This window comes from Amphibalanus amphitrite, unplaced genomic scaffold (assembly GCF_019059575.1).
Source record: "Amphibalanus amphitrite isolate SeventyFive unplaced genomic scaffold, NRLGWU_Aamphi_draft 002128F_arrow, whole genome shotgun sequence".
Taxonomy (NCBI): domain Eukaryota; kingdom Metazoa; phylum Arthropoda; class Thecostraca; order Balanomorpha; family Balanidae; genus Amphibalanus; species Amphibalanus amphitrite.
The window spans coordinates 1-58,268 of NW_024883621.1; the positions used below are offsets into that span (position 1 = coordinate 1).

General features: G+C 50.5%; 2 protein-coding genes, 1 long non-coding RNA gene and 1 other non-coding gene across 4 annotated transcripts; 1 reads left to right on the top strand and 3 right to left on the bottom strand.

The window, feature by feature from the left end:
* The first annotated feature begins 18,423 nt into the window (after positions 1–18,423).
* Positions 18,424–20,365, top strand: LOC122376413 (trichohyalin-like). Its single transcript, XM_043356282.1, has 2 exons — positions 18,424–19,975; positions 20,241–20,365. The coding sequence occupies exons 1-2, from the start codon at positions 18,424–18,426 to the stop codon at positions 20,363–20,365; spliced, it is 1,677 nt and encodes a 558-aa protein (XP_043212217.1).
* Positions 20,366–27,547: 7,182 nt separating this feature from the next.
* Positions 27,548–37,023, bottom strand: LOC122376414. Its single transcript, XR_006255628.1, has 3 exons — positions 36,789–37,023; positions 35,146–35,365; positions 27,548–29,442 (listed from the first exon to the last, which is right to left on the bottom strand). It is a non-coding gene; the product is annotated as an uncharacterized LOC122376414 (long non-coding RNA).
* A 1,675-nt stretch (positions 37,024–38,698) lies between these two features.
* LOC122376415 (tyrosine-protein phosphatase non-receptor type 13-like) lies at positions 38,699–55,527 on the bottom strand. The gene is made up of 13 exons (XM_043356283.1): positions 55,338–55,527; positions 54,301–54,538; positions 53,855–53,956; positions 53,084–53,271; positions 52,446–52,584; positions 51,689–51,934; positions 50,719–50,843; positions 50,232–50,309; positions 47,972–48,498; positions 47,489–47,578; positions 42,017–42,122; positions 41,460–41,596; positions 38,699–41,078 (listed from the first exon to the last, which is right to left on the bottom strand). The coding sequence occupies exons 1-13, from the start codon at positions 55,361–55,363 to the stop codon at positions 40,750–40,752; spliced, it is 2,331 nt and encodes a 776-aa protein (XP_043212218.1). The 5' UTR covers positions 55,364–55,527; the 3' UTR covers positions 38,699–40,749.
* On the bottom strand, positions 51,108–51,180 carry Trnar-ucg. Its single transcript has one exon. It is a non-coding gene; the product is annotated as a tRNA-Arg (tRNA).
* Positions 55,528–58,268: the final 2,741 nt, after the last annotated feature.

The following is a 58,268-nucleotide window of genomic DNA, read 5'->3' on the forward strand; positions in this document are numbered from 1 at the left end:
GAAAAAAAACTTTAGGCATGCACCAGAAAATGTCAACAAAAAAATATTCCTTCTAATCTAACCTGTAATTAGCACACTACCCACCCCTTTCCCTTATCTCTCATCAGTAATTGCCAATCTACCCCATCCCCCCCCCCCTCTCATCACACACTTACAGCGTACTCATCGGTCTGACAGGGACACCGGGGCCGACGGCTAGCATACCGCTACAGTGACGTCACCGGCTACCTCTGACGTCACTGGAGCTAGCGTGCGTGAAACGCCAGCCGACGGGGCGGCAAGGATGGAGGGGGAGGGGGGCTAGGCGGAGGGGGGAGTATAGTGAGTACGCGGGAGCTCGCTACTGATAGTCATTACTGAATGATTGCATCTATAAGTTTTGCTCCTGAGGTGAGGATATAAGGCTGGTTGAGGATATAAGGATAGGTTGGGGTAAGATGATTTTTTTTTTTTACACAGAAACAATCAGAAAACAAAAACAAAGAGGCAAATGTTTTGAAAGAAGGACTGGGTTGGGCAAAAGAGAGAGAATTGGAAAAAAACAGTAATTTCAGCAAATTTATTGAAATGCCGAGAAGCAAGTCTATTCACCAATTTATCTATTGTTAGTCGTAAGTCATTAGCATGTGCGAAGTCGTCTGTATAATACTGTGCAATTCCAAGTTTCCCTGGGGAGCCAATTACAGTAGTAGGACTAGCGCACAATTACAGTAATCTCATTAGATAGTTATCCTGTTTTCACAAATTGCCGAATGTGTCTCAAATGTGCTAGTTTGTTCTTGGCAGCACAATTACTTAGACAAGTAAATGGAGAGAGAGAGAGAGAGAGAGAGAGAGAGAGAGAGAGAGAGAGAGAGAGAGAGAGAGAGAGAGAGAGAGAGAGAGAGGTGGGAGGTGGGAGGGGGAGAGAGCTAGGTTAGATACTGCAGCAAGCGAACCGAACCGACAGAAAAAAACACATTGGTAATATTTAGATTAACACTTGTTCAGTCTAAGCAGCGACCCAATCCACCTACAACTAGAATCAAGAGGTAAATACGAATGGCAACTGGAACTATCAAAACCTCCCTTAAACTTGTGAACAGCCAACATCCAAAATACCCAATATCCAAGGGAAAACTTCATAAGCTCACTGAACCATGACCGCCTGGCGTTCTATTCGATAATGACTCGTCATATTTCAGCGCGCGTCGTCGGGCACCGGTCCCAAATGGCCCCCTTGCGCACGGAGCGCCAGGCGCCCCTGTACGGCGACAAAACACCAACCTTCAGAGTAACAAAACACCTGTCCCGGGAAACAAAGAGCCACACAGCGAGCCGACAAAACGGCGAGCGGGGAGCAGACTGGACAGGAGCGCGCCCTTATTTGTGCTTTTAGCTCTAAACACGGATATTTCACTGTCTACAGAGGTGTAACTATCCTATATAGAACGCCACACTGCCAACTATCCATTATCGAGCGTTTCTTTTTACTGCCGAGTCGGCGCTCAAACTGAAACAACAACAGTCAAACCGGCGCACAAAGACGAGTTTGGCGCACCTGCCGTCGCCGCGCGCCGATAGTGGCGCGGTCGACGATAGCGGCGCAGCGACTATGCCGCGCGGAGATACAGGCGGGCGACGCTAGTTGAGTCCCACCGACAGAAGCCGTACGGCGTCACAAGCTGGCCGGTCAGATACCAGTTTGGTAGTTAATTAGCAGATCTTGCAGGCCAGTCGGACCAGTCTCTGTTGATCGAATGCCATCTTCCAACAGCTAAATACTCGCTGGGATGTGGTGAAGAGTCAAATAGGCGAAAAAAAATGCAGCCATCAGAGCGAATCAAAAATGAACCATATCAACCAATGGTAGTCCAATGTTTGAACAAACTAGGCATTGTGTCAACAATTTGCACTAAAAACAAAACCAGCATCACCAATAGAGGAGCAGTAAGAATAGCAGTGTCCCCAAAAGTCTTCTACTCAAACGCCGGAACGGTCTCACAGTCTGTGCCACTATGCTTATGCCCAAATGGACGCACCGTCGTCAAAGCTGACGCACCACCGCCCAAAGCGGCGCACTGATGGCGGCGTGACTCGACGCGGCGCAGCTAATCGCCGCTAATCATCCCCCTCCTCCCCTCCCCCAGTCAGTAGGTACCGCTCCAACATCGGGCGGGAGCCGCCAGCCATACGAACAAACGATCGACTTCGAACGAACGAACGGACGGGTGACCGATCGAGTTAGAACGAACGAACGAACGAATAGACGAAAGAAGGAGCGAACGAACGAACGGACGAGCGAACGAAGAACGGACGAAGTAATGAACGGATGAACGAACGAGCGAAGAGCAAGCGAACAAAAAAAAAATGTACGAGCAAAAATAGAAACGTATATCTACACGATACATCAAATATCGCTGCGTAATCCATGCCACAGCTGGGTGGCGGATGGAAGAATTAATATCATTTTCGCGTAACACGGTTAGCAATTCCACTGACACTAAGCAGAAAAGTAGAACCTTGTTACGCGGTGCGTTAAATACTTTTGTAGAAAAAAAAAACACGCATTAGTGCGGATATTTAGAGCAGCTGGCACAGGCAAGCTGGTACAGATGTGGGGCTTTCCTCAGCTTAGTGGAGCATAATTGGTACGTGTTTGGCGCATAATGGTTACGAGGAATTCCGAGAACAAAGCCTCCGCGCCCGACATTCAGACAGAAACGCCGCCGACGGAGCGCGATGATTTAGAAGAACGTTAAACTGTGGAGCGCCACATTCAGACCGGAATTTAACGCATCGGGTGATTAATTGCGCGACAGTTGGCGGCGAAAAAAGACGCAGCCAGATGGGACGGACACGCAGCAAACGCGCCACGAATGTGCCATCAGCGTCGCCTGTGCACCGTTAGTGTCACAGACGTGTGCGTGACGTCATATGGCATTCGGGCTGCCAGTGGAGGAAGGTGAATACTCTCCTCCCCTCCTATCTCCTCCTTAGACGGTCATGCGAACAGCTATGGTATGCGAAGGTGTATGATAGAAAGACGTAGAAAGGAGAGAGGCAAAAAGACGAAGAAACAACGTTCGGAAACCTTTTCACTGGAAAGAGACTGAAGTTGAACGCCACTTCACTCAGAAAACACCCCATCTTTCTTCAACAACTGAAACCGTCCAAAGTTCCAATCTTCAGAAACAAAAACCGCTCAAAGTTTGACACATTTCCCCAACAAGGCGCCACGTAACGAACCCGTCTCAATAGGTGCTCCCTATATAGTTGCTGTAACTCTCACGCCATCACCGCAGTAACAACCATGTAACCTATCGCCCGTCGCCACCAGACGCCTAGCTGGCCGGCCGGCCGTGAGAGCGTCTCCACCGCGGGGTCACGGGGTCAGCCAGCGACCGGGCGCTGACCCGGGTCACTGACCTTCAGTACCGGCCGGTGTGAGGTATTACCGACACGCAGTAGGTAAGAATGGATCGGTGTCTGTTCGTAATAGAATGTGGCAGTGTGGAGCGAATGACGATGGATGTCCAACGCAGCAGCTGAAGAAGTTGCCTCATTGGAATAATCAGCGATGTATGTTTCAAACTTCAAGCCCATTCCCATACGGAAGTAAAATATTACTTTCACTTTTCAAAACAACGCTCTTTCCCACACGCTACTTTCCGTAGTTGGAGAGGCGCCTCGACTTAAGCGTTAGCTTTTGCGCCGATCCGCCATGTAAACGTGTTTGCATTTGTCAATGAGACAATAAAATACTTGTGTGTGTGTGTGTGTGTAGCCGAGGTAAGTCACTTCCTCTACCATTTTCATTGCACAGCGGGACGCAAATGGGCCTCACTACCACGCGCAATACGCCAGTTTATCTAGTCAGCCCACTCAGTTTACCTCGCCGCAGTGGCGCCTCACTCAGCGGGAGTGCTTCCCTATTCCCTTCCCCTCCCCATCTTCCCCGTTCCCTGCCGGTGTGTTTGAATTGCAAGGTCACTGTGCAGAGATTACCCCTCCCCTCCCCGACACCAAACGCACGCAAACAAAACACACCCCACAGCGCCGGGCCCCTCCCCTCCCCCCCAAGGCGAGCCATGCCCAACACCTCGCACCAACCTGCCTCCTAGCAGCAGCTCGCTGCCAATACACACAATCCATGCCATTCGTAATCGCTAACGGCAACCGGCGCGGTGGCTGCAACATGAGCACTCCTCCCCTCCCACCCTCAAAAACCTTCCTCACCCTTCCCCTCCACACACACAGCGAAAGCGAGCCTTCAACCGTCCACCCCTCCTAGGACCCCACCTGCTTGCAACCCTACCCTTCCCCTCCCCCACCCCTCACCCCCCATCACGCACACCCCGACCACTGCCAGCCATCACAAGGCCACCTGCCGGCCGGCCCAGCATGCACGGCTCCGCGGCTCAGACTACCCCACTCCGGAGCAGCCTTGCTGATTGTGGAGCTGTATTGGCTGGACTTCACTGCAGCCTATCAGTGTGTACGGTGTAAGAACTCAGAGGGCGGGGTGGTGTTGAATGAACCCTTAATGATACATGCGTTAAAAAGTTAACATCATATTGTGAAAGCGTGAAGGAAGACAAAGGCGGTCGCAAAAGCCCAGTGTAGGAACGTGAGTGTGCATATGCAGAGTAGCTGGCTCTACTCGGATAGCAATTTAGCCACCTAATGAACAGACAGATAAGCACGGACAGACAGATAAGCAGGGACAAAGATACCGGAAGAGACAGATGAGAGACACAAACACGTACGCATGGACACAGGCAAACAGACGTTGACCCGTCACCTAAACCATCTTTCCGAACCCCTTGTCAGAGTTACGGCCATTCCTTCCAGTTGTGACGCAGATGTCTGGCGCAGTTCAGTTCATGTTATAGCCCCGTGTATGACTGCCGTTTGACTCAATTTGTTGCCGTAAGATGAACAAGACGCCATCTACAGCAAATTCAGCTGGGAGGACACGGAGTTACGGTGGGCGCTGCGTCCCGGACACAGGACAAAACCAGCAAATCAGAAGTCAGGGCAGTGACCTGAGGTACAGCTGAAGAACTCGGCGACTGCTGCTTTGACCACGATCTAATGTGAACTAATGCAGAGTTTCTGAAGTCGAGAAAACTTTCTAGAAGTTTTCATCATATTCCGACTTCTACATAGTCATCGGACAAAAACAAACATACATCAGCCAGCCGAATTTCAGCCGGTTTGGTTTGCAGTCCCATTCCGGATGCAGGCAAATCCCAGCCAGCACGTGCGGCGCCGGTTCCGGTCCTGATAGTGACGTCATAACGGGGTATGACGTCACACTATAGCGTCATACTAGCGGTACGACGGACGCATATGACGCACCACTGCGTACGAACGCACTACGCAGCATTGGGTCATCAATGTGCAGCGTGCGTGCAATCTCACACGTGGTATGTCTCCACGGGCACGATAGTGACGAAAAGGGTAGATGCGATAGTTCTAGACTGGGAAACGTACGGAAAAGAGGTAACTTTACGATGGGACACGTAAAAAAGAACAGAGCTGAAGTGTTTTGGAGCACTTTGCATGTGTCTGAAGCATTGCACATAGTTAGGAGCAACCTATCTAAGACATTTTTAGAGAAACTTGGTCGAGCGCTCAGGGACTTTGGTATGCAGGCACGTCCATAAACATCAGTTGCACTTTAGATCTCTTTTTTCATACGTTTGTTAAACTAAATATATGCACCCAGAAGCCTCAGCTGACAATCCCACTCGGTGTGGCGCACAGCTGACCGACTACACACTACCACTCTCTCTCCCAAAACATACGCACATACCTACGCCAGTTCTCGTCATACACGTGCGAGCCCAGCGGCCGGCGACCCCCGACTAGTGTAACGGGTAAAGCGGTCAAGTTGTGCAACAAACCAAGGCTCTATAGAAGCAACAAACATTAGCTCAAAGAGAGTTTCTTATGCGAGACAGCTGTGGAGGAACGTTAAACGAAATAAGAGAGAGTGAGGAGCATCTGTTGTGAAGGAGCGTCGGGCTTAGTGGATAACAGAGTGAGCGTGACAGATTAGTTGTGAGGTTTCGTTTGACAGTCGGACAGCATCCAAATGACAAAGACTTCCCGAAGGTACAAGACTATATTAAGTCTGCATTTTGTTCTGGGGTGTGTGCGTGAACAACTGCATGTGTCTGTGAACTGCGTGTTTAGGTAGCAATATTGGTGCCAGTCTGTCAAGAGTTTGTGTCAGCGTCTGTGCATCTACACTGTAAACCAAATCTACAAGTTGGCTCCTTGTTACAAGTTTGGTTCCAATTCGCATAGGCGTCACCTTGTCGATACCTTGTCGATTCACCAACCTCAGGCTTGTTGGCCAACAAACTAACAGTTTGTATACAAGTTTGGTTCCAATTCGCATAGGCGTCAGCTTGTCGATACCTTGTCAATTCACCAACCCCAGGCTTGTTGGCCAACAAACTAACAGTTTGTCTACAAGTTTGGTTCCAATTCGCATAGGCGTCACCTTGTTGAGTACTAGTCTGGGCCTTGTGGACCTACCAACTTCTGGATAGGCATATTCGTTTCCTTGTCGGTTCACCAACCCCTGGTATGTTGATGAACTAGCCTTTGACTGGGCATTGCTAGCTTACAAATTGTCAACAAGTAAGTGTACTAACGCTCTGTTCGAACTTGTCAACAATCGCTTTGTTTGCGTTGATAACCTTAAGAACTTACGATTCGCGTTCGTTTTCAATTGCCACGATACTGATTCAGGAAATATTTTCTATACGGACAGGTTATTTTTTGGCTGGAAGTGGTGCACAAAACCATGACTGGCATCAGTTATTGCTCAAAGGCTTGCAGTGCTGACAAGAAACTGATGGGTTATATAATCAATGAATGCATACACCATATCCATTCGGAAGTTTCTGGAATCATTAGTATTTATTACGGTCACGTAATTAACCCATTTACGCCCTTCGTTGCGTTTTCGCAACGCAAGCAAGCGACAACGTGATCGAAGCTTGAGAAGTGTGTAAAAGAGACTAACCGATGAGACAAGTTTCAGCGTGTGTAGCATGGTTGCGCGCATGATGCTACGCAGTTACAAGTCTGTGCGGCCGGTAAGTTACTGCCTAGAGCTCCCAGAGGGAAGTCGAAGGTTTTGTGAGTGATGACGTCACGAAAACCAAGATAAGTAGGCTAAGTGCTTAATAATATCGTAATGAAAATTGTGTAAACATATTCTGCAGAGTCCTTACAATAGCGTAGATATGCATTTTGTTAAGAAATAATGCTACAAAAAGGGTTTGTGACTATTTTCAAATATGACTACGGTTGCGTTGCGGGAACGCAACGAAGGGCACATCGGAAAGACAGCGGTGTTGCGAAAACGCAACGATGGGCACATTTGCAGGGTAGCGGAAGTATGAATATCAACAATAGACTTCACTCGTGATACGCTGTGGGTTCTCTCTTTCTCTCCCCCATCTTCCTCCCTCTCCTCCTCGTCCCCCAACTCTCTCTCTCCCTCCCTCTCTCTCTCTCTCTCTCTCTCTCTCTCTCTCTCTCTCTCTCTCTCTCTCTCTCTCTCTCTCTCTCTCTCTTTCTTTCTCTCTCTCATTTTGAAGCCATAAGGCTGTAGCGGCGGAACATCTTCAATTAAGGGCGGGGGGGGGGGGGGGCACTGCCGACTTTTGGTCCCATTCTTTCCATTTCCATTTCCATGCAACGCCTGTAGGGATAATGTTAAAATGGCAAAATCAAGGGGGGCACGGTGCCCCGGTGCCCCCTCCCCTCGCGCTTCGCCGCCTATGCCATGAGGGTCGAGGGACGTGTATAGGTATGTTTATTGCAAGGTGCGTTGGCACGTAAAAAATGTTGCGACACATTTCATATTTGCTGGCTCAAACAGCCACAAACACTCCTTTCTTATTCTCTCGCAGATTTCGGCCTCGGGCTGTTCGTTCACTAAGCAATGTGTCCCCATGCATCTGAAAATCGCATGGTAGGAAAAGGAGTAAGGACCCATGCATCAAACGGTCGGCGATGCTAACGAAGCTGAGAGATAATTAGGTCCTTTGGAAATTGGATCTTCTATGTACATTGTGCATATATAATGAATAAGGGGGATGTATTCTGGTATCAGGCGACCGATAGGCATCGCCATTCTCTGGATAGAATCTGCTGACTACCAACATTTACGTTAGAAAAGATAACTGAGGGTCGGCAAATAGTGGGACAGGCCCCTTCTGGTGGTAGCTGAGCCCTTCGGCAGGGGTAATGAGGGCGGACCTGGGAAAATATGATTTTTAGGATTCATAATTCGCATAGATTCAAAAGCTGCTTAATGTAGAGTATACGCTTGTTTTCTTACTTTGATAGGCTTTTTATCTAATCAGACCATTTTTAGAGCTAGCAGGATTATTGGAATTAGGGGAGACATTTGTCTGACCGAACACGGTTAATCGTAGACTGGAGACTGAGCCCAGCCAGTGGGCAGGCCACCCATGACCCACCCCCTTCCCCCTCCCAAGCACTCACTGCACCCGGCTACAGGCGCGCTCCATGTGAGCTGCCCGATTGCGATATACGTTGCCGGTCCAGCCCGGAACAGGGGGTTGAGGCGTGGAGGAGGATTCAACTATCCTGAAGATGGAAAGGACGGATTGACGTCGAATCACCATTCTGTCCTGGCATTGTCTCGAGAAAGAGGTTACACGTGAAGGTCGCTGAGAGTGGGGCCATGAAAATTTTGGATTAGGTGTAAACATGATAAACTGGGAGTCGATTTGTTGTGATGCGCTACGCCTTACGCGGGTTATTTGTTAGAGCCGGATCGGTCCTTTTTTCTTTTTGCTGAGAGTGGGTACGACTAACCTGCAATGGAATTTAACTTTACTCCTAGGAGGGTGGTTAACAATGATTGCGGATATACGCGCATACGTGAGGCACTGGTTTACTCCCAATCCTCCGTTTAATTGTATTAGTGTGGGGTCTGATAGGTGGGGGTAATGGCTGTCTAGCTTCAAAAAAAAAAAAAAAACATCACCCTGGATACGTGTCGACCACAACTTTAAATGAACAGCAATGGACAACGTAAATGGTTGATAATGACCGTGTTGCCATCTCCCCGTTCGCGAATCATGAAGTTATGCTTCCTCACTGAGGCTCTAGGCGGGTTATAGAGCATGACGGATGTGGGTTCCGCATTTTCAAGCAATAGTTGTCAACAGTTGATTGATGTTCTGTCAAAACATATTAGCATATACGGCAGTTCAGTGTATACTTTATGTCCGTCTGGTGTGCCCGTCGTTGCGTTTTCGCAACGCTGATGGCGCCCGGTGTGCCCTTCGTTGCGATTTCGCAACGCATGTTTTTTACGTTTTTCTCGAAAAACTTTTGCTGCAGGCAAAAATTATTTTCGATTCCATGCAAGGCCCTGGTAGGAGCATAACATATTTTGATTTCGTCGATTTTCATGATGGTCAATATTCCTGGGCATAAATGGGTTAATACTATTGACTGGAGACAATTCCGAGTGCATATTTTCGAATGGATGTGGTAAATGCATGAGGTAGGTATACCCAGTAGGTATACCTATCGTGCACCGTCAGCATATAAGTCTTTGAAGCAAGAACTGCTGCGTATGTGGAAGAACATGGTTTTGTGCACCGCATCAAGCCAAAAGTATAACATGCCCGAATGACGAATATTTCCTGAACATTTGCCATAACAATCATGGCAGTTGCACCATCACGCAGATAATTCGAATAAATCATGATCGCCAACCAGATTAGCTTTTACAGCCCATATATGTCCAATGTCCATCAGTTAAGTTAAAAATACAAAGAGTTGAATTAAAGGCAAATTAATGTATTTATATATAAAAAACACCGACCGCCAAACACCTGCTCACATGTGCATGCACAGGTCTGGCCCACTTACATTGCGCGCGCAGGGGAAGGGAGGCGTCTCGAACGCGGGTATAGGCACGATTAGTGCGTCCCGCAGGCCAGAGGGGGCCTCACTCACAGCACGAACACCACAGTTCACAGATTTCACTTTTTTCTGCACAAATGCTGGAACAGCCCTCGTCGCTGCTCCAGGCTGCACGGCGGCCGCGCGACAACTGCTGGTTCGAAACCCCGCTAACGGCGGGCGGCGACCGCTGATTGGTCCGCCAAGTCTGACGTCATAGGCGCATCTGACCATGTGTATGCTGACCAGCTGACCAGTACAAGTTAGGCGCCGGTTAAATAACCATGCGGCAACAAGTTTCCAAAACTGGTTAAGAAACAAACGTTGAAACAAATGTAGAGTTGGTCTGGATACTGAGAAGTTGGTGTGCATAGTAACTATTGACTCGTAGTTGTCACCTGACAAGCAATGCACCAGACAACGGCTTGTTTAAAAAGTATCAATTGGTAAACATACCAAAAGATGATTGGTTATATTACACAAGACTTGTCAATTTGGTTTACAGTGTATGGGCAATGATATACGCCAGCGTATAACCCTCGACCGTATTGGTGTTTTTCCAGCCGCGAACGTATAAGGGGGGGGGGGGGGTCCGTTGGACCCCCCTTGCCGTTTCGCCCCTGATCAAGCTAGAGCTTCGCGGAAAAACGAGCGTGTTGCCCGTGACAAGAGGGAGCCGATGATATCCAATTTTAAGGTCCTAGGTCATTGGTTGACCTTGCAGGTCAGGTCAATGACCCAAAAGTCGGGAAATCGGGACCTGTTAGAACGTCGTAAAGTGTGGCTGCTATGGGGTTTTTCGGGGTGCTGATCACGAATATCATGTTAGTTTTGATCACAGATGATGTCTTCATGCATTTAGTCCAGGTCGGGTCAGGTCAGGTCAGGTCAACCAGTAGGGGTCCTACCGGGTATTCCTAGTAGGTGTCAACCGCCTCTGACAGCTTCGTAACATGTTACGAAGGCACCAAAACTACTTCGTTAATGTTCATATGGTTGCTAAATTCGAATTCAGCTCCAAAAACTGGCCTAGAAACATGTAAAACTCAAAAAAGTGAACGGAGGTCATCAAAGGTCAATGACCTGACCTGACCTTCAGGTGACCTTGACACCTACTCTAATGCATGGGGGCAACACCATATCACATGTTTGAACGCTTGAAACCAAGAAAAGACTGCAAACGCGCCGCTAATGCGAGATTCTGGCCAAACATGGTCTCGAAAAGTAGGTCGCAGGTCAAAGGTCATTTGGGTCAGGGTCATGAAATTTTCAGGGTAGGTGTAAAATTGAATAACGCGAGGGTACTGAAAGTTTCGTCGCGATCGGCCGCTTTTTACGCGAGTTATTCGCGAAAAACCATGGGGGGTCCGTTCGACCCCCCCCCCCCCTATACGGGCGAGGGTTAAGCTTAAGTAGATGTGTGTTGTGTGTAGTATGCACCTATGTTTATGCATCTGTGCAATGAGTACTATGTGTGCATGCATAGCGTTCGGATATCTCTGCCAGTATGTTCAGGTTTCAGTGTTCGTGAGCCTGTCCATCTACTATCAATATGTATGTCCGTGCACCTGTGCCAGTACGCTCGAGTCACGTGTGTCCGTGTCAGTATGTCAGTATCTCTGTCCGTCCGTGTCCGTGTGTCTGTCCGTTCGTGTGTCCGTGCCGCGTCTTTCTGTCCGTTCCGTGTGTCTGTCCGTCCGTGTCTGTCTGTCTGCCCGTTCCGTGTGTCTGTCCGTGTCAGTATGTCCGTCCGTTCATGTGCCCGTGTCAGTATGTCTGTCCGTTCCGTGCCTGTCTGTCTGTCCGTTCCGTGTCTGTCCGCGTCAGTATGTCTGTCCGTTCCGCGTGTCCGTCCGTGCCTGTCTGTCTGTCCGTTCCGTGACCGCCGGGGTCGTCAAAGTCTATCGGTCGTCTGGCGGTCGGCCGGTCGGTCGGACAGACACCGCTATGAACCGGTTACCTACCACCGTACCTCCACTGCCAGCGCCGTCCACGATACATACAGTGCCGCAGTCAGTTGCGCTGCGGAGCACGGTTAGCGAACTACGGCTAACCGTACCGTGAAACAAAACAAAGCCGCGCCAATATCGCGTACGCACTACGCACTGATGTTCAAGGTTATTGAAATGTTTGGCTTTGAATTGATAAAGAAAAAAGATGACACTCGGTGAATCATATCTTTTTAATTATGGTACAGTGGTACAGTGCTGTTTGCGGTTGCTTGTAAACTTATGTGGGATTGTGTTTCTTTCACGTCCGATGTAGTAAAAACGCATTTTAAACTATGAAACATATGTTCGGCTTCCATTTCGTCATAATTACGAGTGCCTACTCATAGCGTCAAGCAAACTCCGCCCCACCGAAACAAGGCAATGATCCGCAAACAGCCCTCCCATGATATGTACTCCTGCACCAAACGTCACCCATGCCCCCTCCTCCCCTCTCCCACCACTCCTTCCCCATCAGTTCGATGTTAGCATGATGTCGACCAAGATTACTTTACTACTCAGGTTGGTTCACTAGGGAAATAAAGGCGCCGTAGCTACGTCACGGATTTGGTAGCAATCTGGTAGCAATTTTTGCAGACATCAATGGCGCACGTGTTGTTTGATCGTCGCCAATACTATTTTACTGCACTATTTTGTTATTTCACTGCAATGTATTGCACATTACATTTGAAAATTAAAATAAAGAAATATTCGTAACCCAGCAAGTCAGTTATTCTTTGAGGCAGCACTCTGTCAGCATTGAGCCTTCAGAATGTGTTATTTGATAGACTTTCCCACATTTTCTACTCTTGTGGAGAACTTTCTTAGTCATCAAAAATGTATGCACATATGAATAATTAGAATTTCATTTTCAACGTTTTATAGAAATAAGATTTCACATTACATTATCATAAGGCTACCTGTCCATTTCGTCCAACCAATTAAATATTCATCCAGCAGAAGGCAGGTACCTCTGAGAAGGTACTGTTATCTCTTATCTACACCAATATTTCAGGAAAATGACAGAGACTGAGAAGCTATTAAAACTTCTGCGTATGAAAGGGATGTTATGGCTTATGCACATTGAAAAACATCAGATAATGCTTTTGAACCATCTCATTCACCAGCACACATCAATCCGGCTCCTGGCTTCTGTCAAGGAAACATTCCAAAATAATGCATTATTTTATTTCATTGACCACCTTGCAAAAGACAAACAGCAAACACATCACCACCAAAAACAAAAATAGTCAACAGGTAGGTACCAGCTGATCTAGCCGTTCTGTGTCATGTGCCTTTGAAAAACTTGAGCAGTCAGGGTTGAATAAACACCCCAAACTTAGCCATTCATGCATGAACAAGTGCAAATTCTGGTCAAGCATTTTAATAAAAATGAAACTAACAGCATTGTAGGTTACAATTATAAAAAAGACAATAACAAAAAACAGCAGAGCTTACTCTACAAGGCATAACCATTAATTTTATAACTGACATCCAAATTCGCATCTCCGAAGTTTAACCCACCTACCAGCCACCTGCACATTTCTGCGCACATGTGCTGCGCAGTGTGCACAGTCACTACACATTACACAATTATGAGAATAAAAATAGTTTTAAACAATCAAGCAAGTCAGGACTGGTATGCAGATTCACAAGTTCTCTCAACATCTTCAATTACCAACAATCAAGAGCACCTTGTGATCTCAATAACTCCGCAGATCCATCTTCTGTTTTCCATTTTCAGTTTTCAATTGAAATATAAGTTCCATCTGGGAGACACATGTTGCATCATTATGTTTAAACAATTATTATGCTTGAACTTTTGATTTTTCATGTGAACTTCACTTCAAAAGTTGATTCAATTTTTAAAGATGATATAATTTGTTTAATGCTACGATCACGGCGCACCAAATCACAGATAACTTGAAAATAACCAAGCAAAAGCCACATTCTTCAGCAAACTATGAGAGCTATCTGATCCATGCTGCGTTGAAATAATTGAAAATCGCCAAAATCAATCAAAATATGACAATTAAATTAATATAAACTTCACAAAACTCTGATTTGTGAGGCAATGCGCAACAGAAATGCGAGGGAATATGGTAGTCATCTGGTAGCAATTATGAAGGATTTCCCCTGTCGCTGATGAAAAAACACTTGAAACAAATTTTTCAACGCAGAGGAAATCCTTCATGATGAGTTGCAGGGACCATTTGATTGGCCCATTTTAGATAAATATAGGCCGAATGTTTCGATTTCAACCCCATTTATCGTAATGAGACGAATCCATTGGCTTAGTGGTACGTCTTTTGAACACATGTAGGCCTTAGATTTCTCCTTAGCCCGCCTGAAACACACCATGCCTTGCATGCATTTCTATGGGTGAAGGAAAATTCATGCGCCGTGATGACGTCACGGTAAAGGAATTCTGAAGCTCGTGAACGGGGGCTGATGTCGACGGCCGCTGTATATTTTTACTGAGGTCACTCGCCGCCGTCCAGCTCCACACGTGCGCCAGTTGTCAATAGGAAATACCGCTCCACGACTAGTTTTCAGCGAGCGTAGGCGACCAGATTCCAGCAAATAGGCGCCGGTTTCCTGTGAGGCTGTGATGTCCTGTTGCACCCATGCGGGGCAGCAGAGTTGGAACATGACGCAGAATTATCAGACGGAGTGGCGTGGTGGGTAACCATGGCAACCGCCGCGATTAGGGACAGTTATGGGTGTCTACTGCGCTGGGCTCAGTTCATAAACGCGGATATCGTTGATAGCGCCGGCATAATTGGGCATTACGGAGCTCATTCGCACGAGTGGACTAACTGCATGCGCTTGTTGGAAACACCGGGTGGATGTTGACAACGGATCGCGCATAAAAATGGTGATTTCCCCTAATTAACTTCATATTTTTGAAATAGGAATGTGCAATATGAATGCGTACACAATGATATACGATCTCACTCATATGCATAATAATATCTCAAACAACCAACATTTATTTATATCCAACTGTCATCAAAAGTCGTCAACAAAACGGAAATAAAATCCCAACAAACACTAATAATAGCAGCAGCTGGCCTGGGTGGCCCGGTCTGTCGCGAACAAAGACACAGCCCTGGGAGCGAAGTGCCACCAAACTGGCCCGCCGGCCGGCCGGGGTCGGCGACCAGTGGCGGAAGAACGTCCACCTTCCCCACCTGGCCGCCACGAGCCGGCAAACACAGACCAGCTGGCCACGGCACGTGCATCACGTGCCAATGCGTGGACAACGTGCTGATACGTGGGTCATGAAGCAGAATGTGGTACACATAACAGAATGCAGTTTAGGTATGAAGTACAACATCATCCATGAATCGACATGTGGCCAACGAGCAATCAAGCGGCTAAGGAACGATATTTGAATTCGAAGCTCATGTAAGTAACAATCTCGGGGTCCACGAGTCAAATACGTGGCCCAAGAATGTGGTCCCAGTACGTGGCGGTGTCCGCGGAGACGAAATGCTGTCAGGGCGCCAGCAGACATAAATAGACCATGATGTGACGTAAGAATGTGACCGAACTGACACAGTCAGAGGAACAAGCTGTCAGTTTTCACCACTTGCTCAGAGTAAACGTAGAGAGCTCAACGATGACTTCCAACACGAAAGGAGGAACGATTTCGAAGATGAGCTGTTTGCAACAGAAGAAGCCGGATACAGAAGTCATCAGCGAGAAGTACAGCCATCGTTTGAAAGGACAACTACCGCACCAAGCCATGAAATGGAGGCACGTCATGAAAAGCCGGTCAAAGGTCCAGGATCTCACCAGATGAGGCACCACACGTCATGGATAGGAGAGCTGCGCAGTCCGCGTCAGACCCAGCGCGCAGAGAGTGCAGCTCCGTTTTCAGCCTTCGCGAAGAGTATCCCAAAACTGACCCTTCCGACCTTCAGTGGTAAGGCGTCAGAATGGCCGAGATGGAGCGGATTGTTCAAAGCGCTGGTGCACGATCAGCCGTCCCTCTCAGACACAGAAAAGATCGCCCACCTTCAGTCATCGGTGAGTGGACTAGCGCAGCAGACAATTTCTGGCATGTTATACGATGGAAGTCTGTACCACCAAGCGTTGAAAGCCCTCGAGGAGCGGTTTGGTCAAGATGACGATATCATCAAACACAACCTCAACAGCATCTTCAACGCCCCAGACCCGATGGAAGATGATGCAGAAGCGCTGGAAAGATTCCAAGCGACGGTACACTGCGCCGTGACTATCCTCCACAGCATGGGGGCAGATGCTGACCTTCACAGCAGTGATAGCTTGCATCGGACGGTGGAAAAACTACCTCGGGACCTGAGAAGAGAATGGGGAAAGTTCTCGCTGGAACTGAAGCCGACGAGACCATCACTTCTAGACGTGGACTCGTGGCTGAAGACCCAAGTGAAGATCAGCAGAAGCTGTCCCAAGGGAAAAGGGGACGGCGAAGAAGTCGGTGCCAGGCAAAGAAAGGAACGCGCCGGTGAGACCGTCCAAAGACAAACCTTCTTCACAGTCGCGATTCCAAAGCACAAGCAGATGTGCTCGGCATGTGAAGGCCAGCACGATCTGCAGCAGTGTCAGATCTTCATCGGGAAGTCTCCTGATGCCAGGCTCAAACACGCATTCAGCCAGAGATTGTGCCTCCACTGCCTCAGGAAGGGCCATCGCGTGGTAGACTGCCGAAAGGCAAGGCGCTGCGAAAGGGATGGCTGCAAGTACCGACATCACGCCCTTCTCCACGGCAGTCGGCCAGTCAGGTCGCGACAACCTGATGACCCAGTGTCAAAGCCTGATGCAGGCAACGATGGAGCAGACGCAGCAGCACCGGGGGCGGCGCATGTCCTCGACCCAGATCCGGCGCTACAGGTGATGTTTGTCCAGAGCAGAGTCAGCGCTGGAGAGCTCCTGTCCGAACAGAAAGGGGAATCGCGATCTACAGGAGCTTCCAAGACAAAACACAGCCAGCCAGTGCCACAGTCTCCAACACGACTCCAACACGCCGCGGGACATGCGGCCGCTCGCCCGCGTGACCCAGGTGTTGCCGGGACCAGATGGATGAGTCCATTCTGTCCAGATCAAGGCGGCAGGACGATGCGAGGATAGATGGCCCGGCGTCAAGTTTGAGATGCAGGAAGTGAAGTGTGCAAATGCTGAGAACAGTCATGTAAATATGTGTATCATGTTCCGTTTGCGCCAGCCGGTTAGTGCGAGCCGACGATTGTTCCCTGTCCGGACCCCGTCCAGTCGAGACCTACCAGCCGATACATCAGCGGCGGTACTGTGAGTAGTGTTCTCGTAGAGTCGAACACGGGGGGCGGGATGTGACCGCCGCATGTATGAATGCTTATGTATGTGCACCGGCTATGGCTCGTCGCCGGCCAGGTAGACCGCCGGGACCGGCCGGCCGCGAGGGCGCCGGCCGCCCGGGCCCGGCCTGACCGGGCCGCCTGACCCTTCCGCCGCCGCGCAGCCTGGGAGGGCCGAGACCGGCCCCCCTGTTTTTGACGGCGGCGTCTGGAATGTGTATTGTCCACGCCGGCGTCCCCGTCCCAGGCATGCGCGCGGACCGGCCAGGTGCGGCTATTTTTGTGACCGCCGCGCGTCGCTAGACGTGTTTTTTCTTCTCCCTTCGTTTCCGGATCTATTCAGCCTCCCCACCTGTGCTATTCTTCGTGACCCCATTTCTCGCCATATTTAAACTGATGTAAACATGTTTCTCGTCCTGTTCTGTTCTGGCCTCCGCAGCGTGCGGACGTGCCTCTGTCCTGTCGTAGCCGTCGCACCGTTCGTTGGACACCGCAATATAGAAATACCTCTTCAGTGCTGTGTCGGGAAGTGTGGAAGCAACGAGACACATTGAGCAACAGTGAGCGGGCGGAGTTAGAATCGGGCGTGTGCGGCACGTGCGCAACTCTTCATTCTACACAAGTTACCTTACCTTCACTCCTCTACCTTTCCTGGTCTGCTGAATTGTGGGCCTCCTTGTCGCTTGAATTGTGACTTCTATCTCTACTCACTTAACCTTCCCATTTTACCCTTCCTGGTCTGCTGAATTGTGGGCCTCCTTGTCGCTTGAATTGTGACTTCTATATCTACTCACTTAACCTTCCCATTTACCCTTCCTGGTCTGCTGAATTGTGGGCCTCCTTGTCGCTTGAATTGTGACTTCTATCTCTCACCTGTGTCACGCTGAATTGCCGTGGCTCCTGGCTGCTGAATTGTGGCCATCCTTCATATCCGATCGATCTGCCTAAAGCCCTTCGCCTACTTGTGTTGAATAGGGTGTGCACGAGTTTCATTTCACCCAAATGCCGTGGACCCGCCGGTCTGATTAGCCCCAGAAAGGAGTGTTTACAGTCCGCTCCGCCAGAGGAGAGTCGGGCGCCGCGCGGAGCGGTGTCCCGTCGAACACAGGCCGGCGCGCGGCCGCGACATTTACTGGTCCTCCGGGCCGGATCCATCCGGCAACATGTCAGCAACAGGAGAAACAGAACAGCCTCCTGCAGCAGACCTGGAAGAGAGCGTCCTTAGAGAGGAGCGTCACGAAGGGGTGAGTGAAGAGTTGAAAGTGCTGCGCCGGAAAAGAGGACAGAAGTTAGCAGCCTTTTCCCGCGTATGCCACAGAGCCGAGTCCATCATCGCCGTTCGTGGAAGTCGCTCAACCTTAGAAGGATTGTACGCGACAGTCGATGCGGCGTTAGAAGGCATCATCACAGCTAATGATGCACTGGAAGCCTGCCTGTCGTCTGAAGCAGATAAGGCTGATGCAGAGGAGTACTGTGCTAAGGCAGAACGTGATAGAGAAGATATCGTTGAAAGAATCACCCAGCATCTAGCAGAGCGCAAAGATGAGCCACCATCAGAAACTGGATCTGTCGTTTCTGTCGCTCAGAAGAGCCAGACGAGTGCCGTCTCAAGAGCATCTCAAGTCGAAGCAGAGGTTGCATCAAAGATTAAAGCACTACGCCTACAGCAGCTTAAGCGCAGGCAAGAAGAACAGCGACTGCAAGAAAGTCGAGAAGAGGAGAAACAGCGCCGCAGGCAAGAAGAGCAGCGCCAGGAGAGAGAAGCCGAAAGACGAAGACAGCTTCAAGATGCTGAAGATGAAGCTGAAGCAGCCCAGCTCGAAGCTGATCTGCGTAGAGAGCTCAACGATGACTTCCAACACGAAAGGAGGAACGATTTCGAAGATGAGCTGTTTGCAACAGAAGAAGCCGGATACAGAAGTCATCAGCGAGAAGTACAGCCATCGTTTGAAAGGACAACTACCGCACCAAGCCATGAAATGGAGGCACGTCATGAAAAGCCGGTCAAAGGTCCAGGATCTCACCAGATGAGGCACCACACGTCATGGATAGGAGAGCTGCGCAGTCCGCGTCAGACCCAGCGCGCAGAGAGTGCAGCTCCGTTTTCAGCCTTCGCGAAGAGTATCCCAAAACTGACCCTTCCGACCTTCAGTGGTAAGGCGTCAGAATGGCCGAGATGGAGCGGATTGTTCAAAGCGCTGGTGCACGATCAGCCGTCCCTCTCAGACACAGAAAAGATCGCCCACCTTCAGTCATCGGTGAGTGGACTAGCGCAGCAGACAATTTCTGGCATGTTATACGATGGAAGTCTGTACCACCAAGCGTTGAAAGCCCTCGAGGAGCGGTTTGGTCAAGATGACGATATCATCAAACACAACCTCAACAGCATCTTCAACGCCCCAGACCCGATGGAAGATGATGCAGAAGCGCTGGAAAGATTCCAAGCGACGGTACACTGCGCCGTGACTATCCTCCACAGCATGGGGGCAGATGCTGACCTTCACAGCAGTGATAGCTTGCATCGGACGGTGGAAAAACTACCTCGGGACCTGAGAAGAGAATGGGGAAAGTTCTCGCTGGAACTGAAGCCGACGAGACCATCACTTCTAGACGTGGACTCGTGGCTGAAGACCCAAGTGAAGATCAGCAGAAGCTGTCCCAAGGGAAAAGGGGACGGCGAAGAAGTCGGTGCCAGGCAAAGAAAGGAACGCGCCGGTGAGACCGTCCAAAGACAAACCTTCTTCACAGTCGCGATTCCAAAGCACAAGCAGATGTGCTCGGCATGTGAAGGCCAGCACGATCTGCAGCAGTGCCAGATCTTCATCGGGAAGTCTCCTGATGCCAGGCTCAAACACGCATTCAGCCAGAGATTGTGCCTCCACTGCCTCAGGAAGGGCCATCGCGTGGTAGACTGCCGAAAGGCAAGGCGCTGCGAAAGGGATGGCTGCAAGTACCGACATCACGCCCTTCTCCACGGCAGTCGGCCAGTCAGGTCGCGACAACCTGATGACCCAGTGTCAAAGCCTGATGCAGGCAACGATGGAGCAGACGCAGCAGCACCGGGGGCGGCGCATGTCCTCGACCCAGATCCGGCGCTACAGGTGATGTTTGTCCAGAGCAGAGTCAGCGCTGGAGAGCTCCTGTCCGAACAGAAAGGGGAATCGCGATCTACAGGAGCTTCCAAGACAAAACACAGCCAGCCAGTGCCACAGTCTCCAACACGACTCCAACACGCCGCGGGACATGCGGCCGCTCGCCCGCGTGACCCAGGTGTTGCCGGGACCAGATGGATGAGTCCATTCTGTCCAGATCAAGGCGGCAGGACGATGCGAGGATAGATGGCCCGGCGTCAAGTTTGAGATGCAGGAAGTGAAGTGTGCAAATGCTGAGAACAGTTATGTAAATATGTGTATCATGTTCCGTTTGCGCCAGCCGGTTAGTGCGAGCCGACGATTGTTCCCTGTCCGGACCCCGTCCAGTCGAGACCTACCAGCCGATACATCAGCGGCGGTACTGTGAGTAGTGTTCTCGTAGAGTCGAACACGGGGGGCGGGATGTGACCGCCGCATGTATGAATGCTTATGTATGTGCACCGGCTATGGCTCGTCGCCGGCCAGGTAGACCGCCGGGACCGGCCGGCCGCGAGGGCGCCGGCCGCCCGGGCCCGGCCTGACCGGGCCGCCTGACCCTTCCGCCGCCGCGCAGCCTGGGAGGGCCGAGACCGGCCCCCCTGTTTTTGACGGCGGCGTCTGGAATGTGTATTGTCCACGCCGGCGTCCCCGTCCCAGGCATGCGCGCGGACCGGCCAGGTGCGGCTATTTTTGTGACCGCCGCGCGTCGCTAGACGTGTTTTTTCTTCTCCCTTCGTTTCCGGATCTATTCAGCCTCCCCACCTGTGCTATTCTTCGTGACCCCATTTCTCGCCATATTTAAACTGATGTAAACATGTTTCTCGTCCTGTTCTGTTCTGGCCTCCGCAGCGTGCGGACGTGCCTCTGTCCTGTCGTAGCCGTCGCACCGTTCGTTGGACACCGCAATATAGAAATACCTCTTCAGTGCTGTGTCGGGAAGTGTGGAAGCAACGAGACACATTGAGCAACAGTGAGCGGGCGGAGTTAGAATCGGGCGTGTGCGGCACGTGCGCAACTCTTCATTCTACACAAGTTACCTTACCTTCACTCCTCTACCTTTCCTGGTCTGCTGAATTGTGGGCCTCCTTGTCGCTTGAATTGTGACTTCTATCTCTACTCACTTAACCTTCCCATTTTACCCTTCCTGGTCTGCTGAATTGTGGGCCTCCTTGTCGCTTGAATTGTGACTTCTATATCTACTCACTTAACCTTCCCATTTACCCTTCCTGGTCTGCTGAATTGTGGGCCTCCTTGTCGCTTGAATTGTGACTTCTATCTCTCACCTGTGTCACGCTGAATTGCCGTGGCTCCTGGCTGCTGAATTGTGGCCATCCTTCATATCCGATCGATCTGCCTAAAGCCCTTCGCCTACTTGTGTTGAATAGGGTGTGCACGAGTTTCATTTCACCCAAATGCCGTGGACCCGCCGGTCTGATTAGCCCCAGAAAGGAGTGTTTACAGTCCGCTCCGCCAGAGGAGAGTCGGGCGCCGCGCGGAGCGGTGTCCCGTCGAACACAGGCCGGCGCGCGGCCGCGACAGCTAGCTTGAATAAAAATGTCACCCCCGGGCACAGGGGATGGCAAGGTAATTTATAAAGGTAGTTTACGCAGGTTAACTTAAATAATGACAGTCATTGTCAGATGTCCATGACACTTTTGGCAGGCATTTCTTCCTTCAACCCAAAACTTCGCCTCCGCACTAACTTTAATCCATCCGGTTTAACCACCTGAACCAAGTCATTTCCCTGTCCCAGATCGCAGCTATGTCCCATTTCTAGCCCCACCTTACTCCTATCTACTATACTATTTGTGAAATGAAACTCTGTCTGTGTGAATGTGTGTTTGCACCGTGCAGAGGGGTGCTTTGACGCCGTGCACAGGTCAAACGGTGCGGTCGATTGGGCTGAAATTTTCGCAGGGTGTTGATGACGTCACGCGCACGTGCAGTGTCGAGGTTCGGGTCCCCGGGGGTGGATGGTTCGCACGTGGCACGCGCTGGAAAAAGGTGCTTTTTCTCCAAATTTTGCTCGGCTCTCAAGCTTGCTTCAAGGCATCGGCAGCCGGGTTCAATCGCCTTTGACAATCAAATGCATGACGATCGGCGGCGGGTGCCTCTCATTTGCAGATTGGCCAAGTTATTTATTTTGATAAACAGAGGCGAATGAAGGTGTTGATTTTCGGTAAATAAAGACAGTTTTCAATGCGCTTAACCGAATGCACCGCGTTTGCCGCAGTGCGCCACATTTGTCCACATGCGCTATTTTTGCCCCAAATCGCACAACTTTGTCAAATATGGTCCGATAAAGGTGCAATTCGGTGGAAGGATGCATGGCAAAACGACAGACACAAATGCGCCACTTTTGTCGCAATGCGCCACATTTGTCACTAGGCGCCATTTCAACCAAATACGATTAAGAATAATGGAATGACACGAGTAGGAGAAGGGTTAGGAACTCTTTTTTAGTTAATCAGTTAATCTGATAGTCTGTGACCTCACATGACCCAGTGGTAGTGGTAGGTGTAGGTGTAGTGGTAGTGGTAGTAGTATTGGTAGGGGTAGTGGTAGGGGTAGTGGTAGGGGTAGTGGCAGGGGTAGTGGTATGGGTAGTGGTAGGGGTAGTAGTAGAGGTAGTAGTAGGGTAGTGGTAGGGGTAGTGGTAGGGGAAATAGTAGGGGTAGGGGTAGTGGTAGGGGTAGTGGTAGGAGTAGTGTTAGGGGAAGGGGTAGGGGTAGTGGTAGGGGTAGTAGTAGGGGTAAGGGTAGGGGTAGGCGTAGTGGTAGGAGTGGGGGTAGGGGTAGGGGTAGGGGTAGTGGTAGGGGTAGTGGTAGGAGTAGTGGTATGGGTAGAATTAGTAAAAGTGTGGTACAGGCCGATACAATGTGACGTGGTGACCTATACGACCTGGCCTGACCGAAGGTGACCTGGCCTGACCCAGTGTGACCAGGTTCTGCTTCTAGACGGCTCATCGGTATGAATCAGACACCATTCGAAAGCGAACTGGCTGCTGCGTATTTTATGGCTACGCCGCGAAGCAAGTGGCGCAGCCGCTTGTCTACTATACTATTTGTGAAATGAAACTCTGTATGTATGTGTTTCTGTCTGTTTGCACCGTGCAGAGGGGTGCTTTGACGCCGTGCACAGGTCAAACGGTGCGGTCGATTGGGCTGAAATTTTCGCAGCGTGTTGATGACGTCACGGGCACGTGCAGTGTCGAGGTTCGAGTCCCGGGGGGTGGATGATTCGCACGTGGCACGCGCTGGAAAAAGGTGCATTTTCTCCAAATTTGCTCGGTCTTCAAGGCATCGGCAGCCGGGTTTGATGAACTTTACAACTAAAATGCATGACGATCGGCGGCGGGTGCCTCTCATTTGCAGATTGGCCAAGTGATTTATTTTGATAAACAGTGGCGAATGAAGGTGTTGATTTTCGGTAAATAAAGACAGTTTTCAATGCGCTTACACAAATGCACCGCGTTTGCCGTAATGCGCCACATTTGTCCAAAGCGCCTTTTTTGTCGCAAATTGCACAGCTTTGTCAAATATTGTCCGATATAAAGGTGCAATTCGGTGGAAGGATGCATGGCAAAAGGACAATTACAAATGCACCACTTTTGTCGCAATGCGCCACATTTGTCACAAGGCGCTATTTCCATCAAATACGACTAAGAATAATGGAATGACACGATAGGAGCAAGGTTAGGAACTCTTTTTTTAGTTTATCAGTTTATCTTATAGACTGTGACTTCACATGACCCAGTGGTAGTGGCAGGTGCAGTGGTAGTGGTAGTGGTAGTGGTAGTAGTATTGGTAGGGGTAGTGGTAGGGGTAGTGGTAGTAGTATGGGTATTAGTAGGGGTAGTAGTAGGGGTAGTGATAGGGGTAGTGGTAGGGGTAGTAGTAGGGGTAGTGGTAGGGTAGTGGTAGGGGTAGTAGTGGTAGGGGTAGAAGTAGGGGTAGTGGTAGGGGTAGTAGTAGGGTAGGGGTAGTGGTAGTGGTAGGGGTAGAAGTAGGGGTAGTGGTAGGGGTAGTAGTATGGGTAGTGGTAGTGGTAGGGGTAGTGGTAGGAGTAGTGTGGTAGGGGTAGTGATAGGGGTAGGGGTAGTGGTAGGGGTAGTGGTAGTAGTAGTGGTATGGGTAGAAGTAGTAGAAGTGTGGTACAGGCCGATCCAATGTGACGTGGTGACCTATACGACCTGGCCTGACCGAAGGTGACCTGGCCTGACCCAGTGTGACCAGGGATGACTATCTTGACCTGACTTGACCCCGTACGACCCAAATTTCATCCAACTAAGCCCTCAGAATAGTTACTATGTTCAAAATTTTCCTCTGCACGTTTCCGTCCATATCTCTGCTTCCAGACGACAGACCGATTTAAATCAAACACCATTCGAAAGCAAATTGGCTGCTGCCGCATTTTATGGCTACGCCGCGAAGCAAGTGGCGCAGCCGCTTGTTCTCCACAACTATTTGCCGTGAATTTGATGACTTTCGGAACGAGAATCTCAGACTATATTTTAACCGGGTGAGGAGTTCCTCTCTCCGTTCGACGCTCTGCGGCGCCCTGTAGTGAGCACGACCAACGTACGACACTGTAATCAGTCTAGATATCATCGTGACATAGTTGCCCACTCTACGCTATGCACGCTTTTGCCTTAGCTCCAAACATGCACCAGCCATTCGTGAAAAACAGGTCCCGATTTTACCAACTGTAGTTTGCGCCATCTATCGGTAGGATTTGAAGCTCTACCTTCGGCCTACCGATATTATCCTTCGATACGGCGCACACAAAGCACGTTTATAAAAACGAATGATACCGTGACAAAGAGCGTCTTCAATTGCCCCGGTGACACCAATAAACTTTCGCCATTTACGCACCCCGAAAGAAATATAGCCGATCACAGCGCGCAGACGGCGCCCGGTAGATGGCAGGCCCGTCGATGTTTTTCAGCAGCGAGCCGCGTCTGTCCGCGACCAGGCGTCTGTCTGCGACTAGCTCTGCCCTCCGCCGCTAGATGGCAAATGTCAGATTTGTCGCTCATGAGTATCGAAAACCAAATAAACGCGAATAACTTGAATGAGAATGATAAAAGAGCTAGAATTTTACGGAGATTGTTGAGACACACGCTATGGAACCGCAATGGAACTATCAGTATTCACTATTTCGGTCAGCATTTTGTGCAAACGATCGTTATATTGGTACGATCTTGAAACGTCCAAGTTGATTAGTCTTCTAAATAAGTTATTTATAAGGAACGCCTGCAAGCTAACATTCAGGCCAGGTAACATGCTGCCGACGGTGCGTGATTAAGATTATTGTGGCCACCAGCCGTCCGTGCGGCTAACGACGGAATTATCATCTTTCTTGGGTATTTCGCCGGCCGCCGGCAGCGCATATTCTCAGTTTCCGCAATATTTTCAAGTGATTCAAATGCAATCATCAGAACAACTTTTTCCTGGCCACCGGCAGTGCATGATCAACTCATGTGATGCATTTGCAATATCTCCCAGCGATCAGAGTACGGCACCACCGTTATATTTTCAAGTGAATCACGACTTTTGCACAAATACCAAGGATGCAATGTTATGATATATTCTGACCCCCCCCCCCCTCCCTGAACATGTCAGCAAGATGAGATCTCAAGTAGGTACGTGAGTATTTTGCCAAGCTGGCCGACGGCCGGAACGCTTGACAGGTGCCGCCAACTGGCGGCAGCATCTCATGCCACCTAGCGGCCGGCCGCCGGCCGGCTCCAGCGGCCAGGCCACAGAAACGGCGAAGCGGCAGACAACCGCCGTGACGTCACTGGTGGCCGGCAGTTCATATGACGTCACTGGCGGCTGACAGCATTTCGTTGTTACTTATATCTCAGCTTCTAGATGTCAGATCGACACCGGACAAGCGCCGATCGATCACTTGAAAGTACCAAGTGCTTTTGCGAGCACCAAGCAAGTACCAAGTACTTTTGCAGTACCAAGCAAGTACCACTTTTGCAAGTACCGAGTACTTTGGCAAATGTTAAGCAAGTACCAAGTACTTTTGCAAGTACCAAGCAACTACCAAATACTTTCCCAAGTATCAAGCAAATACCGAGTACCTACTTTTGCAGCCTAAACAGGTTGTTCGCGAATATCTCAGCTTCTAGAAGGACGATCGACACGGGACAAACACCATTCGATCCCAAATTTTTCCCCGAATCATTTTATGGCTAACGCGACGCGTAGCGAGCGCAGGACATCTTGTCTACTATACTATTTGTGAAATGAAACTCTGTCTGTCTGTCTGTTTGCACCGTGCAGAGGGGTGCTTTGACGTCGTGCGCAGGCCAAACGGTGAGGTCGATGAGGCTGAAATTTTCGCAGGGTGTTGATGACGTCACGCGCACGTGCAGTGTCGAGGTTCGAGTCCCGGGGTGTGGATGGTTCGCACGTGGCACGCGCTGGAAAAAGGTGCTTTTTCTCCAAATTTTTTCTCGGCTCTCAAGCTTGCTTCAAGGCTTCGGCAGCCGGGTTCAATGGACTTTGCAACTAAAATGCATGACGATCGGCGGCGGGTGCCTCTCATTTGCAGATTGGCCAAGTTATTTATTTTGATAAACAGAGGCGAATGAAGGTGTTGATTTTCGGTAAATAAAGACAGTTTTCAATACGCTTAACCGAATGCACCGCGTTTGCCGTAGTGCGCCACATTTGTCTAAAGGCGCCATTTTTGTCGTTTATCGCAAAACTTTGTCAAATATGGTCCGATAAAGGTGCAATTCGGTGGAAGGATGCATGACAAAACAAGTACAAATGCACCACTTTTGTCGCAATGCGCCACATTTGTCTCAAGGCGCCATTTCCACCAAATACGATTAAGAATAATGCATAGGCGCGGGAGCCGGGGGGGGCAGTGGGGGCATCTTGCCCCCCCCCCCCCAACTCTGGGGCCGTGGGGGCGGTGCCCCCACAGCTTTGAGACGGAATACCACACTTTTTTTGCAAATGTTTTCTTTTTATGTTGAAAAAGCCGAGGGGTGAAAAATAAGTGGCCTAAAACCGGTGAGAAAACTAGATTTGGGGGTACCCTAGGTTAATCTCTATTATGGTGTGCCCCCCAGTCGGAAAGTAGTTCCCGCGCCCCTGGAATAATGGAATGACAAGATTAGGAGCCGGGTTAATACTGTTTTAGTGTATTATTTATCTGTTTTTTTTTTTTAGTTCCTACTTATTGGATTCAATTAATCTGTGACCTCACATGACCCAGTAGTAGTGATGGTAATAGTGGTAGGGGAAGTAGTGGGTGTAGTGGTAGTGATAGTGGTAGGAGCAATGGTAGTAGTAGGGGTAGGAGTAGTGGTAGTAGTAGGGGTAGGGGCAGGGTTACTTTTACAGGAAAAGTCGAGATGGGGAATAAAGTTCGGGGCAAGGGCGGATCCAGGGGCATCTGAAAGGGGGGCCCAATGCCATTAGGTTTTTGTTAGGATGGCGCCTGCAGAACTTTACCTACCCCAAATCCTACTCTCTCCCCGGATTCTGGCCACTTTATATTGTTAGGTTGCCAAAAAAAAAGATAAAAAAATATACGTAGGTATCTACCTTGGCGGTAAGGGGCGGGGGAGGTCCCAACTTGACTGCGCGCTTGCAAATGTCAATCAGTAGTATCAACCTATTACCCAGGCCAAACATCAAGTAGCGCCTTTCTTAATAGAGAGAGGTTAACACGTGACTTTTTTTTGCTAGGCCAAGACCGATTGAAGGATCCTGGTTCGAAGGAAGACCCTTGGTTCGGAGAGGTCATGACCCCCGTCCCCCGCCGGTTTCTACGCCGTCGCCTGTAGCGATATGTCAATGATTGCGAAGAGACGAAAGAGACAAGACAAGAGACGGTCCCACCGACCATCCGATCGGTATCGGGTCAAATCTGGAGTTCCCGCTGCACTGAACGTAAAATGGTTGGATGGTGCCTCAAATTGAAAATTATCTAAGCGCCAGCAACGTTGATTGATGACTAGAGTCTGATCAACGATGATTAGAGAATCTGAGTAGCGAATTGATTGAAAATGGGCTCAAAAATAAATTTGAAAGGGGGAAATTCCCCCTTCCCTCCCCAGCCGTTCACGCACAATTTGAAAGGGGGAGCGGAATTTTCGAAGGGGGGAAATTCCCCCTTTCCCCCCCTTTAAAAGTAACCCTGGGTAGGGGTAGTGGTAGGGATAGTGGTAGTGGTAGGGTTAGTGGTAGGGGCAGTAGTAGGGGTAGTGGTAGTGGTAGTGGTAGGGGTAGTGGTAGGGGTAGGGGTAGTGGTAGGGGTAGGAGTAGGGGTAGTGGTAGGGGTAGTGGTAGATGTATTGGTATGGGGTAGGGGTAGGTTTAGGGGTAGGGGTAGTAGTAGTGGTAGGGGTAGTAGTAGGGGTAGTGGTAGGTGTAGGGGTAGTGGTAGGGGTAGTGGTAGGAGTAGTTGTATGGGTAGAAGTAGTAGAAGTGTGGTACAGGCCGATCCAATGTGACGTGGTGACCTATCCGACCTGGCCTGACCGAAAGTGACCAGGGATGACCAACTTGACCTGACGTGACCCTGTATGACCCAAATTTCATCCAGCTAAGCCCTCAGAATACTTTTTATGTTCAAAAATTTCCTCGGCACGTTTCCGTCCATATCTCTGCTTCCAGACGACCGATCAATTTAATTCATACACCATTCGAAAGCAAATCGGCTGCTGCCGCATTTTCTGGCTACGCCGCGAAGCAAGTGGCGCAGCCGCTTGTTTACCCCTATTCGCCCAGATATTCCCCTTCACTCCTCTAAATAACATTCACCTTTATATTCCTTCACTATTTCATTAATCCGCTTGCTCATGTTCGACCATCCATCTCGCTCCGCCGTTCTTTTCCTTTCCCCATCCCTATCAACCTCTCTCTTCCAATCTGAGGGGACTGACCTTCGTCTTTGCTGGAGTAGAATGCGGAGGGCGGCGGCGGCAGTCGGCTCACAGTCGGTCTCTTCCAGCCGCGCCAGTTGGTGCAGACCGACTCCTGCTCCGAGACCCACGAGCACAGACTGTCCTCCTCAAACCTGCCAGGGAGGGGTCAGGTCAGGTCACAGGCCAGGTCACAGCGGGTCAGTTGGTGCAGACCGACTCCTGCTCCGAGACCCACGAGCACAAATTGTCCTCAAACCTAGGGAGAGGTCAGCTCAGGTCAGGTAACAGGCCAGAGGTTCGGAACGTGGAGACGACAAGCATAAGTCCTCCAGATTTCAGATTCTGAGGACGGCAGATAGTGATGGTAACTCCCACTTCTTAAAACACGTCCCCTAATTGCGACGAAGATCGACATACGTTAGGTTTAAATGGGCTCCGCCCATGATGTCCCCTCGTTAGCCAGAGGAGGTCACGGGTCAACGGTCGGTGCTTATGTAATGGGTTTGATCAAACGCCATTCACCGCAAAGGCACAAAGAGGGATAACTTTAGCCAGCGAATGAGCAACCAAAGCAATGCCTCATTCAGCGTCACTCTTAGGAGAAGTTTAAGGCCCCAAAGTACAGTTGGGAAGGCCAGCATCATTTCCCAACTAGCACACAGCCGAAGACCCTCTTCAAAAGCCTCAGTAGAGCGATGACGTCATACGGGTTCCACACGACACTCAATCAAGATGAATCCATAATTCAGCTGTGCATGAAAGCATTCGCGGACATTATACGGAATTCCGTCACACTGTTTGAAACTTCGCAACACTCTCAGAGGTGAACATTTTACGAGTTCGAGCATTAATTCGCCATCAAGGGCTCCGATTCCTACCATGTGGTGTTAAAGCAAACATTAGGTACCGTGCGTGACCACAAATCGCGCTCCAGGTGCCGAGCGTTGTATGCAGCGTCACAACTCTCATTAATCGAACAGTGAAACCTCATTCTACCTTACTGTAAACCAAGCGCCGAACAACACCTGAACTTTAGCTACCTACCTACTATTTCGACGATGATGAAGCAAGATTTTAAAGGCGCCTGGACTGCACCAACTTAGAGTCTAGGAGTCAGCAACCACGACTAAATACCAATGCAAAGTCAGCTGGGACATACACCACTAAACCAGATGAGCCAACATATAACCAGATCGTACTCTCGGCCCCGCAGCCATACAGGGCTCAACATCTAACATTTTATGGCTACGAAGTGGAGCCTATCTCTGGAGTCTATCGGATAGACCCCTGACTCTGGAGTCTATCCACCCCATTTCGCGGCCTCTGAGCACCCTAGGAGTAGGGACACACTGTTGCCGCAACAGACCCCGCTGCCAAAACCCGTCCGATTGGTAAAAACCGGTCGGTTTAGTACCCACCTCCCCCTCCCTAACCCCAGCTGCTCGGGTCAACGAGTGCTGGGGCTGGGTCAACTCACACAGGTCAAGGTCAGGGTCAAGGTCAGGCGAGTTTAACGCTAGCAACTGGGCCTTAGATAGGCAAGTACGCAAGCTTCAGATACATGCGTGTAACTATCACAATCACTGCTTGCAGAAGGATTAGCGGCATGGTTCATGAGGATCAAAAGAATGCTAGCCGCTGCGGAATTTGACGTGTCAGACGATGTGTCCAACATTACATCACACAACGTGACAGCGTGACACGCACATTGACAGACAGCATGAAGGATATAGGACATACCTACCAAGATTAGGTACTAGAGCATACGCCGTTTCAGACATGTCAGACACGACGCAGACAAAGCGACAGACATCATGTAAGACATTATGCCAGACAGCCTGGTGTAGACAGCACGGCAGACAATGTTACTGTGTGACCTACAACACACTCATAGCAGCCGAGTGTATGCTTACTGTATGTGATATCAGGCAGCGTTTCAAGACCTCAGCCACTGATAATGTCAGTGACGCGTGCCAAATGATATGGCTAATCCACACGAACTCATCGTATCGAGACAAGTGCTTGACTACTATGTAGCTACTAGCTATATAGTCAAATAAATCCTATTGTAATTCCTGCGCTATCAAAAATATTGGCACGTAATATGGCATTTCTACGGTCAACCGACGATGCAAGCGCATAACCTAGCAATCCATCACATGAAGTATGACTATTGACTAAAGGTAGGGGAGAGTGGGGTAAGATGCCCAGGGTGGGAAAGACGCCCCACCCCCTCTAGCGGCGAAACAAAGAATCGGACCTGGAAATTAATGTTCTTAGCGTAAAGCGGAAGCCTGCCTTGTTATCTGCACAAAAAAAAATTGTGAAGCTCAGTTGGGCAACGGCTGGCTGATGATTGCATGTTTTTTATTTGCTGCTTTCAAAAAATATGTTGGTGTCAGAACATTGTAAATATCAAAAAAGGTAAATAATTTTTGCGTCCCTTGCTATAGTCGTGATTCATTAGCATGCAAGTACTGTGTCCCAAACAGTTTGTTTCAGGGTGTAGTTTTATGGCTAACAAATTGTACTGATTTAATGTTACTTCGGTACCTTGGGGTAAGATGCCCCCTGTCCTGATGGGGAAAGACGCCCCCCTAAATCCGTAGGCTGTCCTTCAAACAGCCCGTCAAATCATTTATTACATACTTGTGATAAGAGACAAAAGCCGAGCTGGGACTATTGAGAGTCCAGTACGGTCGGGTGCTCCCCATGCCGGTCTCTCGGCCCACATAGCGACTTTTTGGGCGGCAGCTGACTCTGAGAGCCCTCACGACGGCCTCTGTGGGCCCCATTATTGGCTCCAGGGCCCCTCACGGCATCCTTTGAGGGCTCCCACGTTGGCCCCACGGGCCGCGCTGGCACCGGAGGTCCCCACGATGGGCTCGAGGGCCCTCAAGCATCATGAAGACCTATAAGAGCCCCACACTTGGTCTCCGAACGCCACCACGGAGGCTTGTTTGGCCGCGCTGGACTATGATGGCCCTAACGATGACCTCTGAAGCCCCCTACGACTACTTTTGAGGGCCCTTATGATGACGTTTGGTGTCTACTGCAGGCTCGAAGGGACTAGTGATTCGTTCAGGCGATTCACGTGCCCATTTATGTCACTTATAGTGCAGGGGGCATCTTTCCCAACGTCAGGGGGCGTCTTTCCCACCCTGTGGGGTAAGATGCCCCCTTTCACTTCTTCAGGAAAATGCTTAATAGCAAAAAAAGTTATAATATTTCAGGCACGAGAGTGTGATATTTTTGGAGAAAAATGATGTCGGCTTCCGTTGAAACTCCAAGTTTTTGCTTTCCCATCGTCATTTTCGAATAATATATGACATAGCAAAACCCTGGGCATCTTTCCCCACTCTCCCCTACAACACGTCTGCAAATACCCCACGGACCCCGCACCACAGTCGGTGCTGAATTTTTCATCTCCAGATGTCTGGGTTACCCAACAGGGTAGCCGGCGCTTTGGAGACAGGTGTCACCGCCGGTCCTGTGTCACACTGTTTGGCAATGGCAGTGTCAAACTCCTCCGGACGGGCCAGCGCCACACAGCTGAATCGACAAATGTACGGCACCGAGGGTGACGAGTTACGCAACTAGGGTAGGCGTTCTATTGACCAATGTGTGATTTATGTACGAGAACACTTTCTTCATCGACTAAAGCTGATGGACTCATCGTTATACACAATCCTAGACTGATGTGACCTGCTGACATATCCTAAACAAACAGCGCCATGTGTCCCTATGAATGAAGGTTCAAGATGCAAAACTGCATTATTCAAACCCAGACGATACTTGCATAGTCATATTAGCCCGAATAAGAATAAAGTCATGAATCTAAGCCAAACACAACACCACCGCTTACTCCTATCATATGGACTAGTAGACACGGATATTTCACTCTTGAGTCACTACACGACACATATCCTCTCACTTTCATTCACTCTCCAACCAGCTCCAACTCCAAACCCCCTAACCGACCTGCCACAGACACCTACCCTCTCACTCTAACTCACTCTCAACCTCATCAAACCCTCACAACTCTCCATACATCTAAACTCCAAACTCTCCAGCCGATCAGGCGACACGGACCTGCCGTGCTGCCAGACCAGGTGGAGGTACCCCAGCGACATCGTAACGGGGCCAAGGCCTCCAAGGCCGACGCCGGCCGGACGGCGGACTGAGGCGCTAACGCCACAGTAGATGTACGGGCAGACGCACAGATAGCGCTTAGGGAGAGTGTAGGTAGAGGATAGGTAAGGACAATGCAACCAGACAGGGGCGAATGGAGTGAAAATTATGTAGACAAAGACAGAGATGGAGAGACAGAGACAGAGACACGGCGGGAGAGAGTCGGGCAGGTCAAAAGACCGGCGGGAGGTGGAATTCCGACCCAACGAAATGAGAATATTAGCGGCTGATGCTAATAGAAGACATAAGGATAGGATAGAAGCACGATGAGAGTAGTGCAAAGGTAGAATGCAGTGCAAATAATGTTCTGTTCAGCCAACATACTCGTACTCAAACATCCAAAAGCATCTCAGAAGTTATGACCAGCTTCAAAACAAACACAATACACATTGGCACCCCCTCATAGTATCCCAAACCCTGATATTCTCCTTCCTTCAATCAAGCTAGCGAGCGCGTCGGCCGCTGTACGGCGTTGGCGGTTGTCGCGCGATTTATCTCACGAGACAATTTCCAAGGTCTCCACGTTGCCGCCCTCGCCGTCCTCTGCCGGTCCGCCGGGCCGGGGGCCGCCGTCGTGGGGCGTCGTGGCGCCGCCTGGCTCGTGAATAGGTAGTAAACACACTGGCGACAGGCAGCGAGCGGTGCGCCGGACGCTAAATTTATTGACGGATCACGGGGGTGACAGATGTCTGCTATGGGAGAGTGCCTGGTGATGTTTAGAATGTGTGTAGCATGCTCGAGTGTGAGCTGCTACCGTGCTGCTGGGTTGATGTGTGCTGATGGATGGGTGTTCCGATCAATAAACGTGAGAGGAAAAAAAAAGCTTCAAAACAGGTTCGCACCAACGACCCATGAAACAATGAAATACGGAAAATGGCGCGGATATAAGCCACAAATGGCCGTCAATTACGGGTCATTTTAGCTCCTCACTGCGCCGACTCACGGTAGTAATATCCATAAAAAGTCCGACAGCAGCTCATGTCATTAATTGCCGTCATGCACCCTGCAATTAATGCAGTGTTTTGGGGATGGCCAGATATCCTGACTTCTCTCGGCACAATGAACCCGACAGCATTCCCAGAAGGCCAGACACATACTTCTGTTCCCAAGCGTTGGGGAGTTAGATGTGAATTCCCGCCAAAGAACGGAAGGACTAGGGCCGGAAGACGACAGCAATGACGCAAAAACGGAAATGAAAGATGACATGAGGTAGATGAAAGATCAGCAGCTAATTTATCGGTAATCGCAGACATGTTCCATAAAAACGTACAAATGTATGACGTAACACGTTCCTTCAGCGTGATACGACAGATTTTAGCTCTTCAATGTCATGTTTCATCTTCTTTATCTTCAACGTCGTATATTCGCCCGAAGTCCAAGCGACAGGCGAGGACAGTTCATAAAAGGCCAGCAAGACGGATGCAGAATGCATATGGGAATACACTGACAGACACCTACAAATTAAAAACATGAAATACCTACGTCTTGTGCACAGACAAAAATAGCAAAACAAAGTATATGCAAGAAGTAGTTCGGAGTCACCTGTTTGCGCGATGATAAGTCATTCCAGTCATCTCTGTACCCTGTGCTCTATCTTACATATTCGCTCCCCATCCCTCCCTTCCTCAATCCTCTTCCCTCCTCCCATCCTCTCTCTATCTCACCTGTCCGAGTCCTCGAAGGACAGGTTGTCTCCGTCTCCGTTTCCATTGTTGCCTTCCCATTCGAGCATGGGGCGACGCGCCAGCACTCACCACTAACACACTGACACTGACACTGACACTGCGGGTCACCAGCGGTCGGTCACCAGTCAGAGGGTCACCACTGGATGGAGGGTCACCACTGGTGCTGGCCAGAGCGCGCTCACAGGGAGGATGATCCACACTGAAACAAAGGACAGATGAATGTGAGGCAGAATGCAAAAACAATACAAAGAACAACCTCTCACAATGCTGATTATTCCAGGTGTGTGACTAAGACTTGCATTTTGATACATGGGTGGGCAAATGAGCCTAGGGATACTACCAAGAAGAAGTGCAGCAGAAAGGATGTAGTAGGGCTCTGAATTCATAATAAGTATTTTATTCAGTAGCTACTGATATGTAAGTCAATCTGCAACTACATTGCATGCCTGGTAGCCATGACAAGTTAATGGTTGGTAAGGCTTTCCAAAAATATTTTTGATAGCAAAATTTCCCCAAAATTACTCAGAGCTTACTCTTGCTAGTTGCTTGAGATGGTGCTAAGGCTTATATCTGACATTGAGTATGGCTAGGCGTAGACTGATGAATCCTCAAAAAATGTAGACGCTTGTAAAATGTCAAAACTTCTAGCCAGCCAACTGAGTTTTTTTCACATTTAGTAATTCCATTTAGCCAGCACATTTAGCCTTTTCACATTTAGCCACCTAAGAATCAGTTAAACTCCTCTACTTGCATTGCAAGATTGCATGGTTACATTTTTATTTGATTAAAAAAAATGTAACCAATATCTCAGCAATGACAAGGCCTGAGTTAAAAACAGTCCCATTGGGACATACGGACATATGGACCTCCAGACCATAGTGCCTTTTCATATAGGTATTAGGTACTGATCACTGAAAGGTACCTATGTAGATGTTTGGTACTTGGTAAGAAGCAACATCTTAACAATAAAAAAGCAGTCATTACTGGACTTATAAGCACTTATCAAATAAAATCCTTTTACAAAACACAATGTTGTACAAAACACAATGCTGTAACTTGACTACCAACTTACTTATAGCCAGTGACTCATAAAATATGGTCTTTACAAGGGCCCTCCTGTCAAATGGTTAATTGAAATTATGTTGCATTTAAGTATATCTGCTTCCTTAAAATATTTCATCCACCTTCTACTAGCTTCAGCGTTCAGACCAGGTAGGTAATAGTTTCCATTTGTAATGACGGAACCATGGCGGAATCAGGTCCAAGCTATATTTCCACCCTTTGACAGCCGATGAGTTGTCAAAAATTCAATTAAGCATGTGATGAATATGGCAAAAAATGCTGAAATTTATCAAATGAATGTTTTCATTTGTTCTACCCTATAAAGATCAGTCTTTTTGCCCATCCTGATCCAACCACCAGAATTGAGCACAAAATGGCAGCCTAAATTTCTGCCCTTATGCCCAAAATTTTGCACCTAATCTGAGTAACTTGTAAAAATCATAGGGAAAGCATGAAAAACGGTACAAGCCCACGCAGTCCGTGCCTAAAGCATGTTATCGATTTTTGCGACCTCCAAACAAAGGAAACGCACAGGGGGGAATACGACTAAAAATACCCACCAAAGTAATCCTGAAGAAAACTTCCGTAGATGATCCGATATCAAGATATGTCAGCCGTTAAAATCACGAATCAATCACGACAGAAACTATAGGGTATCACGGTAAATTTCTTATTTTTTGCACGGGAGCGCGGACATGGGCACCACCAGCGGCAGCAACAGCGGCGACAGTCTGCCGCATAGCCAATCAGCATTCAGCTCACAGCAGCTGACTGCCTCCAGGCACTAGAGGTGACAACTCTCAAAATTAAAGAGTTGCTGGAATAGTGTGAGTTGGCATAATGTTCTTGTCAGCTAGGCTTCAAATCTTTAACTTTCTTCCTTTTAATAAATTAAAATATTCTGAAATACTATTTTCATGAATAGTTACCATCTCTCATGCGCTATCTTGCTTTAAATAAATAAAATTACCATCAGAAGCTCAGAGTCTTTGCAATGCCGAGTTCCTTTCCTCTCTATTTATTGCTTGCAAAACATGCGCAGCTGCGACAAGAAAATGGTAGCATATGACTACTAAATAAAAAATGTGGTAGCTCATGGAAATTACTTAAATTAAATGACTTTTATCCTTGGCTTTTTCTACAAAATGAATCATTGACGGCTAGAATAAAAAACTAGAACTAAATGAATACAGAATTTTATTATGCCAATAAATATTTTGATTACAAATTAAAAGTAAATTCTGCACCAGTAGACACACTATTTTTATGTTAAATACGTGTACATTTTTAAACAGAAAATTTTATGCATATGTAACGCGCGCACAAGAAATAAAGCAGTAGGGATATTATTGAGTATGTCTTTGTCTTGATCAAAGACTCTTTGATCCACTAGTTTCTCATAATTCACAACCCACATTCTATGTAGTTACGGCTTACGCTGATAAAAGTATGTAGGACGGTAGGTACCTATTTCAATTTTAGATAGGTACCTTGGTAAATTTCAGTTGCCAGGAACTCTAGAAAGGCTCGAATAAGTCAGATGCAAGCAATGTTTCATATGCAATACATGCAGCTGGAAAATAAAACGAAGGGAGAAAGGTGTTTTGCCTGTTTTGCTCTCGTCAACAAGCAGATTGACGGTGTCGTCAGGAACGACCGTTTGTAGTTATCGCTTGTCTTCAAAGGAATCATCGTCATAATCTTCCACTACAGACGCAGTGGCAAGCCTTGTATGAACACGCAGTTGTGATGTGGCTAGTCAGGCTTCCCGCACAACATAGCCGCTATTGAATCCTGCTCGCACCAAGCAACCGCTTTGCCATCACTTTGTCATCGCAATGGATTATGACATCAGTTCGAATTTTGTTCGACGAGCACATTTTAGCTTCACATTTACCGTTATCAGACAGTGAACCAGCTTCGACGGTTTCCGCACTCGCAGTTCGCTTATAACGTTTATCCAGCCATTCTCGATACCAGTTCGGGTTTTCTTGCTCCCAGTTCTCGAGTTATTTTCGGTCCAACCGTACGGGTACTGGACGCGGTGTTTTATCCGATCTCGCTCCCTTTACTCATGATTAACAGCTCTGACAGTTCACTGTTCATTGAATATTTTCAAAAGCCTCGTCGGCTGGCGAAACACCTTCCGTATCGACACGTCTCAAATCAATATTGACCTCTGCTTCATGTATATTCGAACTGGTTAATGCTAGGGCCTAGGGACGGATGAAACTCCAAATCATCCCGATAGCTGCTTTTTGTTGCGTGTCTTGTCTTTTATCGTTTAATCTTGTGGAATACTGTATACATCTTGTATGCATACGTAAAGGTCAACTTTAGGTTATAGAGCAGGCCATAAAGAAATCGGAAAGTTTCTTCCAGTCGCGTATTACAATGGGTTCCGGTGAAGGAAACCGTAAGCGACCTCCCGTGACATGGTAATTCGCTTTACGAATTCAGCAAAAATTACTCTGCGACGAGCCATTTATTCTTTGGTGTACAAAACATAACCTGGCATACAACTGGCGGGGCAAAGAAACATTGATTAATGCTCAAATCTCACAGGAAAGCATTAGAAAGCCTATACGAGACAGATACTAAGAAGAAAGCCTGATATAATAATACTGCGAAAACTATCCCTTAGTTAATGGCAATAATTGTGGCCTAGAAAACCAAAACACCAGCATCAAAGGGGCACATAAAAGAGCTTCTGGACTACAGTCTGGCAATAAAGGGGCATCAATAGCTTCTAGACTACAATGCACAAAGCGAAGCGGAGCAAACGAATCCCAAACTGACACACCACTTAGAACGACAGAGTACCCATTCATTTCGATAATACTTAAATCGTCAATCAAACATCGCACTCTAAAAACGTACCACTGCATCCACGATCATCATCATAGGCTCATGTAGTCACCATTTGTCGCAAACCATCGGCAAAAATCGTCATATTTACAGAAAACACATCCATCCAGCACTAGAGGCCACCCCAGCAAGCCCACGGAGCAAAGACGGCGTTCATGTTAAATAAATCAGCCGCATACAAAGCGGGAAAGTGCTGCTCCAAAGCGATCGCTCGGAATGTAGCGCATTCTTGGCGAATGAGCAGCTTCGTACGTCTGTCCCCGTCATTTTCTCCCATCATGCCATCGTCAACATTGATCCCCAATCAGTCCGATCTACACTTCTACACCCAACTGGCCCGTTACAATAGCCCAAATAAATAGCCTAGTAGACGACGGCGGGTGACAGAACCGCCTAAGCCCAGAGTTGATCAATCCTCAGGCAGTCCATCTCCGTTCTCAAACACGGCTACTAAGATCCCACTATCCTCTAGCGGGCACCGCTCCGCCAATCTTGGGGATTCATACCAGAGGTCCTACTGGCACCAAAACTCCACAAATCCTTCTATTAGAATCAGGGATGCGGAGCCGGAGCCGGAGTCGGAGCCGGAGCCGCCGGAGCCGGCATATTTTGCCCGGAGCCGGAGCCGGAGCCGGAGCCGTGAAACAATATAGCCCGGAGCCGGAGCCGGAGCCGGAGCCGCCAAAAAAGGGGGCGACTCCGGCTCCTTTTTATTTTTTGAAGAGGAAAAAAATAATTGACCTAGTTCGGTTTGACAGTACAAGGCAGTAAAATATATGGTACTTACGTCATGGGCCATCAAGTGAATGAAAAAATCCGAATATCCCCAGTATTCCACAGTACGCAAACAACTTCCTGTTTGCTCTTCCCCCCCCCCCCCCACGTCTACTGCATCCCCAGAACATGAGGACCAGTCATCAGGTGACGGCCATTGTTTTCAAACCAGTGCAGTGGACTGCGACTCCCAGCACCGTCTCATCCCACACACCCCCCACCCCTCACCCCCCAATGCAGCCGAGACGGGTGTCAGCTTACGATGGTTCACTGAACTCCGATTCGCGGCGACTGCGTTTCCAATGCCATCGCTTCCTAGCCCTTTGTTCTGCCGGTTCTCTCCGAGGTGCGTTGGCGCGGGGACGCGGTGAGCCGGTCATGGCAAAGAGTAACGCGTATAACCAATCCAATTTTTCTTCCACCCGTATTTAATTGATTGCATAGGGGATGTACTGAGTCGGAGCCGGAGCCGCCGGAGCCGGAGCCGCCGGAGCCGGACCATTTTACTCGGAGCCGGAGCCGGAGCCGGAGCCGCCATAACATTTCACCCGGAGCCGGAGCCGGAGCTGGAGCCGATTTTTTTCTCCGGAGCCGGAGCCGGAGCCGGAGCCGTCTGAAATTTCCACGGCTCCGCATCCCTGATTAGAATGTTATATGAAACCCATTCATCCCTTGTTCCAGCCCCTCCAAAGAATCTCTCTGGGTGTAAATCTTGTCTGGGCGGTCTGAGCTGAGCTGAGCTGAGCTGAGCTGGGCTGGGCTGGGCTAAACCTTGTTCGATTGAGACACTGACCCCAGCGTGGACGGCTGTTCCTCTAGTATCGTGACCGCTATCTCAATCCGTCCTCTCGTTTCCTGGGTCCTATCCGCTGACCACGTTCACCGTTTGCCCTCCGGCGTGGCCAGACAGTCCCCACTCAGCTGCCGCGTCAGCCGTCCAATCACCAAATCATTCACACTCTCCCTTCCGGGACCATCTCGACACAGGCGCTTCTCCAGCGAGCCGCGGCTCACATCATCCCCATCACCCGCGTCTTCGTCGGCCGGCCGCTTGGAAGCGCCACTGTCGATCCGCGAGGCGGCGCCACCGTCGCCGCGGCGGATCACGGTGAGAGTGACGGGGTCAACGGCGCGCCGGAGTCGGTCCACGGCGGCAGAGTAGGAGAGCGGCCGCAGCGGGCAGCCCGAGATGTGCGTGATGACGTCACCTGACAGAGGAGGGAGGGGTGACGTCACATATGTGGACGGGCGAACGGGAGCACGAAGGTCAGGACAGATGTCAGAAACGAACGAAAAACCTGGAACCAATGACAAGACAAGGGGGCGTCCATTTTGGATGCTCAAAGAAGTTGTAGCTACATGACACATAATAATGCTAGCTCTGACAAAACACACACAATAATTCAGATGTCTCTTAGCTGAATAGATACTGCCGACAAAGTAAAAAAGGCAGCGGGGCAACTTCCATGATGCATCAAGTCATAAAACGTAAAGTTTCTTCCCTAGTCTCCTCCCTATCTCATTACTAGTATTTAACTCCGTCCCCTCCCCAAGATTACTTTACCACTCCCTCCCTTCATGTCCCTCACCTCCTGCGATGAGAGCTCGCGTGCCGGCCGGCCCGGCCGCGGTGACCGTCTCCACCGTGAGGAGACCCCCGTCAGCGGCAGCAGCAGCCCGCACCACCCGCACACCGAGGTCGCCGGTACGGGGGCACCGGTGGAGCCTGTGAATGGGGGGAGAGATGTTAGAGGGTGGTGATCGCGAGGGGAGTGAAGGTTGCAAGTGTAGAGTTGGAGACAAGGGAAGGGAAAAAGGCAAGAAGAGGGACAGGGTAGCCGTAGAATGATTGATATATGTCAGCTCCGAGACGGTCAAGTTTTACGCATTGAAATGCAATTTCATGGTGGAATAAACATGTTCAGCAATCAGACAGCGAAACAGACCAAAAATTATTAACAAATGGAATACAGTGGCTAAACCAAGCAAAGTAAAAAACAACGAACCAATGAAGAGCAACACATCTTACTTTGCCCCATGCCTCAAATCGAGTGACGCGCCGATAGCAATTGATCCACACGCTTCATAAAAACACTGCCCTTCCGCTGGAACTGACCTCCCCCCCCCCCCCCCGTCAGCTACTCACGTAATGTTGAACACGCCGGCGGTGTGTCTGAGGTCTCCGGTACTGCCGTCCACGGGCCGAGTACCGGGGGGAGCCGTCAGTTCAGGGGTGGCCGGCACCTCGGCCGCTGAAAATCGAACAAAGGGGACACGGTGAGTATGGGCAGAGGGGGGGGGGAGATAGATGTCCCGGGGGAGCCGTCAGGTAAGGGGTGACCGGCACCTCCGCCGCTGAAAACACGAATAAAGAGTGAGTAAATTAGAGAACGTCAGAGTGAAGTGAGCTGGCCTACTGTCAGGTCAGGGGTGGCCGGCACCTCGGCTGCTGAAAATACGAAACACAGGGGACAGTGAGTATGGGCGGAGGGGGATGTCACGTTGCCCGTCAGGTCAGGGGTGGCGAGCACCTCCGCTGCTGGAAATACGGAAACAGAGGGCACGGTGAGTATGGACGGACGAAGGGTATCTGACTCAGTTGAAGTGAACGAATGGAAGCGCGGTGTGCGTGAGGACTGAGGGATGTTCTCGTTGAATTGAAGATCGTATAGGGGTTTTGTTTGGAGAAAACGTTGGGATGAGGTAAGACATCTGCATCCAGTAATGAGTTCAGATTTCCCAAGAACTGAAAAAATCGATTTGTGGTGGCACGTTGCATTATTTTGAGCCCTACACACGTTTAGTTCAAATCGATCGCATTTCACACGTAAAAAAAGAGACAAAAAGAGGCAGCATTCCACAAAATGTTTTATCTCTTCAAACGCTCCTGAAAACAATACGGCCAAAACGTTCGTTCGACAAACATATGTATTTTCCGAATAAACGACATCCAAGACCCCCGAAAGCCTGTACCAAACGCTGTACAAAACCCCAACCCGTGGCTACTTTTACCAATAAACTGCCTTATGCTCCAGAGCGCAGCTATCCCACCCACCGTGCAGTCTGTCGATTCCGTGATTGAATACGGCACAGCACTCCTTATTGAGACACTATCGAGTGTGTGCGCCCTGTAGCGAAATGCGTTGAGTTGGCTCGAGTTCCACGCACGGTGCCTCATTGTTAGAGACAGATGGGCTTTGAAGACGCTCCGAACGAGCGTAATCAGGCTTCCTGCCGAAATCCTCCATTGAGAGGGTCTCTTCCCGTCGATATCATTATTCGTAGTCACGACTCCCGGATCAGTAATGATGCTAGAGCCAATGCCTCAGCGAAGTCCACGGAAAGGATTAGATTAACGATACACCAGCCAATACGCGGATAATCTTGTCAAATGGTTCTCGCAGCATCTTGATGGAAAGAAGAGGTATTTTGAAATGCCAGTTCTAGCATCATTCAATTAAACTTCTTACATGCAACAATGCATTGCCCTTTCAGACAGCTGCCTTGCGTATTCACTTATTCATTTTAACTTGCATCTTATCTGCTCTTGTTTCATCTTGTGTTAGCGCATGATCGTTTTATTTTTCCATTCAGCAGCCGGTTGTTCGTGATCTGCCCGACGCATATTCTGTTTTCGTTGTACTGGCTCAGTATTCCGTGTTTTGAATGAATCACAGCTTCAATCACTGTACTCCATTCCCCTCCACATACGCTGCGCTCTCAATCGCCGAACATTGATGTGATTTTGTAATCTACGCCCCTGTGTCATATTACATATTACAGTGATCTTATTCTGCGCCTCAGTCGCTAACACTGTCAAATTCGAGCTATCCCCTTTGCCACCACAGTCACCACTGTCACCTCACTATCTCGCCCACTGTCACGCCCGCTGTCACCCGGTCTGACTGACCGGATCAGCTGACGTATCCGTCACCACGCCCGTGTTGGAGCAGAGCGTGCAGCTGCTGCCGTCCGGCGGCTCCCGGTCCAGACTCAGACCCAGCGCCGTCTCCATGGTGTAGTGGCGCGCCAGCAGGAGGTACTCCCTCACCAGGGGCCGCTCCTCGAGCCGGTACGTCTCCACCGAGCGCCGCCAGCGGGTCCAGAGCCGAGACACGCGCACGGCCGCCGCCGACGGCGCAGCCACCGCCGCGCAGTCCTCGGATAGGCGGTGACGGAGACGGCGGCGGGCGGGTGCTTCGTGAGGCCACGCACCGACCCCGCCACCCCCAGCGCGACCGGCCGAGCCCTGTAGCCATGACGGCCTATACCGGCGAGCGGAGAGTCTTCTACACCTCACGGCCGCGCGCCAGCGGGTCACGTACTTCCTCTGGAGGACCCTCTTACGGGCAGCTACCTCCTCTGGTGGTGGGTCGAAGTGTTGGCGGACCCAGCTCAGCACAGGACTGCCCGGCGGAGCGTCTTCGGGTCGCCGAATCGCGCCGGCCGCTGGAGGTCGGTTGTGACCCAGCACCAACGCTAGGACATCTCCCAAGAATGGCACGAACGCCTGTCCGGACGCAGCCACGTCAGCAGCCACACGCTGGTACGGAGGTAGACGCGTGTCAGCAAACAACTTCGACAGACTCTTGAAGGCGCGGTATTTTCGGTCGTGTCTGGTTTTCATATGCTCCCAGGTTTGCCTGAGTCGGAATACGGGCACGGTTTGTAGTCCACTCAGCAAAGCCTTACAGGAGTGGAAGTTACGTAGGTGATAGCACCGCTCGGCTACAGTCACTAGCTTGGTGATCACTTTAGCTCGGTTACGGGAGGTCTCCTCGAGTAAGACATTGGTCGTTACGAGGCATACAATCCGATGGAAGAATAACATAGCCGTCACAAGCGGTTCCAGAATTCGCGGGTCGGGCCGGGTCAGAAGAGCCATCAGCTGTGCCGCCGACACTCTCCGCAGCATCTCTCGGTCAATGAGCGTCATCTGATGCGCCAGTACCGCTGAGTCTATCTCTCTCACTCGGCGCAGCGTGGTACACCCGGGCATGGTGGCTGCCGTGGAGTCGGATCGCGCCCCAGCGCCGCCTCCGAGCCCATGAGGAGCTGTTGTACCAGACACAGAGTCTAGTAGTGACGGTTCGAGTGACAGCGCCTCACTGAGTGTGATAGCTCCGTCCGACGCCAGCGAACACGTCTCACTTCGCTGTGATAGAGACACGACGTCCGGCTCTGGCGAGCCACCCCGCCGCGGGCTCATAAACCGACAGAAGGCCAGCGATCCGCCCCCACTGGTGCCCGCCGCGCCGGAGCCAATCGCCGTGCTATCACCATTATCCCCTCTCCTCTGCCGTTGCATAGGGGACAAACTGACACTCCTCTGGCGGCCCACAGACTGCTGACTGCTCCCCACGCGACCCTCAGAGGCCGTCCGGCGGCCTGCGTCTTCAGAGTCGCGCTTCTTTCCCGGTCGAGATGTCCCAGAGAACGACCGAAATAGCTGCTTGTAGGTGGATTTGATCGCCTGACTGGTTGCGGACTGTTTCGCACGTGCGGATAGTTTGGAGAGGCTCCGAGCTACCTTGGATTGTTTCTCTTTACTACGACGTGTCTCAGCAGCGCGGAGCTTTTCATGTGCCACGCGGAATTCTTTCAGAAGCTCCATCCGGCGAGTGTAGACCGCTCGGGCCAGTACAGGTCTCTCAGTCTGCTCGGGTCTCCAGAACACGGCTCGTCCTTCAGTAGACACAGACTCCCTCCCAGCTGAAGGGATCGTACTTAGATCCTCTACAGAAGACGTCGCGCACAAATCTCCTCTCCTCAGCGGTAGATGAAACTCCGCGCCTCGTGCCTGGCCACACACCCGTCTCCGGACTGCCACGGGCCCCAGCCGGGTTTCAGAGGCGGCTCGGCGTACACGGGCCATGTGGCGCCCAGTTGGTGAGAGCAGCGTCCAGCCGAGCTGACGCTCCGCTAGAGGAGCCAGCACAGAGTGACGCGTATGCCGCCGCTTTCTCGACAGCGCGGAAAGCTCCCAAAGCTGCAGCGCATCATCGGCGACTTTCGTGAAAGCACTGAGTCGCTGTTTATCCGCAGCGCTCAACTCAAGCGACACATCACTTGATAGATACAGACTCAGCGTGCATTTCTCCTCCACGCCTGTGCCGAATCGGTTTATCATCAGCGTCTGAGATTTGCGCCGCTCCAGAGTCCCAGCCGGGGTTGTTGGAGGCGGCGGAGTCTGCCCTCGCGCGCCGCCCGTCCCCGCCGGTGTGCGGACGGACGTTCGAGCCGTGCGCGTCGTACGCGTCGTCGTCGCCGTCGTGGTGGCCGACGTTCCCGACGACGTCTCCGACGAGGTCGACGTCGAGCCGCACGTGGAGCACGTCGAAGCCGACGAGTCGGTGGTGGCGGAGACGGCGGGCAGCGGCGGCACGACAGGTGCCGGCGGCTGGGGTTTCACCGGCTCCGGGCGGGACGGCTTCACATCCTGCTCCTCAGAGGTCAGCCACACTGAGGAGTCGGCCCGCTGGGACTGAGATCCGACACCACTGGCCACCTGCCCACCGCGGGCGAACCAGCTGACCTGCACCTGCCCCCTCCCGGCCGCCGCCAGCTGACGCAGACTGCGCCGCCGCTCCAGCGTCGATAACGTCGAGCTCGTGTTGGCCACCGACGTCTCCGAAGAAGAAGAGTTGAGGTTGGGGCAGAGGAACTCCACACGTTCCTCCCACTGGCGCCAGACCGAGTCGGCCGCGCGACCGCCCAGCGAACCGCGCTCGCTCAACTCGAAGTAGTACACCTTCCCGTTGCAGAACCGCGCCTTTAGCTTGTGCCGTCTTCGAGAGAAGACACTCAGATTGACGCACTCAATCGGTACAATGCTCACCATCTCTAGCGTATCCAAGTCAGCATCAGAGTCTACATCATCAGGAGCCAGGTAGAACAGACTGTCAGCATCTTCGCCGCCCAGCTCATCGGTAGCAATGATGAACTTTGTGGGCGTGACGGCAATCTGCACCTGACGCAGGCCACGACCGCGGCGGGTCACCTGAGCGAATGCCGCCTCGACGAGCACTAGCTCCTCGAACTCGTAGTATTCGTCGGAGAGGAGCAGGCGTTGGATTCGAGGTCGGATTGCCGCCGGTGGTTCGCCCGTGTCGCCCATGGCCGCCCCCGCCCCCGCCCTGAGTGGGCGGCTCAGCGCAGTCCTAGCCACCCCCGCCGCCGATCGAATAGAGAAGCGGGCGTCTATAATTCATTATCGAAAAAGCACGGATCTAAACTCAGATAATATGATATAGTTATATCAACAAGAGTGAAAACATTTCGACAAACAATGAAGGTCAAGCACCCAAGCAAGCTATCGCCACATTTTGTGCTGTCGTTCAAAATGTCGAAGCTTGATGAAATGCGCGCGAGTTGTCAATAGAGGAGCTTCTCATAACAAGAGAAGATAGTGTTTCGTCTGCCCTGATTCACAGCATAACATGGTTCTATCGACTGAGGAAAATAAACGTCAGTGAGTGATAATCTAGCAAGGTAGGTGATGTGACATTCGACAAAAAACTGAGCATACAAAATAACAATAAAAATTGTATACGAAATGCATTGTGTATGAAATGCATGAAATGCAATTTGACAGCACAATCACTACCAGCTGACTCACCGATGACGTAGGCACCGTCAGTAAGATGCGGCAGCGCCTCTCGGCTGCGCAGCTTTTGTCTCTGCAGCGCCGAGACGGGCACACGCGTTCCTGGAAAAGATACATATTGTTACGGACGAGTACTTTAGACGTGCCCGTGGCCCCGTGAACAGATAGATTCACGCTGGTTTTCGCTGCAGTGTGCTGACTGAGCGGTGTTTGCCTAATACTTCCGATATGTCAACTCATTTTATAGGAGCGACAAAGAGACAATACTGGGAAAAAATAATGAGAGAATTAAAACGAAGCTAAGAAAAATAACAGTGAGTCATTGAGAAAAGCAGGTTGAATAACCGAAAGACACAAGGTTCATCGAACATACTAACAAATTTAACAAGGCTACACTAGGGCAACAAAGCAAACATCAAAACCTCACAGCTGTTAACCCAGGAGCATAGCCTTTTATCTCCGCCCTCACCAGCCCCCTTTACCACCGGCACTCACCCATGCGTATTCCGTTGGCCGGCGGACTGCCGTCCCGTGCCGCCGCCGCCGGCCGGCCCGGCGCCAGCTGGCTGGCGCTGCGCCACCTGGCGGCGCCACGAGACACCTGGCGCTGGCGCAGCGGGCCGCCCGCGCTCCGCCGCCTCCTATTGGCCGCCGCCGGACTCTCCTCCAGCTGATTGGTCAGCTCCGGAGACGACCCCGCGTTCTCATTGGTCCTCCTCGCCGCCGGCGTCCTCCCATTGGTCGACCCGGCCGGGGCTGGCTTCTGATTGGCCGCCGACACAGGCGCCGCCTTCAGGTCAGGCGATGCCGCCTTCTGATTGGCCGCCACTGCGTGACGTGTCGCCGCGCGATTGGTCAGGGAGGAGAGAGGCGTCCTCACACAGTAGTGAGTTAGCTGAGGGGAGGTGGGGTCCGCTCTAGCGCGGTACACCTGAGTAGGTTGACCTGACCCGGCCGTGAGGTGGAGACCCTCGCGAAAAGAAGTGAGGTGCTGCTGTAGCATGTACTCCAGACAGCGCAGCCTGCGGGGAAGGGGAGGGTCACGGTTACACAAAGCAGACGCGGAGGGGTCAGGGCCATCGCACGCACTTTTGGAGGGGAGTTTCACATATTACACAGCGCGAACACTGGGATCACAGGTCACACACCTGTGGCGAGGAGGGCATAAAGCATTTTATACGTGGGCGGAAGGATTACTGGGTCCAATGTCGGTTAAAATACGACACATCTGTTCGGTCAATGCGTTGATAAAGGTGGCGAACACAAGACTTGGATGTAATGGCATTGGAGGGTACGGGCTATGACGCACTAGGGGACATCAGGTAGTTGGAACTTATACGAACGGTCATGGCACCGACAAGACACTCTGTGATAAAATGGATGACGAGCGGTTGAAAAGTGGTGGTTGGTGAAACATCAGCTAATTATGAGCGCTGGACTGACCTCAGCGCACTCGAATGAGGATCTGTGACTGCAGCTTTACCAGGAAGCCAGCCACAAATGAGCGTATGGTGAAAACTGAGATGAGGTTTGATAGCCGTAAAAGGAGATCTTTTTTTAAACTAACATATGACGAGGGAGAAATCCGGACATGTCCACGATTGAGCATCACCTAATAATCAATCAATAAGCAATTATTAACTTTGTAATGACACAAATGAATCACGACGATATCAAACAGATTCAATTTCCACCCCAGGCCCTTTTCACCCGGGGGAGCGACGGACGATTTTTGTTTGCTCCACGACATGCGTTGAGCCGCCTGGTCTGAGTCAGATCACGAGCGAAACGGACTAGTCAGAGGAGGGTGCACGCGGCAGCGCGGCTAACTAAGTTGCCCGTCCTCACGCAACGAAAAGCACCTCCGCTTTGGTCCTTCCTCCGCCCGGGCTAGTAAGTGCGTAGGGCGGCGGCGGCCCAAATCCCTCTTTTACAAAAGGCAATGTAGCAAGGTAAATCAGTAATCACCAAACAACAATCGTATACGGGCAACGCTTCAACTCCTCTCCAAGAAATGGTCCAACCCAACGTCCGTCTCGACCTACCACGGATGCCCAGAATCATGCCACCACCCACCGCCGACCGTGTCGGCAAACTCAGCGGCTCCCGCGAGCGACCGACCTCCTAGGTGGTTTCCGTAGTCGCCTTGTGGGTCTCACCACAGTAGCTGCCCATAACCCGGCCGGCCGCCAGCCGCCAGTGACGTCACGTGCTGACGTCAGAGGGAAAGGGAGCCACGTGTGGTATGGGCAGCTAGTGTTCGTGTCCCGATATTTCTAACGCCGTGCGGGGTAAGACGGGCCACCCCAGGCCGCCCGCCGCTGCACTCACTCGGCTTGGATGGGTGTGTGCCAGGAGGAGTTTGTTGAGGTGAATAAAAGGGGAATCAACGCCTGCCGTGAGGGAAATAAGGAGAATGAAAGAGACTTTTATCACCGTCGTGGGTAGTAAGCATCCGTGCCAGATTTGGCTGGGAGCAACGGGTAGAGATAGCCAGCCGACTTTTGGTCCCATTCTTTCCATACAACGCCCATAGAGCATGGCAAAATCAGGGGGGGGGGCACAGTGCCCCGTTGCCCCCTCCCCCGTTCCGCCGCCTATGAACGCCATTTTACGACTCGCGACAGGCATTTTCATAACAGGCAAACACCAACGGCACCACATACGGTAAACAAAAGCCCATAATTGATACAGGGGTGAGACCGAGCTGTACTCGCTACAACTAAAGCAAGTGTACCGAGAAATATGTACTCACTTGGCCTTTTCGCCACAGAAGGTCATGGCCTCGGCGCCGGCCGTGTTCACAATCAGCCGTCGGGAGCGGTGTTTGTACCTGCCGCAGGGTTACAAACAGGTCAGATGAGCTGGACAGGTCGACAGGTCAGTCACGTAATATCACACAGGATAGGTTAGGTTGCATTACATAAATCGGGCACGTCGGGTCAGGTCTGAGGGGACAAACGGATCGCATAGGTCAGGTCAAGTCAGGTTAGGCCGATGAGTCGAACAAGGTCCGGTCGTGTCAGATACATGATGCGATACGTCGTGCCCTATTTGGCTAATATGCTAGCTTGATGACGTAGCTCAACTAACCAAGTCACGACGTACTCACTACCAACGAAGCACCTCACATAACTCACGGCTAAATCAAAACACAAACAAACACAGCATGATTCACAAGCAAACTCACGGAGTCGCTCCGTCACTCCCGGCGTAACTCACTCACTCCCTGCATAACTCACTCGATTTTGGAGACGGTGGACCAGTGCAGAGTGCGGGTCGTGGACCGACCGCTGGGGTCACACCGGGACAGCCTCAGGCAGCTGGGGTCGATGGACAGCGTCGACGTGCTGTACGACTTGACACGCTGAAAACGGAAACATCAGACACGCCGTCAAACAGGGGAGCGAGGCATTACGCGTTGAAGGGTTTGTTAGAGGAGAGCTGGAACTTCGTTGCCAACTTGCCAAGTGCGCGAAAGCAAAATGCCATGAAAGATGATTGCAATGAAAAGCAAGCAACTGCCTTATGAATGTGCTATAACGTCCCAAATTATTGTTGCAGCCTACGAGCATTGCGCGCATCGTGGTTCGAGGTCAGAGCTAGGGCGAGTGCGACCGGCGAAAAGTTTTGACCGTGACAGGACTCGAACCTGCAATCTCCTGATCCGAAGTCAGGCGCCTTATCCATTAGGCCACACGGCCGGCTGAACAAATTGTGCCTTCCAAATTAGATACACTGGACGGCACTGCTCATTTCTTCAATCTTTGACGTCATCACGAGTAGTAACTCTCGTGAGCACTAATTTGGCCGGTAATTGATTTCCAGGCGACGAGACAAAACCTTCCCTGGCAATACTAAATCCACTAACGTTTCTCCAAATCGTCCAAAGATGGAGAGGGTCATTTCTAACCCAACGTGTATGCATAATATATACTGAACCGCAGTCATTAAACTTGAGGTCGTGTCCGCTGTTCTTCTATAAACTCCCCTCCCTACACTCTAAGTCGTCGTTTCACGGCTGCTGTTAGCACGCTGCTACCACGCTGCCAGCGCATTTCGCGAGCTGGCGTCACAAGTTGTGGTCAAGTCACTCAACGTTGGAGCATCCGAGTCTGCTGATGTCTCCATGGAAACCGACTTTACCACGTGCGCTGACAGCGTGCTAGCAGCGGCCGTGAAACACCACCTGGCTTCCCCCACTCAACTCACCAGATCCACAGAGCAGCGATGCCTTCCATATCCCCTGCACCCGGCCGCCACCCTGACGAAGCGCCGCTCGGCCGCCGCCGGCCCGCCGGCCTGGCCGGCCGCCCCGGGCTGCTCCGAGCCACACGTCACGTGACCCTCCGTCAGCTGGCGCAGCAGCTCGGCCTGTGACGTCAGCGGCTCGGGAAGGTAGTGTTCCGGCAGGAAATAGGCAGCGCCGCTGTCCTCGATCATCGAGTCGGCGCAGCTCTGTGGAGAGGGGAGAGAGACGAAAATGAGAGGCCGGCCAGAGACATTATATGAGTCATGATTCATGTACCATCAGAGGGTCAATATTCTAGACATCTTGTACCCTGTACCATCCTGACACAGCCAGGTCAGATGTTGTATCCCAAGAGAAGGCTGCAAGTCTTGCGAATGTTGTTAGGATGGGTGAAACAAGGTGACCAGCTATTGCTTTCCTCTACCTTATCCCTAAACTTTTGCCTTTATCAAAGGCACTAGTGGGTTTACCTCAACCCACTAAACCTCGGTCGTTGATCTATCTCATTAAGCCACGCCTGTCCCTAGCTCTTCTGACGTTTGATCCATCTCACCTTGTCGCTCCTATCGCCGAACTCTGCTGACGTTTGATCTATCTCACCTTGTCGCTCCTATCGCCGAACTCTGCTGACGTTTGATCTATCTCACCTTGTCGCTCCTATCGCCGAACTCTGCCAGCAGCGCCAGGGAGCTCAGCTGCTGATCTGATCTATCTCACCTTGTCGCTCCTATCGCCGAACTCTGCCAGCAGCGCCAGGGAGCTGAGCTGCACCACCTGGTTGGAGCTGACGTCCAGAGAGTTCTCCAGCAGGTTCTGCCGTAGCTGCAGGTACAGCAGGTGCAGACCAGTCGCCGACCTGCACGGACGAAGGGGAGGGGGAAGGTTAGGATAAGCCGCGGTGAACCACGTGACCTTACAATGTGGGGTCACGAATATTTAGCATCAAGGTCGCTGCAGTTGATGTAATCTGGCTGAAAAAAGGCGACCAATAGCCGAGGGCATCACATCAGAGCCAAAACTTTGTTAGAAAGCTGATGACATGCAAAACACGAAAAGTTACAATGGAACGAGGCACTCGTGCATCAAAAACTGACCATATTAGCGGAGCTAGAGTCATAATGCCAATTATTTTCTCGCATCTCCCATGCATCATGTCTTCTTTTCTGTACCAGCCCCCGTAATCTTCTCAACCACCCCTGTGTAAGCTGAGACCCCCCCCCCCATCTCACGTACTTTGGTAGAGTGTCCGCGGTAGGGTAGAGTTTGAACCTTTAATAGAACGTCAGCAGCCGGTCACTCTACACTCTGTACTCTGATACTGTGTGTGTACTGAGCAGCCCCCCCCTCACACGTACTTTGGCAGCGTGTCCGCGGTAGGGTAGAGTTTGAACCTCTGGTAGAGCGTCAGCTGCCGCCCTCCGGCCGGCGACACTAGCGCCTTATTCAGCCTGGTGCCCGGGGGCGGAAACAGAAACTCGCCGTCCGCGGACACGGCCAGACCCAGCAGGGAGGGGTGAGGGTAGGGCTCCTCTTCGAATACAGCCTGTCGGGGGAGGGGGGGGGGGTCAGTGAGGTCAGGGTTAGGTCAGTCCGAGCAGGGAGGGGTGGGGGTAGGGCTCCTCTTCTAATACCGCCTGTGGAGAGGTCAAGCGGGGTCAAATAGGGTCATTGAGGGTCAAAGCAGCTCAGGTGGTCAGATATTAATGTTAAAATAAATCATAAGGGGGTCAACAATACGATTCGCATCGAAAAAGCCTCAAAGGTCAGCTCGTAGTCAACACAATAAACTTGTTATGACGCTGCTACGTTATGCATAACAAGTTACATGTTGAAAAAGCACAAATAGCAACAGCAAATCAACATACAGCAAGCTGAATTAGTTAAAAGGGTCGCACTCGACCTCGACCTAATCATAAGGTTCGTCCTAAGCTGATTCGAGCCAAACGGCCGTCCACTAACGGCAATCGGTCAGTCCACCACCCAGCCCCTCCCACCCCCCACCCCCCAGAATATGACGGCATAGTCCTATTACCTCAGTGATATCAGGCACGGTATGTCCGGCTCACAGTCCAGTCCCTACCCACCATAACCCCTCCCAGACCCAGAATATGACGTCATAGTCCTACCTTGGTGACGTCCGCCACAGTATGGGTGTCGGGCTGACAGCCGATCTCCAGCTTCTGACCGTTGAGCAGAATCACCAGAACGCAGCCGGATACCGAAGACTTCTGTAATTGTGGGGGAGGAGGGGGAAGGGGCGTTAGAGAATTCTTTATATGTAGTATCGTAGTATACGTTAGCTGGGTGTCCGGTTGGTAACTCATGGGATGCGCCCAGGCGCTGTACGTATTGGGGGTCAGTACAACGATAAGCACGACATACTAAGTCAATGATGCTGGCTTTATGGTCGAGAATAACATCATGCTGCCGTTTTTTTCTACCCTGATTATTCGCTTCACTTCTGCCCAAAAGCCCATGATAATGTAACAATATCTCCAAACAATTTTGAGTGCCGATCGTTTTCCCATCACACGACACGCCAATGTTCAAACATATTCATCCAGCCCCTCACCTGAGTCAGGTCGAGTCTCCGCGGCTTCTCGCGGGCTCTGATGACAAACTCCGGCCCGCAGAAGACCCTCTCTCCTGGTTCGGGCCGGCCCGGCCGGGGGCCGTATAGAGCAGAGGGTTTGCGGCGCACCGGACGGCGTCTCCGCAAAGTGCCGTGTGGCGGCGCCACCGTCGCTCCGCCAGACGGCGCCACCAGTGACTGGTTGGGAGTGGACGTGGCCAGGTTTTCCGCTGATGTGCTGTGGGGAAATGCATCGTAAATCAAGAGATCCTGCACATATGTTTCACATACGTTGCAAATACGTCAAAAGTAATTACCAGGTAGGTAACTATGATAGCATATCGCTACAAATAATGCCTAGATCCATCGCACCACGAGAACAGGAGCCGAGATCCTGATGTCATCCATCGCATCACATCACACCCCACAACTCGCAGCAAAAACACCCACCATCAAACATTTTCAGCACTTCCTCAACCACCGATCACCCGCGACCCCAGCTCAGCCCCCACCCTGACCTGGTGCTACACAACCCCCTCCATCCCCCCCTCCACACCAGCTCAACCCTCCATCATCACAGGCTGTTCGTGCCGCCACCAATCCGGACGATAAAGGCCCGGGCTGCCGGCGCCCGGGTGCACATTACTTACCGTCACGACACCACTCCACGGTGAAGGGAGCGACACGATACACGGCACGAGCCGAGAACACGGAGGGAAGGTGAACTACAGCAGTGGGAAGGAGAACTAGTCACGACATCGGACACCTTATACGGCCTCGGCACGAAATAGGAAACGGATGGAGGCATGGACATACCTATAAGAATACGGCAAACGTGTACGAGTCTATATTTTGCTAGAGTCTCTTGGCCATGAACGCGAGGTTACAGCAGCCTAACTCCAGCTGTAACCCCAATTACTCCAGTATGTAGTGCACACACCACTGTACACTTTTCGTCTCACACACCTAAGTAACTATGCCCCCTTCGATAAATATCCAAATAAATACTCTATCCCACCCACTGCCCCATCACTTACGATTCTCTGGCCATCAGTCTGATCATATCCTTCTCCAGGAGAATATCGTGTCGATGGCCGCCACTTCCGGCGGAAGTCGCACCGGAAGTGGCCGGCTTCCGGCCCAGGAGCCGGTGCGTTTCCGGCGAGCGACGGCCCGGAAAATGGCCGGAAACGACACAGGAGGCGTTACGCAGCTCCGTGGAGGTCGAGATCTGCCAAGAAAGCGATCGGTGGGATGTGTTACAAGGAAAAATTCCAAAGATACAAACATGAAGGTAAGAATGAGTGTCATCGGGCGGTAAATATTTGCGTGCCAGTCATTGCAATCACAGAGACCTTATAGGTATAAGATACATACCTAAGATCTTAATTGTATGTATATACGTAAGATCTTAATTGATAGCAACACACTCCAGGAGGAGGATTTCAGAAAAGAACATTTCTCGAAATCCTACCTCACAAGATATTAACGCACGTCAGTTTGACTCAGCGACTTCGACATTGATTTAGACAGTCTGAGTTGGAGGTTTTCGTCATATCACGCCACACAAGACCACGTAGAGATATATAACACACGCTGAGTGCCTTGGCGCAATTCGAGTGTAAATATCGCTACGCTCGCAAACGCCGGAGTATGCCCTGTAATGGCTTTACTGAATTACCTATCTCCGAAGGCACGTAGGCTCGATTGCTTCCAGATGAAGGCACGCAGACATGATAAATAGCCAATCAAGCGTTGGGAGCGTTTCTCGTCAGTTGATATAGGGTGATCCGGTTTGACACATGTGTAATAGTGTGTAAGGTAGATCCTAGGAAAGATCAATCGCACGATCTCGATCATTTTCAGAAAAGTACACTGCGCAAGGGTTCCAGAAACACTTGTGCCCAGAAGAAGTAGCAGAACGGATACTGTAAGGCGCGATTGAGATAACTAGAGGATGGCTTTGAGAAGCTCAGCAGTGGAGGCTTTGGAGATTGATAAGATGAGTCGGCACTAGTGAGACCAAAGGAACGATAGTCGCTGGTCAGAGCGAGGAAATGTCACTTGGTACGACACTTGTTGAATGTTGTGACAAATTGTCCAAATGTCATTACGAACTTGCTGGGTAAGACATTCATTATAACGAAACCCACTAAGCATGCAAATCCACCAAGCCACCAAGCATTAAAAGTTAAAACATAGGTGAAGATTGACATCCAAGACCCCACATTAAACCAAGCCAAAGCGAAGTAAATCCCTTTCCAAAGCACCTTCAATCGCTACGCATCCTTTACATTCTCCCTAAACAAGACCGACTGTCTATTCCATTTACCCGCTTCCCCTTCCCCTCCCCCTCCCACTATAGACTCGTCCTGAGAAGGTGTGGCCGAACTGTGGGACTTCTCAATGCTGAGAGGACTCTCAGAGTACGGTAGTTGGACTCCTCAATGCGGGAGGACCCCCGGAGTATGTTGGTTGGACTTCTCAATGCCAAGAGGGCCGGTGGTGTGCGCTCCCATTATTGCTTGTGGATACCATATGCGTTAGAGAGGCTCCCAGGGCAATGGGCCGCCCGTTCTCTACAATGGAGGCTAGGCAGCGCCGAGCGGCGTCAGAGAGAATGAGGAGTGGTGGATCCAAAAGTATGATATGCACGGCGAGAGAGAGAGAGAGAGAGAGAGAGAGAGAGAGAGAGAGAGAGAGAGAGAGAGAGAGAGAGAGAGAGGCGGAGACGCCGACAAGAGAGCAGTTCGATGATGCCATATTTGACACTATAAGCAGTGTCAGTGTGCCAGTGGAAAGGGCCGACGGATATGAATGGTGCCGTGATTTCTAATTGGATGTGGGCTGAGCGACTATCGTATTACATACTGCTCGATTTTCGCTCACCTTTTCTTTTGATTGGTTATTTTCGGGTTATATCTACGGCTGTGCTATTGTGGAATGAAAATGAAGCCAAGTGTGGGAGAGGAAATGTGAGCCATGAGAGAGAAAATGTAATGATGATGACTTTGCAGTTGGGTACCACTTTGGCAGCCTACTCATTTATATTGTATGAGTTTTATGATGCGCTATTTTTAATTCCGCTTTGGAATGTTTATAAAGCGTCATTTCTTGTTGGGTCATAAAAAATCATATACTGTATTGTATTAAAATTTTAACATTTTTAGCATTTCGACTTTTACAGTTGTAGTTAGTGGTAGTTTTACTTGTAGTTAGCAGTTCCCGCGCAGTACATACCGTGCAATTAACTCCCCTCTCTGCTTTACCTCTCGCAACTCTTTCGCCAAACGCTAAGCTGTTACCCGATAACCGGACAAAAAACCTGAGTATTACAAGCATGTTATCAACATCCCACTCTCTTTAAACCCAACAAAAGGCTCAGCCAACCAACGCCTGGGAACATTGCCAGAAATGATGCAATCATTGCTTTAGCTTGTTAGTTTCTGTTGAGTGTGTAAAAATATGTCAAGTGCCTTGGATATAATACAACCCAGAAGTCAAGCCTCTTTAGCTTCTTTACAGCTAAAAGGAAGTGCACCAAGAAGCCTCATCCAATAACCGCGGCATAAACTGAAATTAGGTCTTACACATGTGCACAATATGCAGCACCACATAAGACTTTTCCTCACATCTCAGGCTCCCCAGCCCATGTGTAACACACGCCCAGACCAAGAAAAGGCGGGATAGAAGTGCCACGCCGGCGCCAATTTGGTTGGCGCCAAAATGCACCACAGAGGCCATCCTGACCAGATGGGCGCGCGTACGTCTTGCTTATTTCGCGCGGGAAGTTTCTTATGATAGCAGTTAGGTGTGCCGAGGCTCACCGAATGATAGTCGTAACTAGCTCGGCGACAGAGGAAAGAAATACGCGAAAAGGACTAATGCGTCGTCTCTGAGTTTCATTTGTTGGGAGGCGTGTTTATCTTAAAAGCTAGTTAAGAAGCAAAACTGCATAATTAAAAAGG

Excerpts from the sequence above, each read along its gene's own strand:
- LOC122376415 (XM_043356283.1), bottom strand. The coding sequence starts at position 55,363 with ATGATCAGACTGATGGCCAGAGAATC. Across the intron at positions 54,539-55,337 it reads AGACTGATGGCCAGAGAATC|CACATCAGCGGAAAACCTGG; the intron begins GTAAGTGATGGG and ends ATTTCCCCACAG. Across the intron at positions 53,957-54,300 it reads GGAGACTCGACCTGACTCAG|AAGTCTTCGGTATCCGGCTG; the intron begins GTGAGGGGCTGG and ends CCACAATTACAG.
- LOC122376413 (XM_043356282.1), top strand. The coding sequence starts at position 18,424 with ATGTCAGCAACAGGAGAAACAGAACAGCCTCCTGCAGCAGACCTGGAA. Across the intron at positions 19,976-20,240 it reads GCAAAGAAAGGAACGCGCCG|TCGGCCAGTCAGGTCGCGAC; the intron begins GTGAGACCGTCC and ends TCTCCACGGCAG.